This window comes from Lissotriton vulgaris, chromosome 3_1, assembly GCF_964263255.1.
Source record: "Lissotriton vulgaris chromosome 3_1, aLisVul1.2, whole genome shotgun sequence".
In the NCBI taxonomy this organism is placed as follows: Eukaryota; Metazoa; Chordata; class Amphibia; order Caudata; family Salamandridae; genus Lissotriton; species Lissotriton vulgaris.
Genome location: NC_141689.1, coordinates 26008993 through 26081081, shown reverse-complemented (window position 1 = coordinate 26081081; position 72089 = coordinate 26008993).

Here is a 72089-nt window from a genome sequence, read left to right as displayed (position 1 = left end):
GTCCTATTTCAGTAAGGCGATCATTGATATACTTCAACCACGGAACCTTAAACCTACCATCCCATGTTAAGGCTTCTCTTAATATACCATGGGTAAGAGGTATATCATTATTTAGCCAACAATTCAACCAACACAATAGGGGATTAGCTGCTATTCTATCACTTAACCGATTCGCCGCGGCGGCTTTTCCCGCTGTGCGCGGCATTTTTAAAAATCCCGCGTAACGTGACAAAGCCAGCTCGTCATCCGCGCAGCGCAGGTAACGCCCATGACGAGCTGGCTTTGTCATCCGCGTCGAAGGGGTTAAGTAGGGCACACCTAGCTCCTCATGTACAGAGAATTTTACGGTTCCCCTTGGCAGCCTCAGTATCTGCTTCAAGAAATTATTTTCTACAACCTCCAGGTCCCTCGTCTGGCTATAGCCCCAGAGCTCGCTTCCATAGCAAGCAACGACGATGCTCTTTGCCTGGTATAATTTAAGTAAGGCAGCCACCGGACTATTGCCCATTTTTCTCGCGAAATCAAGTATGGCCGCGTTGACGCGGGTTACCTCGCCCTTCTTCCTAAGGACAGCGAGCCCCCAAGACAGTTGGTGATCAAAAAGGACCCCGAGGTATGAGAAGGTTTTGATGGTTGGAATTTTTTCTCCATTTATGTTAAAAAGGTTGGATTTTCGTGATCCCAGGCCTGTCTTCATAACATAAGACTTAGAATTGTTAATACTTAAGCCTCGAGGCTCCATGAAATCAAAGAAAGAGTTTAAAAGTGTCTTTAGGCCGATTGTTGTCCTTGAAATAAGGACAGCGTCGTCCGCATAGAGCAGAACTGAAATGCCTTTCCGGCCTACATAGGGGCAGTCCGCTCCGGTTTTTAACAAATATTCCTCTAACTCGTTAATGTACAAGTTAAAGAGGAATGGAGCTAGAATGCACCCCTGTCGAACACCCCAATTAATTCTGATATCCCCCGTCACTTTCAGATCTTGAGTGTATCGAATGTTAGCTCTTGTATCGGAGTGCAGGTCAGCCAGTAAATTAATAAAATTCTGCTCTACACCCATTTTTAGCATGGTATCCCATAATTTGCTTCTGTCCACACAATCGAATGCGGACGATAAGTCCATAAAAGCCATGTGGATTGTTCCCTGCCGGGTCATGGTGTATTTACCTATAATCAAATACAGGTTCAGATACTGGGTAACTGTTGAGTGACCAGGTCTGAAACCATATTGTATTTGGGATATAATATTGTTCTCATTTGCCCATGCAGTTAATCTATTCAGGATTACGCCCCCTACCACTTTTGCTACAGAGTTAATTAAAGATATTGGCCTGTAGCATAACGGGCTACTACGATCACCCTTTTTAAACACGGGCACTATAGTCGATAACTCCCATGACTTTGGGCATGCAGAGGCCGCGGCTGCATTTACTACAGCAGTGAGGACAGGGGCCCATAATGAGATACAAGATATAAAAAGGTCCGGGCCAGGGGCCTTATTACTAGTTAACCCTTGAATGCCCTTCTCTATTTCATTAACTGAAAAGCACAAAAAATTCTCCATAGGAGTTGAAAAGCCGTTTTCTACCTGTTGCTCATTGCTTTTAAAAATTGCACTAAAATGAGTGACCCAGTCCTCCTCTGGGATGTTAGTGCCAAGTGCAGTATCATTAAGATTATCAAACAAGGGTTTACCCAAACTGATGGATCAAGCAGAGACTCCCAGGTACACGCCTTAATTTCTTTTTTTCGTTTAGCAAGAGATTTCTTGTAAATCAATCGCAGAGTTTTGATTTGGCCTGAATCTCTAGGTTTAGTTTTTAGCGCCTTTCTCAGATCTCTGCTTGCCTTGGAGCAAGAGTGGTCAAACCATTTCGGATTACTTCTGGTTTGTCCCTTCACTGGGACTGTTAGCATGGATCCTACTGATGATACCACAACCTCAAAAACAGCTAGAGTTTGCTCTGGGGGTTGTGGCTGGTGACACACAAACCACAAGTTCCTCACCACATGACCTATTAATTTCAGTGTACAGGTTTTCATGGTTTACCAATGACTATTTCAATCGACGTTTACCATTTATACATTTTAAGGTTCCCCGGTCTTCACAGTTCATTCGCTGTTCAAATACTCCACCACCCAGTCTAATGGTCATTGGATTATGGTCACTATAGATGTTCGTTTGAATAGTGAATCTGGAGTCCTGATTGGCTAGATCAGCAGATAATAAAATGTGATCTATAAAGGACCCCTGGCCTGAACCTTTAAATCTAGAAACATCAAAAACCTTGGACTCAAGCACCATGGACATGGCTACAGTTAGGTTATTTTCATTTAACAAGTCATTGAGACAAATTCCACGCCTAGAGTGGTCAAAATTAAAAACATTCACACTGTTACACCCCAAAGATCCCATGGGGGTAACTCCTGGGTTACCACACGGGTGTACATTAAAATCACCTGCGATCAATAAATTACGTGACAGGATACCTGCTCCCTCTCTCAACATCTCATTCAAAAGCAGTATGTTACATTCCCCTTGACTATTTATAGCATTGTAAAAGTTAATTAGAGTCAGGGCATGTTTGCCTCTCTTCAATTCCAGCACTTGAATATTCCGATTTGCATGGTACCGATTACTTACTTGGCAGGTAAGTGCCAGATTAATAAAGATGGCCAGGCCCCCCTTTGCTCTTCCACTGATTGAGGGAGAAGCTGGCCTAAAGAAACTTTGGTAACCCTTGATAAAGGCATTATTATCTTCCATCCATGTCTCTTGGAGGCATATGACTGCATATTTCTTGACAAATGCCAACCAGGCAGGATCACATATTTTATCAACCAATCCCGCTATATTCCAGGAGACTAAACTTGCGTTACAAACATCAACAGGCTCTGTTCCAAAGACAAGCTCTGTGGTTTTAGGTTCTGATAGCGATCAATTAAGTTGTTCTACGAGTATGTCTCCCTGAGTTTCTATTGTGGAAGGGTTTGGTTCTACATGGATTGGAGGAAAGTTAAAAGTCTCGGGCAAGTCATACGATGTACTGATGTACTCATGTGATAGGGGCTATCCATTAGGAGATCTATATCTAGCTCTACCTGACTATTGGTATCTAGTTCAACGGCTGGAGAGGGAACAGTTACTGCTTGTATAGCCCTAATTTCCCCATGTACTGGATTACTTTGCATATGACCAGTATGCATTGGTGTGGTTGAGGCAACATGTAGTCAATCGACCCCCTCCAAACAACTCTGATCATAAAAAGCATCAAACCTATTTGAAATCGGTACATTATAGTGGATGTTAGGGTATGTCAATTGAGAGTAGTCACGATGGTGATACGTCCCGTGTGAGGCCTCCCGTCTCTCGTGATAAGTTACTGGGTGGTTAGCATGTCTGGTCTCCCAAGATATATCTCTCCTATACTGTCTTTGATCTCCTGCAGTGTGGTGTCCACGGTTCCTTGGAGTTATTCCATCGTGATATGGATTAAAGTTATCATAAGTTTTCTCCTGCTCTATTATGGGATATGGGAACACTTTACTTAGACTGTGGTCACTTGAGGGATAAAAATGACTTAAATCCATAGTACGGACAATGCAGTCACCCTCAGTAGATTTAAATCTGTGCCCCACCCAGTCGACCCTCCTGACATTTGTTATTTTGCCACTTATGTGGGGAGGAATCGGTCTATGGGCGGTTAGCCAGTGACTCACTTTGTTTTTCAGATCCCCATAACTCTCTACCTTGCCAACTTCTAATTGCGGTACACCAATCATTACTATGGTGTATAAATGGGATTCAGAAGGGAGATTAATGTGAATGGGTTTTTTAGGTTGTGTCAGCTTTGGTGTTTGCGCTAATCGTGTGTTTATGGCTGTATTTTGTGTTGGTATTGGCCTTTGAGGCTCAGCCTGATCATCGAGTGAATCAGGGGATGAACCTTCAGCGGCCCATTCAATCTCATCATTTCCTATTGTGAAACCATCTGAGATAGTGGGCAGAGTCGGGGCTACTGCCGTTTGAATGTTTACACATACAGGCGGGTTTGGAATGTTATGGTCTATAGCACCTGGGGAAGGGGTGGATGGCGAATTGGAACTATCACTGTGAGTGTTTTTCTTAACTCGTGTCTTTTTAGTGTTAGTTTGCTTATGGGTACTGTTGGCCGGTAAAAGGCTGACCTTCGGTGTGGGTGCACTAAGAATTTTTAACATGCTCGTAGTGTCCTCTTTTTGAGACTTTTCAAACTTCACTAAGGTTTGCTCTATACTAGTGATTCTTTCGCTTATAGGCTGCAAAAGGGATCTAACTAGATGTTCCAGTTCTGTCAGGTATAATTTATCTGGCGTACTTGCCCTTTCAGTCTGACTTGTCTGGTCTATGGAAGTTTTAATATGCTCTGGCTGTGTTTCATTAGGTAATAATATTACGCCCTGGGTAGAAGATGTTGCAATCAAATTAGGTGTTTTATTAGTTGATTTGGCCAGTCTAAAGTTTGACCAAACATCCTTTGCTGAGGGCTTGTGATTGCCTAATGGTCGGTATGTTTTCCTCACAATGGATTTAGTTTTTTTCCTATATCGCCATTTCATCTTTTTTGGGGAAGGTGGTTTATCTGCTACTGTTATATTTGCAAGAGGTGAACTTTCAGCGAGTACATCCCCTGGTCTTGGGGAGTTTAGTGACATAATTCGCGGGTGAGATAAGCACAGATTTCCCCCAGAATTGGAGATAAACAAGGGGCTACCTTCTATGCTATTTAGTAGTATAGGCGAGGCTGATGATGCATTTTTCCTACTACTTTGGCTACTAGGTAACCCTGTGAAGGATTGCAGTAAGAGTGATTCCTCCAAGTTAATAGAGGAATCCGCAGTATTGTTGTTGGCAGTAGAATACAGTGAAAGATTGGGAAAACACATATTTGGGGTCATTAAAAGACGCCTCTCCATATTTTGTATAGCATCTGCTACTACACCTATAGTCTTTTGTAGCATTAAGTCAATGGCTGTAAGAGACGGTAGAGGTGTAGATGGAACGGTCTTATTTATAGTCGACGATCTTGTGGCCACAGGGGTCTTTCTGACTTTAGTCATCATGTAGGAGGTATCCAAGAGGACAAATAAAGTACTGGGCACTTATAAAGAACTAAACTTAGCAGCTATAACAGGCCACGCATGCGATGATTAGACCAAATACAACACTGTCACCTTGTGCAGTATTCCAGGGTAATGGCGATGAAAGGGGAATGGCCCTTCCCGTCTCCTTTTGTCCCCTGAGGGCCACAGAGGGCCCGCCCTTTGCCCGGGCTTAGCCTCGGGCGCTCCCGCGCGCTCCCACGACGTGGGGTTGACGCGCTCTTTATGCGCCGCCTGGCGCGATGTCAGCATCGTCTCCCGCCGCTAAGCAGGGCGGGAAACGTAGTCCTTTGCCCCCCTCCGCTCGGCGGCCGCTTCTAGATGACGGTTGCGGCGGCGGGAGGGGGCCTGAGACCAGCAGGCACCAGGGTCCGCGGGGAGCAGCGTTGGCGAGGTAGGCTCTCGCAGGGTCAGGAGTCCAGTTTATGTTGTTGGCAGGGTTCATCCCAGGATTTGCACAGCGTCACCCGCTCCACCCGGGTGACGCGCTCTTTATGCGCCGCCTGGCGCGATGTCAGTGTCGTCTCCTGCCGCTAAGCAGGTCGGGAAACGTAGTCCTATGCCCCCCTCCGCTCGATGGCCACTTCTAGATGACGGTTGCGGCGGCGGGAGGGGGACTGAGACCAGCAGGCACCAGGGTCCGCGGGGAGCAGCGTTGGCGAGGTAGGCTCTTGCAGGGTCAGGAGTCCAGTTTATGTTGTTGGCAGGGTTTATCCCCGGATTTGCACAGCGTCACCCGCTCCACCGGGGTGACGCGCTCTTTATGCGCCGCCTGGTGCGATGTCAGCGTCGTCTCCCGCCGCTAAGCAGGGCGGGAAACGTAGTCCTATGCCCCCCTCTGCTCGGCAGCCGCTTCTATATGACGGTTGCGGCGGCGGGAGGGGGACTGAGACAAGCAGGCACCAGGGTCCGCGGGGAGCAGCGTTGGCAAGGTAGGCTCTCGCAGGGTCAGGAGTCCAGTTTATGTTGTTGGCAGGGTTTATCCCAGGATTTGCACAGCGTCACCCGCTCCACCGGGGTGACGCGCTCTTTATGCGCCGCCTGGCGCGATGTCAGCATCGTCTCCCGCCGCTAAGCAGGGCGGGAAACGTAGTCCTATGCCCCCCTCCGCTCGGCGGCCGCTTCTAGATGACGGTTGCGGCGGCAGGAGGGGGACTGAGACCAGCAGGCACCAGGGTCCGCGGGAAGCAGGCTCTCGCAGGGTCAGGAGTCCAGTTTATGTTGTTGGCAGGGTTTATCCCAGTATTTGCACAGCTACAGACATAAAATAGCTGCTGACCTGAGAACCAAAGACCTGCTGCAGAAAATTAGTGCCACACCCTGCTTATTGCTACCAGGACTCAACAATCAGGGCCTGCTGTCTTGCCCTGCAACTGTCAGCTCTCCAAGAACCCTGGAGCACCTCCAACCTTTGACAATTTCCTGAAAACCTCCCTTGGAATAGAGGAGCTACTCCCCTGTATTCTGCAGGCACCGAAACGTAAAGTCTTGTTTACCGATCTGCTGCTGCCTGATGACTCCAGCGCAGCACCTAAGCATGAAGAGGTACATCCTCTCTGAAGGGTCAAATCTATCACTCCACCAGGTGGGAAGCGACCAGCACCTACTGTACCAAATCCAAGGGCACTGGACCCCCCACACCCGAAAATTAAGAAGAAAGAGTCCATTCAACAGGCCAATGACACAGGATGCAGGCACCCATTGAGGGACATCGAGACCCCTGAGATCCAGTCTGTCAGTAGCCCAGCTGTCCCAGAATTGCCTCTGCATTCTGCCTACCACTGACCATGAGGATCATCATGACATGCAGTGCTTGGCTGCACTATCTGCTCTGCAGGCTTCCCACCCAACCTGGGCAGCGACCAACCAGCTGTGCTCCCCTAGTCCTGAGGGCCTTGCTACCGGCTCCCTTGAGTGGGACTCATTGGACCTACCTTTAAGTCTTCCTGTGCTGTGTATTTTCATGTGTCCTCCATACCCTGAGCGCCTTCTACCAATGACCTCAGTACCCTGCTCTAGGATGAATCCAGGATTCTCTCAAACTTCTGCTGCTGCAACATTGGACCTGCTCTTGCTACTTGCCCACCTCCAAAAGGTGAACTTCAAGAACCCACTGTTGTCAAGTCAAGTCAAGTCAGAAATTTATATAGCACGCTACATACCCAGAGGGTCTCAAGGCGCTTGAGGAGGGGAGGGGAGTTACTTGTCGAATATCCATGTTTTAAGTTGCTTTCTGAATGCTAGGTGGTTCTGTGTGAGACGTAGGTGAGTGGGGAGTGAGTTCCAAGTTATAGCTGCGAGGTAGGAGAAGGATCTACCTCCCATGGTGGTTTTATTGATGCGCGGAATGGTAGCAAGGGCTTGGTTGGAGGATCGTAGCTGGCGAGGGGGGGTGTAGAAGGAAAGTCGTGTGTTGAGGCATTCGGGTCCAAGTTCGTAGAGTGCTTTGTGAGCGTGGGTTAGGAGGCGGAAAGTGATCCTCTTATTGACGGGGAGCCAGTGGAGGTTTTTCAGGTGGCTAGAGATATGGTCTTTGCGTGGGATGTCTAGTATGAGTCTGGCTGATGCGTTCTGGATGCGTTGGAGTTTTTTCTGGAGTTTTGCGGTGATACCGGCGTATAGGGTGTTTCCGTAGTCCAGGCGACTTGTAACCAGTGCATGGGTGACTGTCTTTCTGGTTTCGGTGGGGATCCAGCGAAATGTTTTTTTGAGCATGCGGAGGATGTTGAAGCATGAAGATGAGACTGCGTTAACTTGTCTGTTCATCGAGAGAGAGGAGTCCAGGATGACGCCCAGGTTCCGTGCGTGGTCCGTCGGGATGGGTGCATTTCCAAGGGCCTCTGGCCACCAAGAGTCGTCCCAAGCGGAGGGGGAGGTGCCTAAGATAAGGACTTCTGTTTTGTCTGAATTCAGTTTCAGACGGCTGTGCTTCATCCACTCTGCTACTTCTTTCATACCTTCATGTAGGTTGGTTTTGGCGGTGTTGGGGTCTTTGGTGAGTGATAGGATCAGTTGGGTGTCATCTGCGTAGGAGATGATGTTGAGGTTGTGTTGGCGAGCCATGGTCGCGAGGGGGCTCATGTATACGTTGAAGAGGGTGGGGCTGAGTGAGGAACCTTGGGGAACGCCGCAGATGACTTCAGTGACCTCGGACTTGAATGGTGGGAGGCGGACTCTCTGGGTTCTTCCGGAGAGGAATGAGGTGATCCATTCCAGTGCTTTTCCTTGGATCCCGATGTTTTTGAGGCGCTGTAGAAGAGTGCTATGGCAGACTGTGTCGAAGGCTGTGGAGAGGTCGAGGAGGATGAGGGCGACTGTGTCTCCGTTGTCTAGTAGAGTTAGAATGTCGTCTGTTGCTGCGATGAGAGCGGTCTCCGTGCTGTGTTTGGCTCGGAAGCCGGACTGTGAGGAGTCAAGGGATTTGTTGCTTTCGAGGAAGGCGGCGAGCTGGCTATTGACGGCTTTCTCGATGACTTTGGCCGGGAATGGAATGAGCGAGATGGGGCGGTAGTTTTTGAGTTCGGTGTGGTCCGCTGTGGGTTTTTTCAGAAGGGCGCTGAGTTCGGCGTGTTTCCAGCTTTCCAGAAAGGTGGCGGAGTTGAGGGAACAGTTGATGACGTCTCGGAGGTGTGGTGCTATGATGGAGTCTGCTTTGTTGAAAATGTGGTGAGGGCATGGGTCTGTGGGGGATCCTGAGTGGATGGAGTTCATCAGGCGGATGGTGTCCTCAGTGGAGATTGGGTTCCAGTCATTAAGGATGCTCAAGGGGGGTGACGGTACGGCAGAAGGTTGGGTGGGTTGGTCTCCGGGTTGGTTGTCAAAGCTGTTGTGGATGTCTGCAATTTTGTTGTGGAAGAACGAGGCTAGGGAGTCGCAGAGGGCTTGAGAGGGGGTGATGTCGTTGGAGTTGGCTGAGGGGTTGGTGAATTCTTTGACGATGTTGAATAGTTCCTTGCTGTTGTGGGCGTTGTTGTCTAGTCGGTCTTTGAATGCGGCTTTCTTGGCAGTCCGGATCAGTTGGTGGTGTATGCGGGTGGCGTTTTTGAAGGCGTCCCTGGTGCTAGTGTTTGGGTCTTTTTTCCAGGCCTTCTCGAGGGAGCGGCAGAGTTTCTTCGATTTCTTAAGATCATCATTGAACCAGGAGGCGTTTTTGCTGCCAAGTTTGATTTGACGTTTTTTCGGCGGAGCTAGGATGTCGGCGCTGTTGGATAGCCATTGGGTGAGGTTAAGCGCTGCTTGGTCGGGGTTTGAGGAGTGGGCAGGTGGGTTTTGAAGAAGCGATGAGGAGATCTGGTCGATGGTGATTTTGTTCCAGTTTCTTCGTAGAGTAGGTTGAGGTCGGTTGTGAGTGGTGGTTTTATTGTAGAAAAAGTGTAAACAGCTGTGGTCCGTCCACTGGAGGGTAGTGGTGTGACTGAAGGAGACATGTTTGCTGGAGGTGAAGATGGGGTTGAGTGTGTGACCTGCGATGTGGGTGGGCGTAGAGACAAGTTGTTTGAGTCTGAGGTTGGCGAGATTGTCCCGAAGGGAGGTGGTGTTGCTGTCGTTGCTCTTTTCCAGGTGAAAGTTGAGGTCTCCCAGTAAGAGGTATTCCTCGGATGGGAGGGCGTGTGGGGTGATGAAGTCAGTGATAACGTCGCTGAATTTTGCACGGGGTCCTGATGGCCTGTAGAGGAGAGTGCCTCTGAGTGTGGTCTTGGGGTCGGTGTGGATCTGGAAGTGAAGGTGTTCGGCGCTAGCGAGGTTGGCGTCTGAGCTGGTTGAGATGCGGATGGAGTTCTTATGGACGATAGCGATGCCTCCTCCTGTTTGGTCGGTGCGGTCCTTACGGATGATCTTGTATCCTTCCGGGATGGCAATGGTGATGTCAGGGGCTAATGAGGCGTTCATCCATGTTTCTGTCAGGAAGACGACGTCAGGAGAGATGGTGTCTAGTAGATTCCAAAGTTCGATGGCGTGTCTGTGGACTGAGCGGGTGTTGAGCAGGATGCATTTTAGGTAGATGGAGTCAGATATCTGGCTTGTGTCCGTGGGTGAAGAGTTGATCTCGCTGCCGTCGAACTTGCAGGATTTGCAGGAGAAGGGACCATGGGTGTGCATTGGAGGGATTGTAGGCTAGTAATCTCCATTCACAGAAACACAATAATAACACTAAAAAAATGACTGTCCAGCCTGTGGTTTTTCTTTCGAAAAAGGAAAAAGTACATTTATTTCACACACACTGTTCAATACTATCCAGCAATTTACAAACATACAAAAGTGATGGAAATACTTTTGGATTACTTTATGTAATCATTATTACCCCTTGCAAACAGAGACCTAGATCAAAAAATCACATGTCAGACTATTTACTTGTAATAGAAATGCAATAATGGAATATCACTTTGAATGAGGCCGCACTTAATATTGGCAGTAAAGCATGTTTACTTGGCATATGAGTGGTCACCAGTGTCATTGCTTCATTGAAGCATTCACAAGGGAAAATGTTTATGCCTGCTAGGTGATTTAGTCGTCAAAATTACTTTACCATGAAATACGCAATTTAAACGTAACCCCTGAGAGTAATACAGTTATAATCATTACATAATTATAGACTGTCACTTCTTGTTGGGTGTTTGTAGCATAAACAATGTTAGCCAAATGAAAATACTGCACTTTCAACATAGTCCCTGAAGGACATCACTTTAGTAAATACACCCAAGTGCAAACCAATAGCCAACATTCATCATTAGAGAGTTTACCTCAACAAGAAAAACTCATACAGCCACATGCATCAAGCTAAAAACCAGTCGCAAACAGGCAGATTCTCAGAATCTGACCCTTTGCGACCGGTATTTTTGCATTTGGGATGCATCATCCCAAATGCAAAAATCACAATTTAAGGAATCTCTAAATTGAAATTCCTTAAATTGCGATTGCATTTAAGGAATCTAAATTTGAGATTTCTTAAATGCAATGCATCAAAGTAAAAAAAATAGCGATTTCGCTAATAGGAGTAGCAAATTACCATGAAGTTCAACTTCATGGTAATTTGCAAAAACTTTGAAAAATGCAGTTTTGTGCATTTTTCAAAGTTTTATGTTGCGCACACACATGCCTTAAGGGCATGTGTGTGCGCAACATATGTGCACAGATCAATTTCAGGGGTGCAACAGGGTGTCCTTTGGACACCCCTGCACCCTTCATACATAGGGTTTTGCGATCCCTTAATTGAGATTCCTTAAAAATCGCAATTAAGGAATTGCAAAAGCCAACAATGATGCATGTGCCTGATAGTGTAGACTTACAGGACACAAATGGTTGCACTCATAATCATGGGTACAGCAATCCCAAATCTAAGGCAAAAGTTCTACCTCAGAAAGGCTTAGTCAACACTTGACACTCATGAAGGTTTATTTCTCGTTGAGTCCCATCAAAATGAGTGGGGACTCTGGCACTTTATTTTCTTTTTGGTAGGGGTTGAACCGCCCCTGCAGCTCCCCCCAACACATTGGGAATATTTTGGAGAGGGCCTTGCTCTCCTGGGGCCATTACAAGAGACTAACTAGTTTTTTTCCTAAGCATGCCCCTGAAACTGATAACCCCCTCAAGGCATTATGGGGAGCTCCTCCATTCCTTTTGTGAAATTTAGAGCAGCAGCTTTCCCACTGAAATTGGGAGAGCCACTTCTGTTTTCTATGGTTTTCCTGCTCCTTCAGGCCAATGTTTTCCTGTTTTGTGGGGGGCCCAATCCCACCTGGATACCCCACAACCTTCACCATCATTGGAGAGCAGTTCAGGGATCTCACCCCTGGCGGCTCTTGCCGGCTCCCTACATGGTCAGCAATTTTGTGTGTGGCTATGGGAGATGCTATTTCTTTGTGACCTGCCAGCTTCTGCTTCTGTGGGCATGGCCCTGGAAATGTGGCTGGGTGATAGTGCCACATGGGGGAGTGTGGTGGTGCTTCTCTTCCTCTTCAGATGCACGGAATCAAAGGATGGGGTCCTGGGCTCGTCTGCGGCTTCATGTTGAGTGTGATGGTGCTACCTGGCTTCTCTCCTTTGCCAGGACTCATGGATAGCGTTCTGGGCTCCTTCCTTCATGGCAGGGGAAGCGCAATGGTGCTGTCCAGTAACCTCTGCACCTTGGGGTCCAGGGATATGGTTGTAAACTCTGTCCTCATATCACAGTTGGGATAACGTCGCTCCCTCATTTCTTTGCTGCCTATGGCTTGCTTCCTGTCCTGGCCTGCCCTAGAGGCACAATCAATCCTTGAGGTGTAGCCACACACCCTTCATCGCTGGTCCCAGAAATGTAACCCATCTTTAACTGGCCATAACACAGGCACTCTTGTGCAGATTTCAATGCGTATGGTGTCATTTTGCTTCGGTTGGCAAGCTCTAATCACCTGATACCTTTTACTCCAGTGTCATAGCCTACACTGTTGACAAACTCTGCAGGGAGCCAAATCCATTGGCTCCCTGTGTAAGCCATTGCTTTGTTTTCTCTGGGCCTCTTTCTCCTTGTGCAAAGCCCAGTCTTTCCCCCAACTGGTCCTCAGGTAGTATAAGTGGACCAGCTTCCCTGGTCCATCCTGGGCTGTGTACCAAGGGTCCAGGGCAATCAGAGGCAAAGTCCTTCATCCACTTGACACTCAGAGGGTTATTCCTTACAATTGTCCCTGGTGCCAGCCTCCAGTCCGAGTATTCCATAGAAAGGCACAACCAGCAATGAGCTCTCCCCCCTGCACAGTACCTTTTAAGTGGAGGCAGGAGTGTCCAGCAGGGCTGCACCTCTGGCCTATCCAGATGTGCCACATTACCTCTAATCCTCTGTCCCAACCTCCCTGCAAAGTCTTCTAGGTTAGCTCAAAATGACGTCCCCTAGCAGTCACTTGCCACAGGTGCTCTGGGGGTCCTAGGTTAACCCCTCACCGATATCACTACAGGGCCTTAATCAGCAAAACTTCAAATGACTACTCCTGCTGGTTTGGCTCCAGAGTCTGGGCTCCCTCTCTTTCTTCAGTGGGCTTGGTCCAGCCCTCTTCCTGGTGCAGGAAGAGAGCTGGCTAATTGATGCAGAGAAGTCCACCTCTTACTTCTAAGAAACTGACCTAATCACAGCTAATTCTTCCCTTTGTGGGGGAGGTATTTTGTTCCTGCTGGGGGAGAGAAAAGTAATCAACCCAGCCCAGCCGTGTGACAAAAAGGCTTGGGCTCTTATTCTGAGATGAGTCAGAGAAATGTGACATTACCGGATGACCCATCGGCTGTACAAATATGCTTTTGGACATAACAGAATGATTCTTTTCACACACGTTGCAGTGTACATTGGTGCGACTTTGGAGTCTCTACCGCAAAGAGAACTTGAGCTGCAGCCTAAGGCAGTCTTTTCCATGGAGTATAATTGAGTGTCACTACAGTCAAACAGTAAAGCACACTGACTATCTCTTACATGGGTCCATCTACATTATAATACCTATTTCAGGTCACTACCCAACTCTGCATAGGCCCTCCTGTGCCAGTCTACCTGTGCACAGTTCCTGGACTGAGCAAAGCAGGAGTCACACGCAGCCCTCTCACATGTAAATTGTAAATTGTAAATTGATACTTGTATAGCGCACTACTCACCCGCATGGGTCTCAAGGCACTTGTATGAATACCGCTGTGGAACCCATCCTGGCTTTCCCTGTGAGGTGTCCACTCCTGGGCACCCCCAAGGTGGAGGCCAGGCATTCTTAGCGTTGTGGGGGCCGTTGTGGAGATTAAGCAAGCTATTGCCCAGAGTTGCAGAGTGGGACTCCATGATTGGAATAGGCACCGAGGCGAGAATTATCAGGTCCGTGGAATTTTTGAGCCCAAGACCCGCCGAGGCTGGGAATTGAACCCTGGTCCCCGGCTAGACATCTGCATCAGGGTCTGCCGCTCTAACCATTGAGCCACACTTCTCCACATGTACATACACCTATGCACACGAGTAAACAGCCAAATGCCACTTACCCAGGATACATTGCAGCAGCCTTATTTTAAAAGGCAGAATTCTGGCAGTAAACATGCATAGTCCATGTTACCATGAGTAACCATGGGTCAGTCACAGGTTATGAGGCTCTCCCATTGTAAATGTTTAAAAACTGAAGGGCAAATTCACAGAACTAATCTGAGCCAAAATCCTAAACTTACTACTTTTGATATTCACAGAAGGCACTTACGATTTTTGATATTCACAGAATACACTTACGACTCCTAACTTTACGTCCGCACTCGGGCCGGGATTTCTACACCCGGACCCTACTCTCCGTACCCAGAGCCTCCTCTTTGCACCCAGACCCTACTCTCCACACCTGGACCATACTCTCTGGCTGGGGCCTTAGTCTCCGGCTCGAGCCGTAATCTCTGGCTGGGGCCTGATAAAGTGTAATCAAATTGGCCAGATTGCAATTTTTATAAAAAAGTAACATTAGGAATGCATGATACATAGTAGAGAAGGTCATGAAAAACAGTTTGGGCAGGGATAAGGGTGCATCCAGACACTACATCATAACCCAGAAAAGTTTTCTCCTTTGCATCATGGTACATGCGGTGCTCAATTTGCGCTCCCCTATGCAGTCAACACTGGTTTATTATTTATTTCTATTAAAAATAATGTTGATCCTTTACACTATTTAAAAACTTTCATCATGTTGTTGATGTCATCAGCCAGGTAGTGATCCTTTCACACCTGATCCCTGTAGTACAACGTTGGCACTTATAGGATCACGCATACATTATCCTTGCATTTTTCATTTCACAGAGGCAAAACCCATGCACTCATGCAATCACCAAGACACCACCCCTGCACTTGTGCAATCAACAATGTTCTACCCATGTTCTCATGCAATCACTCAGGCACTATGGTTGAACTAATTCATTCACCTCTAATACTACTTCTACACGTATTCATTCAGTGATACACTACCCATGCACTCATCCAATGACCCAGGCATTTCTATTGCAGTCATCCTTTTACTCAGGCACTACCCATGGACTCATCCAAGCAACCAGACATAAGTCATGCTCTTATAAAGTCACTCAGGGACTACCAATGCACTCATCAAATCACTCAGACAGTACCCCTGCAGTTATACAATCACCCAGGTACTGACCATGTACTTATGCAATCACTCAGGCATTATTCTTCTACTCAACTATTCACTGAGGTGCAAACCATGCAGTCATCCAATGACCCATGCATCAACCTTGCACTAATTCCTCCAGTCAGGCATTAACCATACACTCATCCAATCACTGAGGTACTAGCCATGCACTCATGAAATCAAACAGGTACTACTCTTGCACTCTAGCATTCACTTAGGCAGTACCTATGTACTCATTCATTCACTCAGGCACTACCCATGCACTCCTCCAATGACACAGGCATTACTCTTGCACTCATACTTGCACTCATCAAATGCCCCAGACATTACCCTACCACCAAACCTTCCACTCAGGCACTACTCATGCAATCATCCTATTACTCAGGCAGTACCCATAAACTCATGCTATGCAGTCAACACTGAGGGGAGAACAAATTGTGCACTGCATGTACCATGATGCAAAGGAGAAAACTTTTCTGGGTTTTGATGTAGTGTCTGGCTGTACCCTTTTCCCTGCCCAAACTCTTTTTCATGACCTCCTCTACCATTTATCACACATTCCTAATGTTCCTTTTTGTAAAAATTGTAATAGCAAACCCAACCCAATAAATATACTTTATCTGGCCCCAGACGGAGATTACGACTCAAGCTGGAGAGTACGGCAGTAGCTGAAGAGTACGGTCCGGGTGCGGACAGTACAGTCTGAGTGCGGAAATTCCTGCCTGAGTGTGGATGCAAAGTTAGGAAATATGAGTGAATTCTGTGAATACTAAAAGTAGTAAGTTTAGGATTTTGTCGAAGATTAGTTCTATGAATCGGCCACTAAGTGATCAAAAAGCAAAAAATCCAGCCATATCAAATTCTCAGGACCGCATGACAGGATGCACTAAGAAATTGCCCGAAATTAAAAACATTGACTGAAAGCTAACTTTCAAAATCTACTTATGCATTTATAAACAAAGTATTATATCCAAGAATTACCGTGGTGTAAATAATTGTAATATGCTTTTCTGGATATAACTTGCCTGAACAAGTGTCTGCCCATATTTGAACTTTTAATGTACGGTCGTTTTAATAGAATTTTTTACCTTTTTATAATTATGGAGATTTTATGGGTTTGTAATGAAACATTTTTGTGTTGAAATGGTTTTAACAAACTATGCAAATAAAATAAACTTGAACTTGAACTTGATATTCTCAGGACCACCTTCTCACAATGATATAGATGACTAAAAGAAAAAAACAAAAATTAGTCTTCTAAAGTCCCCCCAAAATGTGATCAGGAGAGTGGGCTCCAAAACTCTTCATGGCCCGAGACGGGTACCAGGGTAAAAATGTAAAAAATGTAAAGTGATACTTGTATAGCACACTACTCACCTGCAAGGGTCTCAAGGCGCTTGTCCGAATACCGCTGTGGAACCTATCCTGGCTTTCCCTGTGAGGCGTCCACTCCTGGGCACCCCCAGGATGAAGGCCAGGCATCCTTAGCGCTGTCGGGGCCGTTGTGGAGATTAAGCAAGCTATTGCCCAGAGTTGCAGAGTGGGACTCTATGATTAGAATAGGCACAGAGGCGAGAATTATCAGGTCCGTGGAATTTTTGAGTCCAAGACCCGCTGAGGCGGGGAATTGAACCCTGGTCCTGGGCTAGACCTCTGCATCAGGGTCTGCCGCTCTAACCATTGAGACACACTTCTCCACAGGGTAAAAACTGGGATCCAAAAAATGCTTGGTGCCATGGCTGTCAGGCTCTTGGAACCAAACCTGAGACCCTATCTGTAAAAGCAAAACTAGACCCTATCTGTAAAAGCAAAACTAATTCCTCTTGTATACCTGCAGTTAATGCAGTAGTGAGTCTCCAGATGGGATCAGAGGTGAGCCCTGACCATGTCACAGTGCTGACTGAGGCAACTCTAGTCTCAGAGAGAAGGGTGGATGTAGCTACCCTGGCTGTATGACCCACTAACCTGGAGAGTCACAGGCAAGAGCTAAATATCAACGGGATTGGAGTGGAAGCCCTGAGAGACAGTATAACATTGGCTACTTAGCAGCTGATGTCTCCAGAACAATATTTGCTTGGAGAGACCTATACTGTCCTCAATGCTGATAATCAGGCTAAGTTGTATCCAATGGCATTGGTGTTCTTTCTTAGATTGGGGATAGGTTACTGCCCTCAAAAGGGTAGTTGTGTTTTCCTATCCCTGCACAGAGTCTGATTTACAAGGATTTAGAGTACTCAGCCTGGCCTGAGCTAGAAAACAAAACCCATGTAGCAATGCTGGGAATACCTGATTGTGTAAGTGTTAAAATTAGAGCACAGTGTAGAAGCCCAATTAAACAGTAAGTGTTGAGGCCTGAAGTTATGGACCAATCTTCCAAGAGAAAGAGCAAGAAAACTGGGAAACAATCTTCTTCACAGGCCCCATATCAAGCCCCCGCTCTTCAAAGAAAAGACTTGTCAGCCCCAACCCTCTTAAAGTGTACCTAATCAACTGGAAGTGGCATGAATAGGCCTTTCAGTGTTTACCTGTCTTGCTACTGGCTTGATAGGTGGCACCGGAGTTACACAACTCCTTCACCTTATTGGACATTCCTAGCCAGTTGAAGTGGTTCACCAACCTACTGCACGTTTTGGTCTGGCCATGATGCTCAGCTATGTGAACTTTATGGGCCAAAGTTAGGAGAAACTTTCTAAACTGCCGAGACACTAATATTTACTTGGTGGTATCAGGTTTGGTGTCTCTGGCCTGAGTATTAAGGGGCCCCTCCTCCCAATAGGTTCAGTGGGAACCACTGGTACTTCCCTTTTTCTTATCAGCAGCTTGCTACCTCAGGCTTCAAGAGTGAGACAGATTCTCTGCCCCTGGCACAGATCTTCCCTAGGCCAAAGCTCCTGGGGCAAAGTTCCCCGTACATTGTTGGTCCCCTTGACCCTACAACAGCTTAAGGGAAAACCAAGTTATACTAGTGGTAGTGGATCATGCCACTAGACATCCTGATGCAATTCCTCTGATTAATACCACTGCTGTGTCTAAGTCCCTCCTTGGCAGTTTTACTAGGTTGGGTTTCCAAAGGAGGTAGTATCAGACAGAAGTACACATGTCATGTCAGCATAATTAAAACATATGTGTACCGAGCGTGGAGTAAACTATCAGTTTATTACCACATTCCATCCACAGACAAATGGGCTTGTTGAAAGATTTATCAAGCGCATAAAAGGTTTGATTAGTGGACTCTCTGAAAAGTTCTGAAGGAGATGTGATGCCTTGATACCATGCCTGCTTTATGCATACAGAGCGGTGACACAAAATGAAGTGATATGTTCCCCCTTTGATCTTTTGTTTGGACACCTTGTAAAGGGACCACTGTGCCTTGTGAAGGAAGGATGGAGAGACCTCTCAAAGAACCGGAGTAAGATTCTGTGGATTATGTATTTGGCCTCCATTCTAAGATGGCTGAGTACAGGATAAAATCCAATAAAAAACTTGACACCAGCTGGGAGCTCCAAAACCTTTGGTATGACCAAAAGACTGCATTGGTGGAGCTCCAAATAGGGCAGAAGGTGTGAGTCTTAGCCACTTTTGCACCTGACTGCTTCCTACTGATAGGCACTTCTGCACCTGCTACTGCCCACTCATGGACAATTCTATCTGTGACTACTCCACACTCATAGACAATTTTACATCAAACTACTGCCCACTAATAGACACTTCTGTTACTGCCTACTACACACTAATGGGTACTTCTGCATGTGTCTGCTGCCCACCATAGCCTATTATGCACCTGACTACTGCTCACTAAGCAACACTTCTTCACCTGCTACAGCCCTATCACAGCAACCTCTGCACCTGACTTCTGACAACTTAATGGTACTACTAGCACCTGACTGCTGCATACTCATAGGCACTTATGCACCTGCTACTGCCCACTCATAGACAATTCTGCATTTGACTACTGTATGCTCATAGGCACTAAGGGTGGGCGTAAAATCCATTTCGCGGGCGAATTTGCGGATTTTTCGCGATTTCGCGATCTGTGAATCTCAAGAAATTGCGGTAAAATCCGCGAATCAGCGGGGACGAATTTTTAGCCAAGCAAGGGTTACAGCAGCAGGTGCAAAAGTTGAACCTAATTTCTTTTTAACCTTTTACAAAAGGGTTACAAACAAATTAACTTCAACTTGGACACCTGCTGCTAATTGCTTCCTGTCGCCTCGTTGCCTACTTGCAACTATTCTCTGACCCTGCTCTGACCCTTGAAGCAGGGTCAGAGAATAGTTACAAGTAGGCAACGAGGCACCTGTCCAAGGAATTAAACCTCATCAGGAAGCACTTACAGATATAAAAAACAGGAAGAAGGGAGAGGATGGTAAATACACCCATTTTGAGTTGTCAGGAGGGGTTAAACTAAAAGAGACCTTTACAGCACAATTTTCATATGCATTTTGCTAAAAATAAAAAGCTGTATGTTCTGTAGGGGCAACTCAGGAATCTGGCCCTTCAGAGATCCGGCCTCTCTTTCTTTCTCTCGTTCTCTCTCTCCCTCTCTCTTTCCCTCTCTTTCTCTCTATCTATCTATCTATCTATCTATCTATCTATCTATCTATCTATCTATCTATCTATCTATCTATCTACTTATCTATCGATCTATCTATCTATCTCTCTCTCCCTCTCCCATAAACGACTGCATGGGTAACTTCGCTATGCAAGCGGCTCGCGAAGACGCAAAAAGCCCTGCGAACACGCAAAAAACCCCGCGAACACGCAAAAAACAAAAATCCGCAAATTCCCACAAATTCGCGAATTTTGGGGATCGCAAATTCGCAAATCCGCAAATTCGCGGATCGCGAATTCGCAAAATTCGCCCATGCTTAATAGGCACTTCTTCACCTCCTACTGTACACACATAGGCACTTCTGCATGACTGCTCAACACCCTGAGGCACTCCTGCATCTGACTACTGACCACTCATAGACTCTTCTGTAGCTTACTGCTTCATACTCACAGACATTTCTCTACCTGACTGTTGACTACTCTTAGTCACTTCTGTACCTGACTGCTGACCACTCATGGACACTTCTGTACCTTCTAGTGCACCATGATAGGTACTTCTGCACCTGCTACTGCCAATTCATCGCAACTTCTACACCTGACTGCTTCCAACTCAATGGTGCTACCAGCACCTGTAGAATTCTCTCCCCATGCCACTTTGAAATGAAAAAGTTCATGTGGATTTTCTAAAGGGCTTAAAAACGTGGCTGTTTTATCAATAGATTGTCCATTCCTCTTTTACTCCTATCAGGTGGGGCTGGGAATTCTTCGGGTAGCTGTTGCAACTTATACGAATAAATAACATAACATAACATAACATAACATAACATAACATAACACCTGCTACTGCATACTCATAGACAATTCAGCATATTCTACTGCCCACTCATAGTCACTTCTGTACCTGGTACTTTGATATTTGATATTTGAGGGTTTATTTATAGAGCGCGACGTTCGCTCCGGAGGGAGCATCTTGGCGCTGCAGATCCTGACTAGTCAATCCTGAGGTTGAAGGGGGGATTAGATGGCCGCTTTGGCGTAGTCATCGGGGAGGGTAAAAATCCAGGTCTTTAAGAGCTTTCTGAAGGATTTTTCAAGCTTCTGTTGCCGGAGAGTTTTGGGCAAGTTGTTCCATGCCTTAGTAGCCAGAGAGCTAAGGGTTTTGCCGCCCTTGGTCTTTAAGTTATATTTGGTAGGGAGGATGAGATTATCAAGGGACGAGCGGAGAGAACGGCTGGGGGTGTAGTGGGGAAATCGTTTGGAGAGGTACTTAGGGCCAGTTTGGTTGAAGGCACGGAAGGCAATGATAAGAATTTTGAAGAGAGAGTACGGCAGTAGCTGAAGAGTACGGTCCGGGTGCGGACAGTACAGTCTGAGTGCGGAAATTCCTGCCTGAGTGTGGATGCAAAGTTAGGAAATATGAGTGAATTCTGTGAATACTAAAAGTAGTAAGTTTAGGATTTTGTCGAAGATTAGTTCTATGAATCGGCCACTAAGTGATCAAAAAGCAAAAAATCCAGCCATATCAAATTCTCAGGACCGCATGACAGGATGCACTAAGAAATTGCCCGAAATTAAAAACATTGACTGAAAGCTAACTTTCAAAATTTACGTATGCATTTATAAACAAAGTATTATATCCAAGAATTACCGTGGTGTAAATAATTGTGATATGCTTTTCTGGATATAACTTGCCTGAACAAGTGTCTGCCCATATTTGAACTTTTAATGTACGGTCGTTTTAATAGAATTTTTTACCTTTTTATAATTATGGAGATTTTATGGGTTTGTAATGAAACATTTTTGTGTTGCAATGGTTTTAACAAACTATGCAAATAAAATAAACTTGAACTTGAACTTGATATTCTCAGGACCACCTTCTCACAATGATATAGATGACTAAAAGAAAAAAACAAAAATTAGTCTTCTAAAGTCCCCCCAAAATGTGATCAGGAGAGTGGGCTCCAAAACTCTTCATGGCCCGAGACGGGTACCAGGGTAAAAATGTAAAAAATGTAAAGTGATACTTGTATAGCACACTACTCACCTGCAAGGGTCTCAAGGCGCTTGTCCGAATACCGCTGTGGAACCTATCCTGGCTTTCTCTGTGAGGCGTCCACTCCTGGGCACCCCCAGGATAAAGGCCAGGCATCCTTAGCGCTGTCGGGGCCGTTGTGGAGATTAAGCAAGCTATTGCCCAGAGTTGCAGAGTGGGACTCTATGATTAGAATAGGCACAGAGGCGAGAATTATCAGGTCCGTGGAATTTTTGAGTCCAAGACCCGCCGAGGCGGGGAATTGAACCCTGGTCCTGGGCTAGACCTCTGCATCAGGGTCTGCCGCTCTAACCATTGAGACACACTTCTCCACAGGGTAAAAACTGGGATCCAAAAAATGCTTGGTGCCATGGCTGTCAGGCTCTTGGAACCAAACCTGAGACCCTATCTGTAAAAGCAAAACTAGACCCTATCTGTAAAAGCAAAACTAATTCCTCTTGTATACCTGCAGTTAATGCAGTAGTGAGTCTCCAGATGGGATCAGAGGTGAGCCCTGACCATGTCACAGTGCTGACTGAGGCAACTCTAGTCTCAGAGAGAAGGGTGGATGTAGCTACCCTGGCTGTATGACCCACTAACCTGGAGAGTCACAGGCAAGAGCTAAATATCAACGGGATTGGAGTGGAAGCCCTGAGAGACAGTATAACATTGGCTACTTAGCAGCTGATGTCTCCAGAACAATATTTGCTTGGAGAGACCTATACTGTCCTCAATGCTGATAATCAGGCTAAGTTGTATCCAATGGCATTGGTGTTCTTTCTTAGATTGGGGATAGGTTACTGCCCTCAAAAGGGTAGTTGTGTTTTCCTATCCCTGCACAGAGTCTGCTTTACAAGGATTTAGAGTACTCAGCCTGGCCTGAGCTAGAAAACAAAACCCATGTAGCAATGCTAGGAATACCTGATTGTGTAAGTGTGAAAATTAGAGCACAGTGTAGAAGCCCAATTAAACAGTAAGTGTCGAGGCCTGAAGTTATGGACCAATCTTCCAAGAGAAAGAGCAAGAAAACTGGGAAACAATCTTCTTCACAGGCCCCATATCAAGCCCCCGCTCTTCAAAGAAAAGACTTGTCAGCCCCAACCCTCTTAAAGTGTACCTAATCAACTGGAAGTGGCATGAATAGGCCTTTCAGTGTTTACCTGTCTTGCTACTGGCTTGATAGGTGGCACCGGAGTTACACAACTCCTTCACCTTATTGGACATTCCTAGCCAGTTGAAGTGGTTCACCAACCTACTGCACGTTTTGGTCTGGCCATGATGCTCAGCTATGTGAACTTTATGGGCCAAAGTTAGGAGAAACTTTCTAAACTGCCGAGACACTAATATTTACTTGGTGGTATCAGGTTTGGTGTCTCTGGCCTGAGTATTAAGGGGCCCCTCCTCCCAATAGGTTCAGTGGGAACCACTGGTACTTCCCTTTTTCTTATCAGCAGCTTGCTACCTCAGGCTTCAAGAGTGAGACAGATTCTCTGCCCCTGGCACAGATCTTCCCTAGGCCAAAGCTCCTGGGGCAAAGTTCCCCGTACATTGTTGGTCCCCTTGACCCTACAACAGCTTAAGGGAAAACCAAGTTATACTAGTGGTAGTGGATCATGCCACTAGACATCCTGATGCAATTCCTCTGATTAATACCACTGCTGTGTCTAAGTCCCTCCTTGGCAGTTTTACTAGGTTGGGTTTCCAAAGGAGGTAGTATCAGACAGAAGTACATATGTCATGTCAGCATAATTAAAACATATGTGTACCGAGCGTGGAGTAAACTATCAGTTTATTACCACATTCCATCCACAGACAAATGGGCTTGTTGAAAGATTTATCAAGCGCATAAAAGGTTTGATTAGTGGACTCTCTGAAAAGTTCAGAAGGAGATGTGATGCCTTGATACCATGCCTGCTTTATGCATACAGAGCGGTGACACAAAATGAAGTAATATGTTCCCCCTTTGATCTTTTGTTTGGACACCTTGTAAAGGGACCACTGTGCCTTGTGAAGGAAGGATGGAGAGACCTCTCAAAGAACCGGAGTAAGATTCTGTGGATTATGTATTTGGCCTCCATTCTAAGATGGCTGAGTACAGGATAAAATCCAATAAAAACCTTGACACCAGCTGGGAGCTCCAAAAGCTTTGGTATGACCAAAAGACTGCATTGGTGGAGCTCCAAATAGGGCAGAAGGTGTGAGTCTTAGCCACTTTTGCACCTGACTGCTTCCTACTGATAGGCACTTCTGCACCTGCTACTGCCCACTCATGGACAATTCTATCTGTGACTACTCCACACTCATAGACAATTTTACATCAAACTACTGCCCACTAATAGACACTTCTGTTACTGCCTTCTACACACTAATGGGTACTTCTGCATGTGTCTGCTGCCCACCATAGCCTATTATGCACCTGACTACTGCTCACTAAGCAACACTTCTTCACCTGCTACAGCCCTATCACAGCAACCTCTGCACCTGACTTCTGACAACTTAATGGTACTACTAGCACCTGACTGCTGCATACTCATAGGCACTTATGCACCTGCTACTGCCCACTCATAGACAATTCTGCATTTGACTACTGTATGCTCATAGGCACTAAGGGTGGGCGTAAAATCCATTTTGCGGGCGAATTTGCGGATTTTTCGCGATTTCGCGATCTGTGAATCTCAAGAAATCGCGATAAAATCCGCGAATCAGCGGGGACGAATTTTTAGCCAAGCAAGGGTTACAGCAGCAGGTGCAAAAGTTGAACCTAATTTCTTTTTAACCTTTTACAAAAGGGTTACAAACAAATTAACTTCAACTTGGACACCTGCTGCTAATTGCTTCCTGTCGCCTCGTTGCCTACTTGCAACTATTCTCTGACCCTGCTCTGACCCATGAAGCAGGGTCAGAGAATAGTTACAAGTAGGCAACGAGGCACCTGTCCAAGGAATTAAACCTCATCAGGAAGCACTTACAGATATAAAAAACAGGAAGAAGGGAGAGGATGGTAAATACACCCATTTTGAGTTGTCAGGAGGGGTTAAACTAAAAGAGACCTTTACAGCACAATTTTCATATGCATTTTGCTAAAAATAAAAAGCTGTATGTTCTGTAGGGTCAACTCAGGAATCTGGCCCTTCAGAGATCCGGCCTCTCTTTCTTTCTCTCGTTCTCTCTCTCCCTCTCTCTTTCCCTCTCTTTCTATCTATCTATCTATCTATCTATCTATCTATCTATCTATCTATCTATCTATCTATCTACTTATCTATCGATCTATCTATCTATCTCTCTCTCCCTCTCCCATAAACGACTGCATGGGTAACTTCGCTATGCAAGCGGCTCGCGAAGACGCAAAAAGCCCCGCGAACACGCAAAAAACCCCGCGAACACGCAAAAAACAAAAATCCGCAAATTCCCACAAATTCGCGAATTTTGGGGATTGCAAATTCGCAAATCCGCAAATTCGCGGATCGCGAATTCGCAAAATTCGCCCATGCTTAATAGGCACTTCTTCACCTCCTACTGTACACACATAGGCACTTCTGCATGACTGCTCAACACCCTGAGGCACTCCTGCATCTGACTACTGACCACTCATAGACTCTTCTGTAGCTTACTGCTTCATACTCACAGACATTTCTCTACCTGACTGTTGACTACTCTTAGTCACTTCTGTACCTGACTGCTGACCATTCATGGACACTTCTGTACCTTCTAGTGCACCATGATAGGTACTTCTGCACCTGCTACTGCCAATTCATCGCAACTTCTACACCTGACTGCTTCCAACTCAATGGTGCTACCAGCACCTGTAGAATTCTCTCCCCATGCCACTTTGAAATGAAAAAGTTCATGTGAATTTTCTAAAGGGCTTAAAAACGTGGCTGTTTTATCAATAGATTGTCCATTCCTCTTTTACTCCTATCAGGTGGGGCTGGGAATTCTTCGGGTAGCTGTTGCAACTTATACGAATAAATAACATAACATAACATAACATAACATAACACCTGCTACTGCATACTCATAGACAATTCAGCATATTCTACTGCCCACTCATAGTCACTTCTGTACCTGGTACTTTGATATTTGATATTTGAGGGTTTATTTATAGAGCGCGACGTTCGCTCCGGAGGGAGCATCTTGGCGCTGCAGATCCTGACTAGTCAATCCTGAGGTTGAAGGGGGGATTAGATGGCCGCTTTGGCGTAGTCATCGGGGAGGTTAAAAATCCAGGTCTTTAAGAGCTTTCTGAAGGATTTTTCAAGCTTCTGTTGCCGGAGAGTTTTGGGCAAGTTGTTCCATGCCTTAGTAGCCAGAGAGCTAAGGGTTTTGCCGCCCTTGGTCTTTAAGTTATATTTGGTAGGGAGGATGAGATTATCAAGGGACGAGCGGATAGAACGGCTGGGGGTGTAGTGGGGAAATCGTTTGGAGAGGTACTTAGGGCCGGTTTGGTTGAAGGCACGGAAGGCAATGATAAGAATTTTGAAGAGGATTCTCTTATGGAGAGGCAGCCAGTGTAGTGTACGGAGGGCAGCAGAAATAGAGGTTCTGCGGGGTAGCCTGAGTACCAATCGGGCAGCGGAGTGAAGCACACTTTGAAGTTTCGATAGCGTGTTCTTTTTTGCCCCTGCGAGAAGGCCATTGCAATAATCTAGGCGGGAGATGATGAGCGCTACTGTCACAGTTTTCCTGGCATCGGTAGGGAGGAGGTTGAAAAATTTTCTGAGTGATTTGATTTTTCCAAAGCATTTGCCAGCTACCGTTCTAGCGTGTATGTCAAAGGAGAGGTCGGAGTCAAAGATAACACCAAGATTTCTGGCGGATGTAACAGTCTGGGGGGGGAGCGGCTGAATCATCTGGCCACCAGAGGGTTGGGCAGAAGGACGCATTTTTTCCAATAGGAAGGATCTCAGTTTTGCTGGAATTGCATTTTAAATGGTTGCGGTCCATCCAGCGGAAGACTTCGGTTAAACAGAGTTTGAGGTTGAGTTCCGCATCAGTGGAGTTGTCCTCTAGAGGCACGATGAGTTGTATGTCATCGCGTACGAGGTGACTGGTATACCAAAGGAATTGATCAGGGATAGGAGTGGGATAAGATAAATATTGAAAAGGAGGGGGCTCAGGATGGACCCCTGTGGTACACTAGACAAGACCGTCTTCTCTTTCGAGTAGAAGGGACCTAGGGCGACAGTTTGTGAGCGATCGGTGAGAAAAGACTTAATCCAAGCTAAAACAGTGTCGGAGATGCCTATATCCATCAATCTACTGATGAGGATGGAGTGGGAGATGCTATCAAACGCCGCCGATAAGTCAAGGAGGATGAGAATAGAATTTTTCCTCTGGTCTTGTAACAATTTGATGGTATCTGATAGTTCTATCAGTGCAGTTTCAGTCGAATGTTTTGGACGGAAGCCTGATTGTTTGGGGTGGAGAATGTTGTTTTCTTCCAGGTGGCGTTTTAACTGTCTGTAGACTAGTTGCTCCGTTATTTTTCCCAAGGCAGGGAGTAGAGAAATTGGGCGGAGGTTGGTCAGATCTGTCGGTGATTTATTGGCCTTTTTCATAAGGGGTTTGACAATTCCCTTTTTCCATCGGCTGGGGACAGACCCTGTGAGGAGTGAGGAATTAACTATTTTATTGATCATAGGATTCAGCACCTCGATTAGTTGGTGCAGAATTTTTGGGGGACAGGGATCAGAAGGCGAGCCAGATTTGCATGCCAGGATGATTTCTCTGGTTTGCGCTAGCGTGGCCGGTGAGAAGCTGCTGAGGATGCCAATGCTAGAGTCCGGTGGGGGGGGGAACAGGAGGGGTATCAGGGGTGGGAAAATTGTTTTGAATGGAGGCAATTTTATCTTCAAAATAGTCAGAGATTTGATCACAGAGATCTTGGGATGTGGGAATTTCCGGTAGGAGAGCTTTGGGCTGAGTGAATGATTTTACTATTTTAAACAGCGTCTTTTGTTTTTGGTTGGCATCTATAATGGCGTTAACGTAAAAGGTTTTTTTTGCTGATTTAATTTTTGAGAGATACGTTTTCCTTATTAGGGTATATGCAAGACGATTTACCTCATCGTATGTCTTGCGCCATTTACGTTCAGCTTTCCTGCATAGCAAATGAGCGTTAGCTAGGTCAGGTGTGAACCAGGGGGCCTTGGTTCTGGTTTTTTGATGGGAGGAGCCAGGACGCTTGGGGGGGAGTCTGGACTTAATTTCCCGAGAGATCCAGTTGTGAAAAAGGTCGGCGTCGATTTCGACCTTCCCTGATAGAGTGGGGGATTGATAAGGCATTAGGGGTTTGAGGCTAATGTTTTCTTGGACCTTTTTCCAGTTGATGGAGTTAGTAAGGAGGGGGTTGGCTTTATTGCAGGAGGGAGGATTCGCAGTCTTAATGTGAAATGGGATCAGAGAGTGATCAGACCAGATCTGTGGCAGGGGGGAAAGGGTGGTACTGTCTTCTCCTATCCACTTATGCATTTGACTGCTTCACACTCATAGAAAGATATGGTCAGGACTACTGAACATTTGTAGACAGTTCTGCGCCTGAGAACTGCAAACTCTGTGGCATCTCTGCACCTGCTACTGCCTAGTCATAGAAATTTCTGCACCTGACTGCTGCCCACTTACAACCAATTACAACCAATTCTGTACCAGCTACAGCCCACTAATGGAAATAAGTACTTACTGGTTCAGCGTCAGTCTATTGTAAAACATATTTACTGCGACAATCAGGAGACAGAAGTATACACAAGAAATCGCAAGTACCAATATAGTAAACAGTAGATACATTTCTGCCATATTACTAATAGGATGAAAATAAGAAGTTCAGATCAAACAGTAGTGCGTTCATCCTCCTAAAATGAGTGCTTTAAGTAATTTGCTTAAATGTACCAAGCCTAAGTATGTAGGTGTAGCATGTATATGTGTAAAATTAAATATGACGACTAAAAACACAGAGGAATAAATCATTGCTTGCACTTACTTTTGGGTCCGTGTCCGTAATTGCAGCCCGGATTGTATCAGCGCCGATATCGGATTGCCCTGGAAGAAATATATGTATGTATATGTGTAGCCAAGAAACCCCTAGGGAAAAACCAAACCCCTCTCCTGATGGTAGAGAATGTAGGACTCTAATTCTGCACCAAGGATGACACCTCGCAAGGGATGTGAGACCGCTATGTGTTGAAGATTTAACATACAGGACCCCGTGTCAGCGTAGAAGGAATTCTCCTCGGATTTTGTAGGGGAATAAGGGTCTTATATACTAGAATGGTAACTCCTGGGTTTCTTCTTTAATCAATATGTTTTGAAAACAATCATAAATGTTTTGAAAACAATCATAAATGATTTCCAAAAAAATGCGATTATGCACAGCTGGTTGTTGGCCAAGGATGAAAAAAGTGGTGACCCTGATACAGAATATTTATGCAGTGCATGAGGACATGTTTATGTATGTCAGGTACAGGGTTTTGATATAATACTAAGAGCCTGGTGTTGAAGAGACTGGAGTAAGCTATTAGGTAAAAGGTTACCTGTTTAGAATTGTTAACGTCATGTGGATGGGACAATGAATGTAAAGAGGGGGCATATATGACAGGACGCGCCTATAAGACATGGTTAAATACAATAGTGGTTCTGTTGGGTAAGGCACATCACTTTGACAATGCTATTGAATGCAAATTACAGTTTTTAAACAACTCTCTTAAACATATATGCAATGAGAAATAAATGCTCAAGCAATCTACTGATAAAGTTCATATAGACAAGCGATAATTTCATGTAATTTTATATCAGAATTCATTCATGTTACATCTGAATTAATTCATTCAATGGTGACATTTGATTCTTAGTTAGACCGTCAATAGCAAGTGAAATTTAGTGACAATTGGTGAAAGCTGCTCAGTGCATGTAGCAATGTACAGTGAAATAAAGGGTTACGTTGGCCAGAAGCTATTTCACGCCCAAGGAGTCTGAATGTTCTTTATAATTTTTATGTTGTTGGTGCACACACACACACACACACACACACATATATATATATATATATATATATATATATATATATATATATATTCACTGAAAAAACCATAGGTTATAGACCATATATAGTTAGGGATTAGCATTTACAAAACCTTATTTTACTCGCATAAAACCATTGAAATTCCATATATAGTTAGTTGCACTAACTATATATCGCGCACCCGCAATCCACTGCTGATGATGTCACATATTACATCATTCATGACATGGTCAGTGACATCACTGATGACATCACTGATGACATCTCAAATGACATCACTGATGACAACATCCAGTGACTGTATGTTTCTGTAAAGTTAAAATATGTCTTACATATTGAAGAATGAGTGGATGTATAAGTGTCTGGATGAAGGATTTAGTAGGTGCATGACTGACTGTATGAGTGAGTGATTAAATGTGTCTCACTGAGTGCATGGGTTAGTGACTAAACTGTCTTAATTTGTGCATCATTATGTCTGTTGTTCTGTAAACTGTTGCATGTGTTGATAAGTAGCTATATGAGTAACTATATGGGTTATTGATTGGTTGCCCAAGTATTTGTATGGGAGACTGAGTGTGTGTGTGGGTGGCTGGGAGGTGGATGACTCTGTGCATAGATGTGTGAGCAGTTGATTCACTAGATGTATGGTTTCAAAAGTGCATGTGGAAACAGCTGTATGGGCGGTTGACTGTGTGCATGAGTGTATTGGTGAGTGAATGGATATCTCAGTGCTACATGTCAAAGTAAGTACATATGTAAAACACAGTACATGTGAGAGTTGACATATATAAATAACTGTGCATAAGAGCCAGTGAATGTGTGAGTGGCTGTATGGATCATTGTGAACTTGTATCTGGGATTGTATAAGAGAGTAAATATGTGTTAGTATATGTTTGAATAAGTAAAGTTTGTATAACTGTATAGTTGAGGAAATGGAGGTGTGATTGATTCTTTGCATGACTGACTAGGTGTGTGAGTAACTCCATGGATGAGTGACAGTCTGTGAGTGTCTGTTTACACTGATTGTATCTAAGGTTATATTAGAGTCTGAAGAGGTTCATCGTATTATCACATGAATGATATCATCAGTGATGTGATCAGTATTGTCAAATGAGATGTCATCAGTGATGTCATCAGTGATGTCATCAGTGATGTCATCAGTGATGTCATTTGAGATGTCATCAGTGATGTCACTGACCATGTCATGAATGATGTAATATGTGACATCCTCAGCAGTGGATTGCGGGTGCGCGATATATAGTTAGTGCAACTAACTATATATGGAATTTCAATGGTTTTATGCGAGTAAAATAAGGTTTTGTAAATGCTAATCCCTAACTATATATGGTCTATAACCTATGGTTTTTTCAGTGAATTTTTAAGGTTTTGTAAATGCTAATTCCTAACTATATATTCTCTATAACCTATGGTTTTTTCATTGAATTTCAATGGTTTTTTGAAAGCTAATATCTGTAGCTGTAAAATGTATTCTTCTTTAAATCTTAAAATATATTTTACATGTTTTTAATACATTTTTTTAAAAAAATATTTTTTTGTTCCGCTCCCAGTCCGCGAACCGGTCAGCTTTCCGTTAGCTCATTTTAAAGCCGCGACTCAGTCCGCGAACCGGTAAACGTTCTTTTAGCGTAACTGTTACGTTAGAATGACGTTTTGCGTTGTCGCGTAATACGTCATCGGACGCGCCAAGTTAGCGGACCCGGAAGCGGACCGGAAAGCGGCGCAAAGCGCGAAACGTAAACACAGCAGGTCATGTGACTCGGTAATAACACTTTTCATTGGTTCATTTCACTTTTGGTTTCCTAATGATGTAATACTAGGTCATGTGATCTAAAATTAACACTTTTCATTGGTTTAGAACTTTTGCTTTTCCCAAATGATGAAAACCCCTCCTTCTTTCCTCACTCTGACTTTCATCTTGGTGAGAGAAAGACCCTTTTACATTCTAGAGAAATGGCTTCAGTTGTTGCTTCTGCTAGTGTTCTCCCACCACCACCTCCACCTCCTCATGGAAAGAAAGGACCACCTGCTCAACCAATCTTTGAAGAAGAGGAAGATCAGGAAGAGGAGGAAGAGCCTGAGTTTTTGCCTGAGGAGCCCAGGAGGTACAACAGAAAGGAAAATTTCATCTGGCAATTTTTTTAATTTCCACCAGGGCAAAAGAAAGTCAATGCAAGATATGTCTTTTGCCGTATTTGTGATGAACGCCTTTCAAGGGGGACGGACAAAAAATATAGTTTTGGAAATTTTACAATGCACAGGCACATGAGTAGGTGGCACCCAAATAATTATAGTGCTGCTCAGCTTCGCGACGAACAGCAAAATCCCCCGGCAATAGCAAGAAGATCTGTCGTGCCAGAAGTATCGGGACCAGAGGCGAGTGAGTTGATCCCGAACATTCAAATGGACATGGGGGAAGTAAAACAAGTGTGCGTGTGGTGCAATCAAATATTATGCTACTGAGAAAGTAGCATTACTCTTATAATAAGAGCAATCAAAAATCATGTATGCCCAAAACGCCCCAAAAAATAAATTCTTCTTTTTTTTGTTGCTCCTGTTGAGCCCTCTTCAATGAATCATTTTTGTTTCCCCCCTCCCCCCAAAAAACAAAAAAAATTACAAAATGTTCAGAAAAAAACAAAAAAATATAGAAAATGTTCAGAAAAATAATAACAACATTCAAAACAAAAAAAACCAAAAAAAAAGTTCTTTTCAGAACTACCTCCCCATTATAAAAAAGAATTGGTAGAATTTTTGGAACTCTGCCAAGCTCTATTTCTTTTAGTTCGCTCCCAGTTCGCACTCCGGTACGCGAACCAGGAGCGAACCAACATTTTTTTTTTTTTTTAAAAAACAGTAAGTATAAGGAAAGGAAACAGACAGTTATGTTACAAGAAAGACAACTATAGGGAGTAAAGAAAAGATACTGTTACCCACAATTCACTTCTGATCATGTCATATATTACATCATTTTTGACATGGTCAGTGACATCATCAGCAGTGGATTGCGAGTAACAGTATCTTTTGTTTACTTCCTATAGCTGTCTTTCTTGTAACATAAATGTCTGTTTCCTATCCTTATACTTACTGTTCTTGTTTTAAAAATTTTTTGAGATCATTCAGAAACAGTAACATTAATTGAGACAGAATGAGTGAATAATAATGAAGAAGTATGGGAAGAGAGGGAGTGAGAAAAATACTGGAAGGAGTAGAATAATTAAGTAATAGAGAAAGGAATGAGAGAAGTAGCAAACACAGGAAAGTAAGGATTAAAGAAATGAAGCAGTAGAACTAATAGATGTTAAATGTGATAGAGTAAATGATTGATTGAGGGTGACGATAAGGTGTGTCCTCTCTAAAAGTTTGTTTAAGGTGAGGCGTACTCAGGGTTGCATATCAAATTTATGCTTGTTGAAGAATACAGAGGAGATAATACATGTCAAGACCTACCATTGTAGTAAAACATGCCCACTTATTACATCATTCAAGACATAGTCAGTGACATCATCAGCAGTGGAATGCGGGTTAAAAAAGTAGAAAACATTTACCTTATAATTCTTGTTAACTTTTAAAGAAAATTTTTCATACTTTCAATCTGTAAAAGAGAGAACAAACATTTCCAAAAATATTAAAACATGTATTTAAAAATTAGAAAAAAGAAGGGAAAAGGTTCAAGATGAAACAGTTTTTAAACAACTTTGACACTTACAGAAGCCTCTGCTTCTCTTCGACCCCTACACAATCCTAAAGATATTTAATTTAAACAAACAGTATCTTCATGCTGATGAACTGAGGCCTATTTTGGAACATGGTGCTTCTTTTGCATTGCTGATGTCTCACAATAGTGATGCAATAGCAGCGCAAAAGAGATGTAAAGCCATCATAAAATTGTGTGTAAAATTGTAAATGATTGTTTCAGGATGCAAATAAGATGTGTCCTTTCAAGAGGTTTCTTTAATGTGAGGTCTGTTCAGTTTTCAAAAAAAAACAGTACCCAGAAGTACTGCACTGTAAGCATTAAAATTGACACTTACAGAAGACTCAGTTTCTCCATATCTACCTCACATTTCTAAATGTATATCATAAGTACAAAAAGGAGAACATTAATTATATATGTTAAATGGTTTATTTTTGCTGTTCTCAGAATGTATCAAATTTCACTTAAATCAGTGACTTGAAGATATTCATCATGTAACAGCGCGGAAAAAAAAACACAATCAAAATGATTGTGTTTAAAAAACCCATACAACCTAAGAAATCTGAATTCAAAACTCCTTAAAATTAACTTACTTTCAATGACGTCGAAGGATCTCCTATGAACAGCGTCCACTCTGCTATAAATATTTTCAGCCCGCCACTTTCTGAAAGAAAACCTCCATCGTTTTGAAAAATATGTTACATACAAGAAAAGACTTCTCACATTCTACCACATGTTTCCACTAGGCCAAATCATGTTGCAGCGATTCGCAACTCTTGTAATTCTTCCAATCAAATCCCGTCATTTTCTATTTTCGCAACTTTCAAAAAGAAAACATTTAAGATTATTTTCACAATCCTGGACTACTAATATCTTACCCTTCTTTGTCACTCATGTTCTCCTTTTCCTATGACACTGATTCTGCTTACTATGAAGCAGACTTCTTTGCATCAGGTTTATATAGTTGGATATTTAAATTGACATTATAATTAAAAGTTTTGGACCAATAATCTAGACAGCATTGCAGACTTACATTCCCTCTACTTGATGAACCTTTTGCAATTCCTCACAGGAAATCCCGAGATTCTTTCTTTAAAATTTTGGTTTTAAAAACACCAGGTAAGAATTTTTAGGTCAAACGGCAATTTTTTTTTGAAAGTTACAACGGAATCATTGCAGAATGACCAGCCGTTTCGAGACTTTAAATAAGCTGTATAATGTCCTGATGTTGTTGAAGGACCATCGTGATAGATAATTGCTACAGTTACAAAAGTCCTTCCTGATATTGACAGCTGAGAAGCCACAAAATTTTTTATTAAAGTTGACAATTTTGATCCATCAGGCCTACATCGTTGGATCATTAAAATGACATACTGGCCATATCTACGTATAAATAATGTTGACATCATTTCAGATTTACATTGGCTACACTCCATGTTGTGATCCGCTGCATTTACTAGCTTATTAAAGGAGACTGATTTACTGTCTGGCAAAGTTAAATATATAAATCTTTCTGAGTCTACACTAGTAGTACTTGATACCATACAGTTCTCGCAGTCATGCTGCCATTGATAAGAAAGCCCAAACAAGTGATCTACATCTACACCCTCATCTTGCAATACATCAAGCATATACATTAAAAACTCCTGACAATCTTGCTGATTATTTTCAGAGAAGTCTGTTTGACCTGAACATTCATCTAACAGATAACAAACTTCAGACACACTTTCTACTTTTGTTCGATCAGTGCTACATTTCTCAAAAACAGAATTCAACAAACAGCATAAAATTTGTTCTGAATTCAACAGAATCTGTTCTTTTAAACTCTCTAGTGAAAAGAGAACATTAACCACTACATTTGCATAGCAGTTGACACCAGAACTGTTTTCAAATTGAAAACCAACAACATCTTCAACAGAATCCACTTTCTTTCTGCTAACAATTTTCGGTTCTATGACTTTTGGTCTTTTTGCTACAATCTCCCTACTATTACTGATATTTCTACGTTTCCGGCCTACCACACGTTTCTCAAACAAAGGATATTGAGGCAAATGTGGCGCATACTCTCTTCTTAACCTATTGTATTCCTTAACACAATCTAGATCCGCACAAATGTTTGTGACATCACAGTCAATCAAGTACAATCCCGATAAAGTTCTAACTCGTGACAATGCCACATATGCCATACCCTCCTTGAACACAGAACTGCCAATATTCACAAATGCACTATCTACACTTAAACGTTGCGATTTATGGATTGTCACCGCATATGCCAAACAAACAGGAAACTGTTTACGGCGTACATATAAGTCTTTAACAAGCAAAAACCTAGCAGAACAACGACCAAATAGCTGTACTTCCTCAATGCCATCAAATTTAATTTTTAAAAATTCTATTCCATCTCTATTTCTGTATTTCTCAAAATCAACAACATTACCCATTGATCCATTTACCAGACCTCTTTCAACATGTAAATTCCTTCTCAAAATAATTCGGCAATTTAAACACACATTCAAAGTCTTTTCAAAACCCGCTGTTTTAGATATAGTCTTCTCTAATGAATCCAATTTTGAATTCAAATTCTCTGACTAAATAATTGTTGATCCCATATGCTCTATTTTGTCAATAGCTTCAAGTTTCACAATCTCTTGCTTTTCTAAATTCAACATTTTGTTGTTAGATGGCACATTCTGCAAGAGTTGGCATCAAACATATTCCGGATTTCTTCTCAGTAATTTTCTGAAAAATATTCTCAGCCACAATCTCTTGTTCGGGATATAAATTTGAAAGTAATCGTGCATTTAAAGCTTCTTTTCCATGCTCGGTCACTTTTCCAATTCTAATATCTTGTAGAATATTCTTGTAATCTTCATCCTTCGCCTGACGCATATTTTCATGCAGTTCAGCATAATTGAAGTTTAACCATATATTGACGTTGCCAATGCTCCCTAGGCACTTCCTGGTATCTTCATGCGTGAGTATTTTGAACACAGGTTGTCCTTTTACTGGTGTCAGCTGCAGAAGATCTCCGAAAACAATGATGTGTTTGCCACCAAATAACACATCATATTCAGTTTTAAGTACTTCTTGCATTCTCAAATGCACAAAGGCAAGCATGACATTGGAAACCATGCTTACTTCGTCAATGATAAGTAGTTTCATTTTCCTCAAGACTCTTGAAACTTCACAGCAAGCATCCCCAGATAACTTGTGGTATTGTAATTTGTTGTCATGCTCCACCGGCAGCATCAGTAGACGATGCAAAGTAATACCTTTAATGTTATGTGCTGCAAGTCCAGTAGGAGCGGTGACAACACAAGACAGCGATGACTCAGTCCTTTCCTGCAAATAACAAGAAATTGCTTTAATGAGGAAACTTTTTCCAGTTCCCGCTTCTCCACTCACGTACAGTCGGACAGGCTTCAACGATGTACATGAGCACTCTTTCTTCTCATGACTTAATCCATGCTCAATTTGCTTGGTAACTTCATCATATATTTTCCTCTGCTCAACGTTGAGTTGTTTTTCCAAGTCTTCTAAGTTAACTGAATCCTCCTGAGCATGTGCCATGGCTCTTTCCACTTCATTCATAGCAGTGGCAGCTTCATTTTCGATAATAGGTCCTCCAAGTGGATCTTGACTCAATGAAACAGAACTCTGACTGTCCTGAGAACTGTCTCTGGCAATCTCGGCTGCAATCGTTGCTTCCTGCTCAATTTCCAAAGTTAGCATTTCTTGATATTTGGGAAAAGCAGGACATTCTATGGTCTCCTTAGCAGCAGTGAAAGAGTCTTCGTAACAGAGGAAATCTCCAAGCAGTTCCTCTTCTGCACGCCAAGGCTTGAAAAGTTGCAAAAGTGCTAAATAGAAAAACTCCTTTTTTTCTGGAGATTCGCCACTCAATTTTTGATGGTTTACTAATTGGCATTTTCTTTGCTTGACCAGGCATCCCTCACTTCCAATTACAGCATACACTCCTTTCTCAATATCTTCTTTGATGTTCCTCTTGAATATATAATTTTGTAGAACCTCATATAGACAAACATTCTCAAGGTGACTGCTTCGATTTGGATAATATGTATCCAACATGTTGGTCTTCAAAATGTCGGTACTGTTTGGTTCCTTTTCTGCCAAATATTCAATTTCCCGGACAGGTTTTAGAACTCGATTTCGCGTTGCAGCAAGACCAAGACTCGCCCAAACAATACTCCTGGATTTGGCATAGAGGCTTGCTGAAGACAATCGATCCGAACATTCGTAATCTCCGATTTCTTGATGCGACAACATCTTCAGACTGAAACTGTACAACTTCTTGCTGAGGCTCTTTTCATGGGAAATGTCCTCCTCGTTCTTCATGGTGCAAGTTTCTTGTAAATACACTCCCACCTGCAGTTGGCAAATTTAGATTTTGATTATGCCCTTACACCATTTTTGGAACATTATTAACATGCCTATGTAACTCCCATAATCAAAATCTAAATTTGCCAAGCACAGGTGGGAACGTATTTACAAGAAACTTGCACCACGAAGAACGCTTTCCATTTAAAAAGGAAAAATAACATCATAGACACTCATATGCCTTATAAATATGACCCAAAACAACCTATGAAGCTCTAGCAGTACATATCCAGAAATGTAATTGATTTCAAATAATTGTTTTTAAACACAGCATATAAATCAATTGTATACCTGCATTCAAGAGGAAATGACTGAAAATGTCCTTGAGACACATGAAAGCGTTTTCTGGAATGCCCTAGCACCATTTTTTGGACATTATTAACATGGCTATGTAACTCCCATAATCAAAATCTAAATTTGCCAACCGCAAGTGGGAGCGTATTTACAAGAAACTTGCACCATGAAGAACACTTTCCATTTAAAAAGGACAAATAACATCATAGAAAAGAATCGTTTTTAAACACAGCATATAAATCAATTGTATCCCTGCATTCAAGAGGAAATGACTGAAAATGTCCTTGAGACACATGAAAGCGTTTTCTGGAATGCCCTAGCACCATTTTTTGGACATTATTAACATGGCTATGTAACTCCCAAAATCAAAATCTAAATTTGCCAAGCTCAGGTGGGAGCGTATTTACAAGACACTTGCCCCATGAGGAATGCTTTCCATTTAAAAAGGAAAAAATAACATCAAAGACACTCAAATGCCTTATAAATATGACCCAAAACAACCTATGAAGCTCTAGCAGTACATATCCAGAAATGTAAGTGATTTCAAAAAACGTTTTTAAAAACAACATATCTGTTTCAGCTTACATAAGAGACCATGGAATGGGCTCCATGTACAACAATAACTTGTGTTACTGCATGCCAGAATGCTACACCGAATATCAGCGACGGCTCGTGGAGGGAGTTACGGTGGGGCAGGAGGGTGGAGAGGGGGAGGGGCAGGGTGGAGGTTCCTAAAAACCGGCATATGGTTAATTGCAGGTAAGTAAACAATTTAATTAATAAAACGAATTTCGTAGTGCGCCTTGCATCGCAAAATACAATGCAGTGCGAGCTACGAAATTTGTTTTATTAATTAAATTGTTTACTTACCTGCAATTATCCATATGCCGGTTTTTAGCAACCTCCGTCCTGCCCCGCCCCCTCCCCACCCTCCTGCCACAACGTAACTCCCTCCACGAGCCGTCGCTGCCGAATATGCAATTACAATTTCTCAAAGAAACAAAATCTATTTGTATATCACTAGAGACAAAGCCACATTTTAAAAACACAGCTTTCTTCATCATTTTCTCCTTAAATCATACTATTCTCTATCTAAATTAAATAAATCTTTTCTCACCTTAGCAAATACTTTTTGAGTTTTGAAAACAGTCTCAGAAATACACCAAATTGTCTTCAGCAGAAGAAAAAGGATGCACTCCAGAGGCTGCAGCTATTGAAAGCACAGAAATACAGATATTCATTTCACATTTCTCTCATATTAGCCAATCATAACTCTTCCCTCACTTTTTTCAAATCAAAACCCTTCCCCCCTCTGCCCTCTCTGCCTTTTTTCCATAGCAACCACCTCCTGGAAGACCTCTCATGTTTGCAAATTCACACAACAATGTTTCAATTGAACTCTGAACTCTCAGTGCACCTGCGTATCCAGTGCAATCTTTCATTAAATGTTTCTTCCTTGACCATTCAAATTACATCTTTCAAAGAACACATCCATGCACCCTAACGTTCTGTTTTCAGAAGTGGAAATGCACCAATCACTGCTAACGAATCATTAGCATTGGAAATCCACAGTTTTTTTTCTTTACAAACTCCTACTGTTTCAACTGCCCTTTCATTACCACACTTCATCTGACTGCAGCACAACCTTCTCCCACCATGTTTAATGTCTGGATTGTTGGACATAGTTACATCCACTGGGCTCAAAGGTATGCTGAGAACAGAAATTTACCTAACCTCAATTTACAAGATGTGGAAATTAAGTGGTTGGGCCAAAGAGGATTAAAATGTCACCAATTGATACCATTGGTGAAAACCTTTATGCATTTGCCAAAACCTGACCTGTTAATTGTGCACTGTGGAGGTAATGATTTGGGCACTTTGACTGGGGTAGGTCTGGAAATGCTTTTAAAGGACACCTTTGAGCAATTAATGGCACTTTTTCCTCAAACTGCCTTGGTATATTCCAATATATGCCAAAGACAGAAATGGAGGTGGTCCAACCAATTTTGTCCACAAATTGAGAAAGCGAGGAAGCATGTAAACACATCTGTTTCAGCTTACATGAGAGACCATGGAATGGGCTCCTTGTACAACAATAACTTGCGTTACTACATGCAAGATATCTACAGAGGAGATGGAGTTCACTTCTCAGATGAGGGCAACAGAATTTTCATTCTGAATTTAAGACTGTGCATTGGTACCTACTTATAAGTACCTAAATGTACCATAAACCCAAAAGCTCTTCTCAGAGCTACCCTTCATCTGATCACTCACAATTATTATTTTTCTCTAACTTTTTTCTGTAATTTTCAACAAACTACGCTCAAAGAGCGCTACCCGGTACGCGAACTGGAAGCTAACCGCGCAAAATTTAAAAAAAAAAGTTTTTTCTTCGCACATATGGTCCTCCTCAGCCACCCTCCGAAAACCTAGGGGGTCAAAATACTTGTACCGTGCCCCCTTCTACCCATTCTGAACATTCTTTACCCTCCATTTTATATCTTAATTCGACCGAAACACAAAATGGTGGACTCCCGTTACGCTCCTAGTTCGCGGACCGGACCGCTTCCCGGGAAACGGTCCAAAAAAAAGGTGGGAAAGTAATTCACAGAAAAACGACTGGAGACACTCTCACCAAATATAGATTAGCTTATACTACATAACAATCCCTTTCTTTTTCACAAATTTGATTGAAATTCCATTTAGCCATTAAGTCTATAGACCTCTCTAAATACTGTGAGGTAAATTACTTCACAAAACACATCTGAAGTGTTGGAATTGACAACCAATGAAAATGTTACTTTCATTTTCTACTTTTATAACCTGACATTTGATTGGTTAAATACCTGAATATATATAAAGGAAGAGAAGAAAACACAGCCATTTTGACTACTACTTCTTGTTGTACATCACTTTTCAATAGCTTCCAAAAACTTCAACTTCTTTGTGAAGGTAAGTTATCATTTTTAAAAATGAAATATATTGTGCACTATAACTTAATATAGTAGACTTTTTCTGATAGATATACACTATCCCTCTGTAGTAGTTATGGATTTAGATAGACTTCTCTGTTATAGTTATGAATGGAGTTAGGCTTCTCTTGGTTAAATCATATACACTTTTTTATAGTCCTATTTCCACTCTGATACTATACACTACCAAAAGAAGAATTCACAGATAAAAACTGCCTATCTAACATTAATCCCAACAGTGCCCTATCTCTACTAATATATATTTTTTTATTCAAAATTTCAGGCAAAATGGAAGGCGAGCAACAAGTTACATTTTCAATTGAACTGAAGGAGAGCAGCCAAGACAAAATTGATGATTTTATGGATCAAAGTAGAGACCACGAACTTCTACAATGTGTTGAAGCAGTGGATAACCTGCTTCAAAATGAGAAAATGTTACACCCTATATTCAATTTTGACATTTCTGACACTGAAATGTTAGAAAGTTTAATGAAGTATGAAACACAATCAAAATAAAAAAAAAAATTAAAAATAAAGAAAACAAAAAAAAAACAAAAATAAAAACAACAAACAATTAACATTCAGTATTAAAAAAGTCTATCATTCTATTATCCTTATAGTACGCTGCCCAGAACGCTTTCCGGTTCGCGTACTAGGCGCTCACCACGCAAAAAAAATTTGTTTTTTTTGCCCTGCTGGAACCTTTTACAACCTCCACATAAAACCTAGGGGGTCAGGGAGGATCTACTATGCCCCCTTATGGAAATTTCCCCCTTTGTTTTGGCCTCCTCTGTCTCTCGATTCTACCGAGAGACAAGATGGCGGCCGCACCGGACTGTTTAGAATGTTGACAGACACCGAAGAGCCAATCAGCTTTCCGTGCGCAAAGTTCCATTACGCGAAAAGTACGCGAACCGGATCGCTGCCCGGACCGCTGTTACAGATATATATCTTATTTTAAACGTTAATTTCTCAAAATCCACTGGAGCACATATATTGAGACCTAGCAAAGGCACATCGGGCTAACAGTCCCTACAATTTTGCCAAGTTTCGTGCAAATCCATTCAGCCGTTCGGGCTAAAAGTGAGGCCAAACGCCCTATGGAAAACTCAATGTTAAAAACTCATTTTGGGACCCCCCTTTTTTCTCGGCCCCCCCTTGACGAAACCCCCCCAAATCAGGGGCTGCTCAGAAACCAAATGTGCCATTTTCCTGAAAATTTCAGCCGATTCCGTCCACAAACGCCAAAGTTATTAGACATAGAATTCAAAAGTCCCATAGAGAAAAAATACTAACTATATATACCTACTGGCGACCGCCAGTAGGTGATATATATATATATATATATATATATTCCGCTCAGTGGGGTTGTCCAAAACCTTGGAGCGAGAATATATATATATATATATAGATATAGATAGATATATATATATATATATATATATATATATATATATATATTCACTGAAAAAACCATAGGTTATAGACCATATATAGTTAGGGATTAGCATTTAAAAAACCTTATTTTATTTGCACAAAACCATTGAAATTCCATATATAGTTAGTTGCACTAACTATATATCGCGGACCCGCAATCCACTGCTAATGATGTCACATATTACATCATTCATGACATGGTCAGTGACATCACTGATGACATCACTGATGACATCTCAAATGACATCACTGATGACATCACTGATGACATCTCAAATGACATCACTGATGACATCACTGACATCTCATTTGACATTACTGATTACATCACTGATGATATCATTTATGTGATAATACATCTTCAGACTCTAATATAACCTTTGATACACTCAGTGTAAACAGGCACTCACAGACTGTCACACATCCATGGAGTTACTCACACACCTATTCAGTCATGCAAAGAGTCAATCACATCTCCATTTCCTTAACTATACAGTTATACACACCTTACTTATTCAAACATATACTAACACATATTTACTCTCTTATACAATCCTTGATACAACTTCACAATGATTCATACAGCCACTCTCACATTCACTGACTCTTATGTTCAGTTATTTATATATGTCAACTCTCACATGGAGTGTGTTTTACATATGTACTTACTTTGACATGTAGAACTGAGATATCCATTCACTCACCAATATACTCATGCACACAGTCAACTGTCCATACAGCTGTTTCTACATGCACTTTTGAACCCATACACCTAGGGAATCAACCGCTCACACATCTATGCACAGAGTTATACACCTCCCAGCCACCCACACACACACTCAGACTCCCATACAAATACTTGGGCAACCATTCAATAACCCATATAGTTACTGATATAGCTACTGATTTAAACATGCAGCAGTTTACAGAAGAACATAAATATTGATTGCCAAATTAAGACACTTTAATCACTAACCCATGCACTCAGTGAGACACATTTAATCATTCTCTCATACAGTCAGTCATGCACCTACTAAATCCTTCATCCAGACACTTATACATCCACTCATTCTTCAATATGTAAGACATATTTTAACTTTACAGAAACATACAGTCACTGGGTGTTGTCATCAGTGATGTCATCAGTGATGTCATTTGAGATGTCATCAGTGATGTCATCAGTGATGTCACTGACCATGTCATGAATGATGTAATATGTGACATCATTAGCAGTGGATTGCGGGTCCGCGATATATAGTTAGTGCAACTAACTATATATGGAATTTCAATGGTTTTGTGCAAATAAAATAAGGTTTTTTAAATGCTAATCCCTAACTATATATGGTCTATAACCTATGGTTTTTTCAGTGAATTTTCAAGGTTTTGTAAATGCAAATTCCTAACTATATATGGTCTATAACCTATGGTTTTTTCTGTGAATTTCATTGGTTTTTTAAAAGCTAATATCTATAGCTGTAAAATATATTCTTTATTAAGTGACGTATCACGTAGCCCGTGAGACGCCTCATGATGCATCGCATAACCGTGACGTATCGTCTCTGCAGCGCAAACCAAACCCAAAACGTAAGCGCGCCAGAACACGCTTAAAGATATATATATATTTTTTTAACCTTAATTAGACAAAATCCACACGTGCACATATCACAAACGTTCAAAAAACACAATATGTCGGACTCCCGTTACGCTGCCGGTTAGCTGCCCGGTTAACGTACCAGGAAGCACCTTTACCGCGAAAATCGCAAATTTTTTTTTTTTCACCCCCCAGGGAACTTTAATAGCCCCCTCATCAATCCTAGGGGTTCAGGAGGGGTCTGCCTTACCCCTTTCATTCATTTACACCTTTTTTTTTTCCACCTCTTGTCTCTCGATCCCACAGAGAGACAAGATGGCGGCTACCAGACTGTTTACAATGATAACAGCCAATCAGCTTCTCCTCAGACTCCCGTTACACTGCTGATTAGCTTCCCGGTAGCTGCCCGGTTACCTGCCCAGTTCGCGTACCAAGACGCGTCTCTACGGCGAAAAAATCGGATTTTTTTGTTTGTTTTTTTTTGGCTCCGCGTGGCTTTATAATATCCCCCTCATAAATCCTAGGGGGTCAGAAGGGGTCTACCTTGCCCTGTTTCCTTCATTTCCCCCTTTGTTTTGGCCTCCTCTTGTCTCTCGATCCTACCGAGAGACAAGATGGAGGCCGCTCCGGACTGTTTACAATATTGACAGCCAATCAGCTACTCCTCAGACTCCCGTTACACTGCCGGTTAGCTTCCCGGTTAGCTGCCCGGTTAGCTGCCCGGTTCGCGTACCAAGACGCGTCTCTACGGCAAAAAAATCTGTTTTTTTTTTTTTTTTTTGGGTTACACTGCCGGTTAGCTTCCCGGTTAGCTGCCCGGTTAGCTGCCCGGTTCGCGAACCAAGACGCGTCTCTACGGCGAAAAAATCGGATTTTTTTTTTTTTTTTTTTGGGTTACACTGACGGTTAGCTTCCCGGTTAGCTGCCCGGTTAGCTGCCCGGTTCGCGAACCAAGACGCGTCTCTACGGCGAAAAAATCGGATTTTTTTTTTTTTTTTTTTTGGGCCCGGCGTGGCTCTATAATATCCCCCTCATCAATCCTAGGGGGTCAGGAGGGGTCTACCTTGCCCCCTTTCCTTCATTTCCCCCTTTGTTTTGGCCTCCTCTTGTCTCTCGATCCTACCGAGAGACAAGATGGCGGCCGCACCGGACTGTTTAGAATGTTGACAGACACCGGAGAGCCAATCAGCTTCGCTTTGCAAAGTTCCGATACGCGAAAGGTTCGCTAACCGGATAGCTGCCCGGAGCGCTGTTACAGATATATATCTTGATTTAAACGTTAATTTCTCAAAATCCACTGAAGCACATATATTGAGACCTAGCAAAGGCACATCGGGCTAACAGTCCCTACAATTTTGCCAAGTTTCGTGGAAATCCATTCAGCCGTTCGGGCTAAAAGTGAGTCCAACCGCCCTATGGAAATTAACATGGGAAAAACGCGTTTTGGGACCCCCCTTTTTTCTCGGCCCCCCCTTGACGAACCCCCCCCAAATTTTCAGGAGCTGCTCAGAAACAAAATGTGCCATTTTCCTGAAAATTTCAGCCGATTCCGTCCACAAACGCCAAAGTTATTAGACATAGAATTTTCAAAAGTCCCATAGGAAAAAAATCCTAACTATATATACCTACTGGCTATCGCCAGTAGGTAATATATATATATATATATATATATATATATATATATATATATATATATATATATATATATATATATATATATATATATATATATTCACTGAAAAAAACATAGGTTTCACACCAGTTATTATAGTTAGCTGGCAATTTTACTGACATAAAACCATATAAATTCAACGTTATAGTTAGTTGGACTCACTATAACAAGCGCGCCTGCAATGCACTGCTAATGACGTCACATATTACATCATTCATGACATCGTCAGTGACATCACTCATGACATTTCTGATGACACCAGCCAGTAAATGTGTGTCTTTCTGAAAAATAAATATGTTTTATATATGTATTTGTAAAGGTTGATGGAAGAATAAATGGTTAAATAAGTGTGTAAATGGATGTTTTTTTTTAAAAAAATGATTGGTTAACTGCCTTATTAAGTGTATCTTATTGAATACATATATTAGCGAGTATGGATGGGTTGGTGACTGACTCACTGTTTGTATGTGTTTTTAAGACAGCATATGTGCAGGACTGTATGGGTGGATGAGTGTGTATATGTGTGTGTACGTGAGTGAATGACTGTCTCACTATTGTCTTCATTAGTAACAACATATATTTTAAACTAGTGTATGTGAGTTTTGATGTATATAAGTGAGAATATGTGAGAGTAAGACATTGTAAGAGTTCCTGTTTTACTAAGTATGCGTTTCTATAAATGATTGTTTAAGAGAGTAAGTATGTGTAAGTTTCCTTAGAAGTAAGGAGGTAGTGTGTGTATAGTTGGATATGTAAATAAAGGGATGTTCAATAGTTTATTTGCATGTGTGAGTATGTGTGTGAGCAACTTTTGGATGACTGTCGGTGTATATCAGGATGAATAAATGTTACACTAGCCGCCTGATTCATCATGCTCCCGTTTTGCGAGGCCCTAATAGCGATTCATAGCGAATCGCTATTAAGGACTCGCAAAACGGGATTCATGTAGGAATATGCAAAAAAAATGCGATTCCTTACAATTCCTTATTTGCGATTAGCTAATTGCTAATCGCAAATAAGGAATAACTCCCCATTCATTCCTATGGGCCAAAAGGCCCATAGGAATGAAAGGGGAGTATTCCTTATTTGCGATTAGCAATTTGCTAATCGCAAATAAGATAGCGATTTGAAGGGTGCCAGGGGTGTCCACAGGACACCCTGTAGCACCCCTCAAATGAAATTTCACACAGGTGTTGCACACACACATGTCCAAAGGACATGTGTGTGTGTAACATGCAACTCAGAAAAATGCATGTAAATGCATTTTTCTGAGTTTTCGCAATTTACCACGAGGTCTGACCTCGCGGTAAATTGCGCCTAGAAATTGCGAATTCGCAAAAAAAAATAGAATGATGAATTGCATTTAAGGAATCTCAAATAGAGATTCCTTAAATGTAATTCCTCGCAAAATTGTGAGATCGCAATTAGCGATTTTTACATTTGGGATGCTGAATCCCAAATGCAAAAATCGCTCTCGCAAAGGGCCAGATTCTCAGAATCTGGCCCTTTGCGAGCGCAAAAAAGTTTGATGAATCAGGCGGTAGATATGATGAGTGTGATTATATGTATGAGTGACTATATAGAACTGTTGGTGAATGAGTGGATGTGCATATAGATGGTGGAATTACTGAATTGGTTGTTGTAATTGGTATGGGTATCTCCATTTTTTTGAAAATGTTAGTTTCTATTTTTGAATATGTCTTTCAAGGGTTACATTACACTAAAAGGAGGTCTGTCACTCTGTCACAAGGATGGTGTCATAAGTGGTGTCATGAGTGATGTCACTGACCATGTCATGAGTGATGCAAAATGTGACGTCATCAGCAGTGCATTGCAGGCGCGCTTGTTATAGTGAGTCCAACTAACTATAACATTGGAATTTCTATGGTTTTATGTCAGTAAAATGTCCAGCTAACTATAACTGGTGTGAAACCTATGGTTTTTTCAGTGAATTTAATAGGTTTTTTAAATGCTAATTCTTATCTATAACTGGTGTGAAACCTATGTTTTTTTCAGTGAATTTCATAGATTTTTTAAATGCTAATTCCTAACTATATATAGGGCCTCACACCTATGAAATGTTTTTTATAATGAATCCTATTTTGTATATTTATATAATACTATTTATTTATTTATTTATTTATTTACTTATTTTTTTGCCCCGGTGCGCTCCCGGTGCGCGCCCCGATGAGCACACCAAAAAAGGCAGTTTTCCGGCGCGCCCCGGGGCGCGCACTGGTGAACGTCCCGTTAGCGCTATTGCCGCGAACGAAAACATCATCGTGACATATCACGTATCCGCATCCACATGATACGCACGGCGTAAGTGCACCCGGAAGCACTCGAGCGAATACGATTGCGCAACGTAAGCATCCGACGCACTTACACCACACGCCCCGGGGGCCCGTCGAGTAAGCGCATCGGGTCATCTGACCTGAAAATAACACTTTTTATTGGTGCAGAACAGTTTTGGTTTCCAAATGATGAAAGTCCGGGTCATGTGACCTGAAAATAACACTTTTCATTGGTTCAGGACAGTTTTTTTTTCTCCAAATGATGATAGACCCCACCTTTTTTCCTTATTCTGACTTTGTCCTTTGACTGAGGAAGACCTGTTTGGAGATCTTTGAGTAATATTTTGTACTTTAAAATGGCTACAGTAGCAGTAGCAGCTGGAGCATCTGCACCACCACCACCACCACCACCACCAAGAGGACCACCACAACATCACATTGGTGGTCAAGAAGAAGAGGAGGAGGAGGAGGAGGAGGGGAGGAGGTGGCTGCCAGAAGACAATACCCCATGTAGGCCAAAGCAGCACATTGTATGGGAGTTTTTTTCCATCCCAGAGGGCAAGAAGAAAGTGAATGCGCCAAAGGTGACTTGCCAAATCTGTGGCATTTAACTTTCAAGGATGAACCCTAATAAGAAATATTCCTTTGGCAATAACACCATGATTCGGCACATGCAGCGCAAGCATCCCAACAACTATGCTGCCGCAGAGGTGAGAGAACTGGCCAGTAACCCTCCCCAATCTGCACCCAGCACCTCCAAAAGAAAGCAACTCACTCCATCGGGACCAGAGACAAGGGAGATGGTCACAAACATTAAACCAAAGTTTGGGCAATACAGTATTACTTGTATTGTTTGTGGTAAGACCATCACCTATGGTGAGCAAAGCATAACGCTCATCAACCGTGCTAGTGACCACCACAAATGCCCCAAAAATCCATAATTTTTATCTGATTTTTTTTTGCTCCAGTTGAGCTGTTTTCAATTCCCTGTTTTTTGTTTCTCCCCCTAAAAATAACAAAAAAATATATAAAATAGTTCATAAAAGCCAAAAAAAGTACAAAATGTTCAAAAAACCATTAAAAAAATATAAAACAACAAAAAAAAGAAAAAAAACAGTTCTTTTTAGAACTACCTCCAAATTATAAAAAAGGCTACATTTTTTAAAAACTCTATCATTCTTTTTTCCCCATGGTATGCTCCCCAAAGCGCTCCCCGGTGTGCGTACCGGTCGCTCCCCCCACTCAAATAAAAAAAAAAAAAAAATTGGCCCTGCGGGGTACTTTTATAGCCCCCGCAACAAACCTAGGGGGTCAGGGGGGGTCTACTTGGCACCCTTATGGACATTTCCCCTTTGTTTTTGCCACCTCTTGTGTCTCGATCCTACCGAGACACAAGATGGCGGCCGCTCCGGACTGTTTGGAATGTTGACAGACACCCGAGAGCCAATCAGCTTTCCGCGTGCGAACTCGCGTAGCGCGCTGGTTAGCGCCCCGGTGCGTGTTCCGGGGAGCACTTATAGATATATATATTTTTTTGAACCTAAATTACTCAAAATCCACTGGAGCACATATCTTGAGACATAGCAAAGGCACATCGGGCTACCAGTCCCTGCAATTTTGCCAAGTTTGGTGGAAATCCATTCTGCTGTTCGGGCTAAAAGTGAGGTCGACCGCCCTATGGAAATGAACATGGGGAAAACATGTTTTGGGACCCCCCTTATATTTTGGCCCCCGCTTGACGAATCCCCCCCCCCGAACTTTCAGGGAAGGACCGGTGTGCCGCAAGGCAAATTTGAGGAAATTTTCAGGCAGATTCCTCAACTGGCGCCAAAGTTATTCCCAATAGAATGTTGTGGATTTCCTATAGAAAATATTCCTAACTATAACTACCTACTGGCGACCGCCAGTAGGTAATATATATATATATATTGGATATAAAATTATCCCCAGCAAAACAACAGGAAATCATCCCGCACTCCAAGGTATATTGGGAGGACAACTTTAACATCAACGCGTTTCGGGAGTCAAGCTCCCTTGTTCACGATTATATATATATATATCCTACTGGTGGTTGCCAGTAGGTAGTTATAGTTAGGACCGACTTTCCATAGGAAATCCACAACATTCTATTTGGAATAACTTTGGCGCCTGTGGACAAATCTTTGCAAATTTCTCCAAGAAAATGGCCTGCTCCGCTCCGCTCCTTCCCTGAAAGTTTGGGGGTGATTCGTCAAGTGGGGGCTGAGACAAAAGGGGGTCCCAAAACGTGTTTTCCCCATGCAATTTTCCATAGTAGCCAGGGCTACAACCCGAACTGCTTAATGGAATTACACCAAATTTGGCAGAGAGGTAGAGTTGTTTTGTTTTAGTTTGATTTCTTTTGTATGTTGTAGTCCATCCAGAGAAAATATAACTTATTGTACAGTTAGTACTTTTCAATACTACTCTTGGACATCTTACTATAGTACTTCAAATTATAAATATTATTTTTTTTGTGGACCGTTCCCCCCCCCAAAAAGACGTATGTAGTTTTTTTAATTAACTTTTATTAAAACATTAATAACTGTAAATGTAACCTAATTATAACAATATGATAAACAAGTACAAAAATAACTTTAATAAAATATTATAAACAAATTGTGATGTGGACTCCAAAAGACGTACAATAGGTAATCTGCAAAACAAAAAAAGAAAATTAGAGTTTAAAATTATGTAGATGTGAGTAAAAGAGGTGAAACATTACAAGTCACGGTAACACTATAATTTTTCGTGTGCAGTGTGCCAGGTACATTTCGCTTCTGTTATAGTCCAGTGTTCAAGTTTGTCTATATGGAAGTGCTACTGCATTACTGACACAAAAGTGGTACAACGGGATTGTAAATACGTCGAATTATTTCTAATGCATTTTTTGGAGGCATTGTATAACTAGGCCGCTGTGCTTACCTTGTATAAACATTCGGCCATCAGAGTTCACAACTGCAATTAAACTCTGTTTGTATACGTCAAAGTATATTCAATGAGTTGCGGACAATTCCATTGCTGTTGCTCGATATGCCGTGATTGCTCCTGAAGGATGTTTGGTGAAGCAAACAAAAGGACATTTGATTAATCATTATAAACTGAGTTGCGAAACTCCTGTCAAAAGTGAATTTTAATGTGAGTACTTAATATTGCATACCTATACTGTTGCACCCCATTGATTCGCAGAATCTGGAGTTGAGAACTTTTTTTTGAAAAGTTGGACGCAGATTTACAAGCTCCTTGCGCCACTTTTCCCATGTTAAAAGTGACACAAAAGTGGCACAATAAGCTTGTAGATCTGTTCCTCAGACTGTTGTAACCTATCTATTGTCACTGCTCTGTGATAATTATACATTTCTACACAGTCAAGTTGCAGCACATTATCGACTCTCTCCTTTCACAGATAATTTATTGTTGTTTCAGAAACAAGTTTGTTTGCTCACCTAGTGCCATAGACATGATCAAAAGAGGTTTGAAGCAGGCTTCACTGTAACCAAAAGAGTTCAATACTTAAACTCGGGTAAGGTTTTATACGGCACATTGGAGACATCAGCGTCCATAACTGTAAAAAAGAAAAAAAAACGATGTTAGAGACAGTAAGAAAGAGAGAGATAAAAGGACATTAACACGTGGAAGAGACACAGATGATGGGTGGGGTGCTGAAGCCCCGTTAGCCTAATGGGTATTGCATGCCTGCTGCATACTATATCTTCTCTCCTTTGATAGATGGCTTGTCATTGCTTCAGAAACAAGCTTTACGTTCAACCATATGCGATCAATTAGAATAGAGACCTGGGAAGGCCACTTGAGGCAGTAATAAATATTAAAAGTCACTGGAGGATTAGGAGGAAGCAAATACGAAGAAGCAGAAGGCATGTTGCGCACAAAAATAAAGTTAAACAGAGCTGGGAGGGTCACGTGACTCAGTAAAAAAATAATAGTCTTATGAACGCACAATTTATAACAATACAGGCTAAATCACGTGACATAGTTCAAAAATATGACACAGAAATTCATGCAAGCACAATTTATTTAAAAAAGGCCTAGGAGGACCCTGTGACGCAGTTGGAAATATTCCAATCAGCAATATAGATCCATAGGAATAGAGGCCTGGGCAGGCCACGTGAGGTAGCAATAAATATTAAAAATCACGGGAGGATTAGGAGGGAGCAAATACGATGAAGCATAAAGCATGTGACACACAAAAATAAAGCAAAACAGAGTTGAGAGGGCCACGTGACACTATAAAAAAAATACTATCATGCAGTTACAATTTACAGTGGAGGCTGATGTTGTGACGGCTTCTTTTACCTTTGCTTCTGTCGTCTCTTGTCTTGTCGTTAAAGGCTGGATCTGTGGCTGGGCCTGCGGTGGGCTGGGCGCGGGCACCGCCGCCACGTGCCTATGGTGGCCTGGCTGGGCGGCAGCAGCAGTGACACCACGTTGAGTGTCAGCAGTCCTCCTCCACTCAAGCAAACAGTTCGTAGTAAAATCGACGATGACAGTCTGTATGTCACCGCAGCAAGTTCAAGTTCAAGTTCAAGTTTAAATTTGTATAGCGCATTACTCACTCAGAGGGTCTCAAGGCGCTTGAGGGAGGGGGGGAGCTTTACTTATCAAATATCCAAGTTTTTAGTTGTTTTCTGAAGGAGAGGTGGTTCTGTGTGAGGCGGAGGTGGGTGGGGAGGGAATTCCAGGTCTTGGCCGCTAAGTAGGACAAGGATCTTCCTCCCATGGTGGATCTTTGGATGCGTGGAATTGCGGCGAGGGCTTGATTGGACGATCGAAGTTGGCGGGTGGGGGTGTAGAAGGACAGGCGCATGTTGGGGTATTCGGGTCCTAGGTCGTAGAGGGCTTTGTGTGCGTGGGTGAGGAGACGGAACGTTATTCTCTTGTTGACGGGGAGCCAGTGGAGGTCTTTCAGGTGACCGGAAATGTGAGGTTGGCGGGCGATGTCTAGAATGAGTCTGGCTGAGGCATTTTGGATGCATTGGAGTTTTTTCTGTAGTTTGGCTGTGGTTCCGACGTAAAGGGTGTTTCCGTAGTCTAGTCGGCTTGTGACCAGTGCATGGGTGACCGTCTTTCTTCTTTCGGTGACCACTTGTAACCATTCTCGTAGCGCGCCCTGTGCTCTGATTTGACATTGAGTGGGTGTGATGCCATCACACCACGGTGTTCTCTTGTGGGTGCCCACCCAGGCCAGTAAATTGCGCACAAACACTACAATATAGCCCAAAAATGTGGCCACCACTAGGCACCATTTTGTTCCGCAAAACTGGGAAAAAATTCGCCCAATTGTGCGGGAAATAACGCAATCTGTCAATCTTGTCTAGAAGGATGTGAGGTTACTTAAAAGTGCTGGAATAGGAAGTGTTATGAACTAATCAAATCTTTTCTTTTAAAGTCACATGGCTTTGCGTATGTTTACTGTGAGCTTACGGTGCTCTTACGATGCGAATACGCAAAACGTTCCTCCGCGATTTGTGTAATTGCTTTTAAAAGTAATATACGGTTGTTAAAATTTAAAAAAAAACTATTTTCCTAATTTCCCTAGATAATGTGTTCTGTTAGTAGGTATATTAAATAGATAAATATATGTTTTTAAACATTTGCGCCTTTCGCGTAAGGGGCACCTTTCAGAGAATCAATACAGGTGAAGAAACTACAAGCAAGGTAATGATTCGGGACTGCAGAAGCATCTAGATAATATCTTTCATTTCCTCAGAGGGAACACATTGTTAATGTATATTTAAAAATACATAAAACATTATGTCTCCTCCAGAGGAGTTGGATGATTTTTGACGGAGGAAGGGAAGAATATCGAATTATCTTAATGAGTATATGTTTTATATATTTAAGAAAGAAAGCAAAAATATGTACATGATTATAGAATGTGATATGATTATCCTTAAATACAATATAATAACGATTTCAGTAAACAAATATTACAAGAAAAATAGGTTATGTAAGGAATTACTATGTGCAAAGTAATGATTATAAGCGATGTCATAATCTTCAATTTATCTTTCATTTCCACAGAGGGATCATATTGTTGATGTATATTTTAATTTATATTAAACTTTATGATCCTTACAACAAAGATTTTTTTTTCCCAGTATGCAAGTATTTCTTTATGATTGAGAAATATAGTATAAATAAGCTTTGAAGAAAATACTTCGCAATAAAAGAGAATACTCTTTAACTTCTGGAATGAAAATGGGTTAAAAGTATTTATATTAAGTAGTGCTTTTAGCAATTTTCACTTGTGAAGAACAAGGGGATTATCTTCACAAGCACTTTTTTTCAACAAAATAATATAATTGTGTCTTCAAAATATTTATGTGAATATTAATTGTTTCGATTTTTAAAAATGATTGTAAAATGTAATAATGACATGAAATGTACGTAAAAACAAAAGATGAAGTAGTTTGTCGTAGCACTTCTATTCTACTGTATCTGAGAGTAAAAAAAGCCCAAACATTTAAAAAAAATATGATGGGGCAACACTAATATAATGTAAACTTACGAAATGCGTGCTTATGATAAAATAAAAGAAATGTGGTCCAACGCGTGATACCAATGAATGAAAAATAAATTTGCATTTCACCCATATGATGAATATAAAAGACTTAATTAAAATATTTTGAAAACTTGTGCATACTTTTAAATACCTTTACAGTCAACAAACTCATAAGCAGAGTACACAATTTAAGTTAAAAACACCCTGCCACAAGTAGTTTTTGAAACGCAGAAACACAGAAAAGTGACAAAGCTTTCCTTGCGCACAAGACACAATTTATACTCCCCAAATCAACGTTGATTATCAATCACAGTGTGCTTCAAAGGACGGGGACAGCCACTTGTACCCCCGGATAAGAACCAGTAAACCAGTCCAAATTCAATGTTAGAACAATATGGCTGAGATACCTGCCACCCCCTCTCAACACAATCCCCAAAGGATGGTAAACCGGAAACAGTTTTGAAGTTTTTGGAAGACGGGAGGGAGTGACCCTCCCGGCCGTATTTATTAAAATATGAAACAAAATTAAAACATTAAATCAACAGTTTCATATTAATGTACAATTTCATTACCACATTGCGATGTTTGGCTAACCTTAACAGATTCTCTAATACAAAGGTTCTCCTAGCCGAACTAACATCCTACAAAACATTTACTTGAAATTTTGAAATTGTACATCCTAACGTTTAAGGGCCAACGGCAAGGTCGTAACCGGTGTCAAGATCCCTAACCCAGAAATATCGCCCTCACTTATGAGGGGCGGCCCAGAGGCGTACCTCAAGTGCAATTACCAATTTCCCTTGACTTGACGGGGGCCCCAATAAAACTCGACGCCACTTAGAGGTCGTACGAGGACTCGTGTGAGGTATCTAGAAGGTAGCGTAGACCCCCCCCCCAGACCCCACACAACTTACCACATCTGCCGTCGCAGACGTCCTGGCCCCGGGAAATTCCCCAGGAGGGGGCTGTAACCCCTCCTACCCAGGATGGGGCCTTGACCGCCTTTCCTTTTCTTTCGGCGTCCCATCCTTAGAAGGGACCGCCTCCCCGTTGAGGGGCCAATGGCCACCTCCCCCGAGCGCTCCCATCCGTGTTGGGTGACGCCCACTCATAGGGGATCTTCCAATTAGTGCTCACCGATCATGACCTTACCGCCTGACCAAAATAAATACGACAATGCTAACTAAATGACTAAACTAAAAAGACAGTGGCAACTACAACTTTATTAAAAGCATGCTTACCAATGAACACCAAAGCAGAATTTCTTTATTCGCGAAACATAACACAAATCGACCATTCTTTATTACATACTCAAAATCATCACGATAATAACACAACCTGTAAACGAAAATCAGAGTTATTCATCAACTTTATTCAAAACCACTTGCTGTCCTCAGGGGCTGGTGGGTGGGTCAAAATTGGCTCTTCGTTCCGTCTCGAGCTCACGTGCAGCGAGGAGGTGCAGCTTCAGAGCACAGGAACAAGAGGATGCCTTCTGGTCTTGCTTCTCCTTTTATCCGTCTTCAGGGCGGGCGTAAACCCGCCCCTGCCTGCCCCAAGGGCGTGGCCAGCCGCGTCAGTGTCTAGGCCAACCCACTCTAGGGCGGGAAAAAGCGCGCCCCGGCTACGCCGCTTCGGGCATACCAGCCGAGACTCGCTTCCCGCCCAGGATGGCTTCCCGGGGGGATCGTGGTACTCCGCCATACGTTCGGGGGGACCGAGTGGTCGCCCCTTTCCATATGGCTGAGATACCCGCCACCCCCTCTCAACACAATCCCCAAAGGATGGGAAACCGGAAACAGTTCTGAAGTTTTTGGAAGACGGGAGGGAGTGACCCTCCCGGCCGTATTTATTAAAATATGAAACAAAATTAAAACATTAAATCAACAGTTTCATATTAATGTACAATTTCATTACCACATTGCGATGTTTGGCTACCCTTAACAGATTCTCTAATACAAAGGTTCTCCTAGCCGAACTAACATCCTACAAAACATTTACTTGAAATTTTGAAATTGTACATCCTAACGTTTAAGGGCCAACGGCAAGGTCGTAACCGGTGTCAAGATCCCTAACCCAGAAATATCGCCCTCACTTATGACGGGGGCCCCAATAAAACTCGACGCCACTTAGAGGTCGTACGAGGACTCGTGTGAGGTATCTAGAAGGTAGCGTAGACCCCCCCCCAAACCCCACACAACTTACCACATCTGCCGTCGCAGACGTCCTGGCCCCGGGAAATTCCCCAGGAGGGGGCTGTAACCCCTCCTACCCAGGAAGGGGCCTTGACCGCCTTTCCTTTGCGTGGAAGGGTATTCTCAGATGTGAGACCCTTGCTCATTGCACCATCAGGATTCAAGCAAACCGGGCCGAAGACGGCTGTAATGCCAGAAACCGGTCCCCGGGAGCTTGTTTCCTTCCCAGTGTAAGAATTGGCTTTTGTAGTTTGGTTTGCCCTGTTCCCATCATGCACTGGGACAGGAACAGACTAATTTGCATACAGCCAGGTTCTGAAACTGGGATGGTGCAGTGAGCTAAAAAACGGTGTTGGATCTAGCCCTGATCTCTTGACTGGGTGAGAGCTTTCTGCTTAATTCAGAGACTCTGTCCCTCACCACCCCTTGTTGTAAATATTTTTGTCCACCCTAAGCGTGGAAGGGTATTCTCAGATGTGAGACCCTTGCTCATTGCACCATCAGGATTCAAGCAAACCGGGCCGAAGACGGCTGTAATGCCAGAAACCGGTCCCCGGGAGCTTGTTTCCTTCCCAGTGTAAGAATTGGCTTTTGTAGTTTGGTTTGCCCTGTTCCCATCATGCACTGGGACAGGAACAGACTAATTTGCATACAGCCAGGTTCTGAAACTGGGATGGTGCAGTGAGCTAAAAAACGGTGTTGGATCTAGCCCTGATCTCTTGACTGGGTGAGAGCTTTCTGCTTAATTCAGAGACTCTGTCCCTCACCACCCCTTGTTGTAAATATTTTTGTCCACCCTAAGCGTGGAAGGGTATTCTCAGATGTGAGACCCTTGCTCATTGCACCATCAGGATTCAAGCAAACCGGGCCGAAGACGGCTGTAATGCCAGAAACCGGTCCCCGGGAGCTTGTTTCCTTCCCAGTGTAAGAATTGGCTTTTGTAGTTTGGTTTGCCCTGTTCCCATCATGCACTGGGACAGGAACAGACTAATTTGCATACAGCCAGGTTCTGAAACTGGGATGGTGCAGTGAGCTAAAAAACGGTGTTGGATCTAGCCCTGATCTCTTGACTGGGTGAGAGCTTTCTGCTTAATTCAGAGACTCTGTCCCTCACCACCCCTTGTTGTAAATATTTCCTTTTCTTTCGGCGTCCCATCCTTAGAAGGGACCGCCTCCCCGTTGAGGGGCCAATGGCCACCTCCCCCGAGCGCTCCCATCTGTGTTGGGTGGCGCCCACTCATAGGGATCTTCCAATTAGTGCTCACCGATCATGACCTTACCGCCACAAGGCCGGATAGTTGACCGGCTATCCGGACCCCCCACAAAACTCCTACCTAAAGGTCATGTCATAACGTTTTTAGCCATGCTAAGAAGTCTCCTATGAGTAACTCATTCCCCACCCGAGACAAATGCACACCATCCCCCAAATACATACTGTCATCATTAATACACCCATGCGAGATATAATGCAGTGTCTTGGAACGGAACAACCTACTCACTTTGTTATTAAGCTTTCTAACAGAATGATTCAAAGCAGGAACAGAAATAGCCCCCCGCCACACCTTTCGTGGGATCATATGGGACCACGCAATTGTGCACCCTGGGACTCTCCTCGCTAACCAACTTACAGTGGAAAGCATCACCTCAAGGAGAAGTCGTCTACCAGTGGTGACCAAATCATTGCCCCCAAGATGTACTATGACTACAGACGGCGGTGACCTCGTCCGCCCTAACAAACCCTCGAAAAATGATTGAAACTGGTCAATACAGAGACCGCCTCTTCCGTAGAAGGACACACTGTACCCGTATTCCCCAGCCACGTGAATCATGTCACCTGCCTTGAATACGTCCGCGGCACGCCTCACGTATGAGTGGCCCACGACCCACACCTTCTTTCTCACAGCCGGTGATGTCTGACCGCTGGCCCGGTGTTGGGTCGACTGCATAGTCCGCCCCGCCTCGTAGGCTTGCGCAACTGAAAACCAAACAAAAACAAGAAGCGTGAGTACATCGTTACAGCTTCACAACATGTGCAACCGCACATACCTTTTATAACAATTGGAGGACCAACGCCCCACCCGTTTAACTTGTTCCACATTCAGACCCCTGGCTGTAGCCTCTGTAGCAGCCCCTATCCGAAAGGAATGGGTCCCAAACTCGCCCGGGTTCAAGCCCGCAGCGGCAATCGACATCGCAAGCACCCGCTGAAACTGAAACTTTGTCAGTGGGGTGGCGTCAGCGTGTCTCAACAAGGTCCCCCCCCATGATGCCACCCTTCGTGCTAAGTAATCTTCTAAACACTTTACCGGGCACATGGAGGACCCGGGAATCCTGCGTATGATTATGCAGTCACCCATCCCACTTTGATCGGTCTTGTACCTGACAAATGAGACAGTCATTGTCTCCCCTCTGATCTGAACGTGCTCCTGGCACAAACCTCCTGTCACATCCTGCTTGTTCCTCGCCACTAGTTCGCTTACCCGCATTGCCCCATGAAATGCCAGCGTAAAAGCGGCTCGGAATAACACTGTCTCAAACTGAGATGAACATGTAGCATGGAGTCTGGATAACAACTGGGCCAACCTATCCAAACCTATCGGGTGCCTCTCATCTACTCTGCGACCCTCAAGGCGTTGCCACCCACGTAGCGCTTTTTGTACAACGAAAGACGCTGTCGGGTCCTGGATCCCATGAGCCCTAGCAACAAAGGAAATGGCAGCCCGATGCCTCTGAGCCGTGGCCACCGATTTCCCAGCCAGATGTAAAGACATCAGAAAATTCACCACCCAGTCCTCCTGGCCCCACAGCTCCTCTCTATCAGTCCCCAAAAAGGCTAAATAGGACCGGAACGCCCCTTCATATGCCTTCCTCGTCCTGGGTGCTAAACTCTCTCCCACGAGGTTACGAAGTTCGGGCACCGAGATACCAGAGAGCTTCGGGAAAGGGTGCCGGCTCCGGGTCCGCTGTGGGAAGAAAACCCCAGAAAGCCTGCATACGAAAACGAGACAGTGCATCAGCCGCCTGGTTCATTACCCCCGGGACATGTCTTGCTTTGAATAGCACATTCAATTGCATACAGAGTAAAACAATTTCCTTGAGCAGTCTCAAAATCAATTTGCATCGTGCTGCCTGGCTATTGATACACTCGACCACGGTCATATTGTCAGACCAAAATACCACAGAGTGATCTTTGAACCCCTCGGGCCAAGTTCTCAGGGCCACCAAAATGGGGAAAAGCTCCAGGAAAGCGATGTTACTTGTCAGTCCATTGTCATGCCACCATGCCGGCCACTTTTGTGCAGACCATCTTGTGCCGAAGATGGCACCAAAACCTATGCTCCCTGCCGAATCTGTCCACAGCCCCAGCTCCTCAGAGGACACGGCCGGTTTGTTCCAGACGACTCGACCATTGAAATCCGCCAGAAATGCCAACCAAATGCGCATGTCCTGGCGGACCTCAGCCGAGAGCCTTGTGCGATGATGGCCCTCCTTCAGGCCGACCATGGCTTGAGCAATCGAACGGGAAAAGGGGCGGGCCATTGGTATAACCCTCAGGGCAAAATTCAACTGACCAACTAACTGCTGCAATTGATGCAGCTTAACCTTAGATCCACATATACACATTTGCAGGGATGCCCTGAACTTTGACACTTTGTCAGCTGGTAAACGAAAACAACCTTCTCCGGAGTCTAACTCGATCCCCAGAAACTCGAGGCAAGTAGAAGGACCCACAGTCTTACCTGGTGCCAATGGCACGCCAAACTGATTCATTAAGACACAAAATTCGGCCAAAGCCTGACCACATTCCGGATCCCCGGCTGCCCCCAGGAACAAAAAATCATCGAGGTAATGCATCACATGTTGGAAACCCGTCTTCTTTGTGAAGACCCATTGTAGAAAACTACTGAATTTTTCGAAATAGGCACAAGATATAGAGCACCCCATCGGCATACACCTATCCATGTAATAATGACCCTGAAACATGAAACCCAGGAGACGCTGATCGTCTGGATGTACCGGGAGCAACCGGAACGCTGACTCGATATCCGATTTTGCCATCAGCGCCCCGGGCCCCAGGCGATTCAAAATGGCTACGGCCTCATCGAAGGATGCGTACCGCACCGAACACACTTCCGGGTCTATCGCTTCGTTTACAGAAAGACCACGTGGGGCTGATAAATTATGTATCAGCCGGAACTCACCCGGGTCCTTCTTGGGGACCACTCCTAAAGGAGAACAAACAAAGTTAGGAACCGGGGGTACACTAAACGGACCGGCGACTCGACCTCGAGTAACCTCCTTCCGGATCTTATCCTGTACCACGGTCGTATGCTGCAGGACCGAGAGCTGATTTTTACATTTCTCCACACCCTGAAAGTCCCCCACTGGGATGCGGAAACCATAAGAAAACCCGTTCCGCAACACCCCAGCAGAAGTACGATCCGGGTATTCACTGAGCCAGGGAATCATTGCCAAGGTATCAATCGGGGTAGGTAAAGGCGCCCCTCGGACTATGTTAGACCTGTTTGGCGCCTCCTCTACCACCGTTATCACCCGTTTTGGCTCTGCACGTGGACTCAGGATGTGATGATTGCCCACACCCACTACATTCGTGCCTAAATTTGCACGATCCCTGGGGCCTAGTACATTTACCCCTGTTGAAGTTCCAACAAACCCCCCTTTTTCCTGTATTGCCGGCAGGCCTCGAGTAATTGTCGGTACCCGCACCTGATCGAAAGGGCGTCCCCGCATACTGGCGGGAGTATTCGCCAACGTTACTCCCTACCAATGGCAATTTCAACATACCAGTATCCTTCATTTTAGACCATGACACAGAATCATAACAATCCCAAGTTAAGTTTTTATCATGTTCTTTAGCCTTTCTAAAAAGGTTATCATAGCAGAACCAATGATTACCTTCGTGTGATATCGAGTACCCCATGATTCGTGACTGATAAATCGGCAATTCGGGTAGCAAATCGGGCCTTCGTTCCCCCAAGATCGACGTAAAAACCCCCCACGCTTTGCCCCAATTGCCAATGTTTTCATTTACCTTAAAGGCGGCCATCTTAGCGCGCCAAACACTCGGATGCATAAGGTCCTTCTGGCCCTTAACATGCTCCATCTCATAGTGATCAGTAAGCAACGAGAAGATGTTTACATACTCCCCTGCCCATATCTTCTCTTTAATAGCCAAAGGAACATGCTGACCCAACTTTTCCCTACGAGAGGGTGCTGACTCGTCCCTTGCAATCGGCAATGGCCGCTTACCTGAACCGGACGCTGCCTCTGCGGCCGAACTCGTCCCCTGTGGCTTCTCTACTGCTGCAGCCGGCGTGGACACCTTCGCTGCTTCCCGTTTCTCACGCAGTTGCTTCATCAGCACCTGCGCGTCGACAGCCGTGGCGCCCTCGCTACCTTCACCCAACCACGCTGCTAGTTGTGCTGCCAGCTCGGGCGGCATATCTTCACTGGACACGGGGGTGACCACAACGGGAATCGGATTCCCTTCCTCCGGCACGGGAGTGGGTGCCTCGAGCGGGGCACTGGGACCCGGGATGTCTCCCCCAGCTGCTCCTCTCCTGGGCCTCTTGTTTTTCCCTCCCGGGGCTGCTCCCGCCAAAGGACGTTTCGGCCCCCCTTCCTCGTCTTTATCCATTCGCCTCTTTAGGTTGGTCACCTCCTTCATAAGAACGCGCAGCATCTGGTCAGTAGTCATGCGCTTTCCCGCCTTCTTCGGCATTCTCCAACAGAGTATCTGAAAAACAAACAAGAACGATTACAACGCTCAAAATTGCCTCTTCGTTCCGTCTCGAGCTCACGTGCAGTGAGGAGGTGCAGCTTCAGAGCACAGGAACAAGAGGATGCCTTCTGGTCTTGCTTCTCCTTTTATCCGTAAACCCGCCCCTGCCTGCCCCAAGGGCGTGGCCAGCCGCGTCAGTGTCTAGGCCAACCCACTCTAGGGCGGGAAAAAGCGCGCCCCGGCTACGCCGCTTCGGGCATACCAGCCGAGACTCGCTTCCCGCCCAAGATGGCTTCCCGGGGGGATCGTGGTACTCCGCCATACGTTCGGGGGGACCGAGTGGTCGCCCCTTTCCAGAATGTCCTGAGCACAACTTCACCCCGAGTATAAAGAAGTCCGGTCAATCTTCTCTTATGATGATTTTATTCTTCCAATCAGATAAAATCTTCTTGATAGTCACTTATGGAGATCTTCAAATCATCCAAAATCAAATCGGCAAAAGCCAAAGCAAAAAACGTGTTTCGTCAGTAACGCTGCATCTGCATCTCTGACTTCTTCAGGGCTACAATTAAAACATCATGCTATATCATACATGTATAAATATCAAAACCACCACCAAATCACCCATGTGAAAAACAAATAATCACACAGGGACTCATGGATAAAGTAATCAGTTCTAGTGACTGATCAAAGTACATTCATGTGCTGAAATTATATTGTGTAGTGAAGGGGCTAGATTACTTATGCTAATTACAACTTACATTTACAAATACACAGTGCAACACCTTTATCTACAAAATGCAAGAGAGTCAAAATTCAAAATTACTCCAATGAAAGGCCCCATACCGATGTTTCAAAGTTAGCTCACCTATCAGGAAATGTATCCAAATCCAATATTCCCATCTACTCCACAGTACAGGTGTCGCTATATCCAACTTGCATTCAGCTATGCCAAAAATAGTAACAGGGTGTCACTAGCTATATCGGATGCACATCCCTTTAACATGAAATATAGTAGTTTTTACAAATCTTACCGGTCAGTATTCAATAAAACGTCCAAGTTAGAGTTTGAGTTTTGCCATTCACACGATCTGATGTCAAATGTCCTGTGAATCATAAATATTTTGCGTAAGGCTTTTATTCTCTAATGTATTTTAGCACCACCAATATTTATGGCATTAGCCACGTTATTTCACTAGCTCCACCATATGTAAATATCATGAGAACCAACCACCAGCGTTATCCATTGGTTCTCAAACTTGCTTTTTCAAACTTTTTCTTAAGTCCCTATCTTTTACAGTACGTCTGCCCAAATATAAACTCGCCGTGGAAAAGAATAATAATAACTCACACCCCATGTACCTAAGCACCCTACATTCATTCTGACACATAACTGATAATTAAAGCCCCCACGGTTGTAAATACACTTACCAAAGCACAGAGAGTACTCTCACAGCATCCCGACTGGCGTTCCCAGGAAGCACCATCTTGGATCCTGGGCAAGTTTTTATATGCTCAATGTCACGGAAATAATATCCAAGAGCAGTTTAACCAACCGCAACATACTGCCATATATAAACATCATCTCTAAAGTCTGTTTTCACCAATTAATTCTAAATTTTTCTTAATTCGTGCATGGTTCAAGTATAATTACTGAACAAGCCTTACCCAATATTGCCGCCACAGACTTCACTACATAGTTTGAGTGAAAATACTTCACCCGTTTTTTACGCAAAGCATAAAGCTTTATACAACACATGTATATGTGCAATCAAGTGCCCACAAATATCAATTTACTGCAATAAAATAGGTATTTACACCCATTAAAAAGTATCATGTACCATAAGATATCGAGTATCATTTCAAACTTACCTACTTCCGATATATATCCCGAAGTGCATCCCTATAAGTACTGTGTTAACTGTTCTATTGGAACATCGGCCGGAGTTATCGATAGGAGACATTAATAACCAAAGTCCTATGTACAGGGAATAGAAAAAGATTTAGCAATGCTATCATCACATAAGTGTTTATAGTCCCTACGTCCATACATCAGCATCAGGAAGGTAGACATAACCACACGACAGCCAATCAAATGTTTTTCAAAATCTGCGCAAGAAAAGGGATTGGTCGCTAATACATCTTCTTACAATGCTTCACAACCAATCAAAAAGAGGAATTGAAAGTATCTGTTTTTAACATTCGAGCAAATCAGATAACCTTGCAAGTACATACAGCGAGAGGCAATTATTAAAGATGACTTGCTTTCGCAAGACCCGGAAAGACTTCTTTCAGAATAAGTACGCACTTCACTGCCAGACCCCATTTAATGATTATCCAGGGTCTCAAGCCTAAACACGTCATACATCATCTCTCATCACTTTCTCTTCTTTTTTAGCGTATTGTGTGAGGCTGACTGAGTGTCCCTATGCCTAGAGCCCTCGAAGGCCCTGGACACGGCCACGCCCCAGGGCCAGCGCCTGCAGCAGCCCTCCTCCCAACATTTAAAAGCCCCGGGGGTTGGTGATAAAGTAATCAAGGCTGAATACATTAGTACAGTTCACTCCGCTTACGCTACCAGGAAAACGCAACAACACTACATGGCCCAGATTTCCATTGTAGGATTTCTTAGTTCCAGGTCTAGTTTTCAGATCAGCACACATACTCCCTCATGGCTGGTATACTCCCACAGCACACCCATCCAGCACATACGTCTCTACACATGTGACCCTACGTATAAAAAGTCAGGCGCATTTGCTGTATGCCATTTTAGAGTTGCTCCCATCGCAAGCACTGTGATGGCCCGTCCTGGTGGTTTGCACGCTTAATGTAGGCCCAAACTACAGAACAAAGGGGCCCTCTACCACATGCATGGCCTCTTTGGTCACTGAGTTAGTGGTACCTGAAGCACTGAGCGGGTGAGGAACCTGCGATGAGATGAAGGGAGCACGAGTATGTCATTAGCCATAGAGATATCAAGACTCTGCACCATATATGAGACTTCTTTGTAGCAGATCGGGACTACATGATGCAAAAGGTGTCTTGTCCATGAAAAGGTGAGCAGTGAGGCCTGGGTACGCTTCAGAGGGAGTCGAAGAGCTGTAGCAGACTGGATACAAAAAAGTGATGAAAAACGCAGTCCTGGAACGTATTTACAATCGCTCAAATATCCGTAATATAAACTATACAAATAGTTCTTTTAAATGTGAGAAGCAACGTGTGTGAAAGGACAATGTTATCCAACTCTACATTAAGATAGTAACAAAAACCAATCATAACATCTTTCTTTTACTATCTTTTAGATGTAGAGCCTCAGGGAGGATTATGTCCCAGCATGTGGTGAAAAACACACTGGTGACAGAAAGTTAAGCTGCAAATATTCTTTGCAGTCACTCTGTGTGTAATTTTTTTATCAAAGGAGAGAGGAGATCACAATGGTAACTTCCTTTTTATCTTACAGTTGTGTTTCACAAATTGGCGTCCCCCCTCAACACCTCTAAAACTCAATGTTCGAGGATTCTGCGATGATGAGTGGCCATCGTAACAACTTCTGAGAAAACTGCTTCGACACGTAGAGCACCCTCTTTGAATTACGCCAATGGCACAAGGTGAGCAAAGAAGCTTATTTCCGAAACAACGACAAGTCATCAGTGAAAGGAGAAAGTGGGACTATACTATTAACTCTTTATACTATCTTTCAGATCACTAAACTGGAGGGTGCACTATGAACTAGCACGTGCTTGGACACACAACGGAGGCAAAAGGTGAGCTACGAATATTTTCTCCAGTATTTACTGCTCCGTCAATAACTTTCTCTCTCCCATGTTTTAATGTTTTTCTCTCTTTATCGATATTACTTTCTCTCACATCGTTCCTCTTTCTCTTTTAAAGTTATGGACGCTGCTGTCCACTCTGCCGTGCACAACCTTACCTAAGTACAAGTAGTGAACAATATTGGCCACAGTGAAGCCTGCTTCGACACATAGTGCACCCTCTTTGAATCATGCCAATGGCACTAGGTGACCAAAGAAGCTTGTTTCCGAAACAATAACAAGTTATCTGTGAAAGGAGAGAGTGGGTAGTGTCCAGAACATTCACTGCGTAGAAATATACAATTACCTCCAAGCAGTGAGAATAGATAGGTGACAACAGTCTGACTTACAGATCTACAAGCTTCTTGCGCCACTTTTATGTCACTTTTAACATGCATTTTGAAAGACAGAGCAGTGAAATCTGTTCATACTTTCAAAATACAAACATGATTGCATTTCCACATGCAAGTTAGCATCACCCCATGTGTAAAAGCAATGCCGGCTCCCCAAGAACGCGGAAAGCCATCTGGACCGTGGTGGCATAGTGGCTCCCCTACGGGTATTAAGACCCGGGGGATACGATCTCCAATAATATTAGAAAGTTCTGCTAGAGGCTATTTTTTAACCGAAAATGTAAAAGTTGCAGACCCATCTCAGTGTGCACGCCCTGGATGCACAACGTATAATCTGTAGGGTGTGCGACTGCAGCATCTATGGTGCACAACTTCTATGCGTTTGGGATCCGCCATTACTTTTCCACAGCAGGAAGTACTAACATGCAGCTCCCCATCTGCAAAAGCAATCTGATTTAAATTTTGAAAGAGAAAACATATTTCCTTGCTATGGGATGGGCTTCCCGGGGACCTAGTTTCCATAGGAAATATGCAACACTCTATTTGGAATAACTTTGGCGCTGGTCTACGAATACACGCAAAATTCTTTATGAAAATGCCTGCTCTGCTCCGCTCTTTCCCTGAAAGTTTGGGGTTGATTCGTGAAGCGAGGGCTGAGAAAAAAGGGGGTCCCAAAACATGTTTTTTCCATGCAATTTTCCATAGGGACCTTTAGCCAGGGCTACAGCCTGTACAGCTGAATGGAATTAAAACAAATTTGGTAAAAAGGTAGAGTTCGGGTCGCAGATTACCCTTTTTGTTAAATGGTGTAAATCCGTTCAGTAGTTCCTGAGAAAATCGAAAGTAAAATCATAGATATATCTATGGACGAAGGGACGAAGTACCGTGCACGTATGGTAAGCAAACTGTTAAACGTACAATTATGAGCATGAGCTGAATGCTGATTGGCTGTCAACTGTCTGTCAACACTCGAAACCAGGAAGTGTTGGCAGCCATGTTGTGCCTCGGTAGAACCGAGGCATAAGAAAGCAGTGAATGAACTGCAGAAAACACGTGAAGGAGGCAGGGTAGAAACATCCTGACCCCCTAGACCTGCTCAGGGGTCCCACATGGATCCTCAGGCCCCAAAATTATTATTATTATTTTTTTTAATTGCGGGGTACACGTACAGCATGCGTACTGGGCGAAAAAGAAAAACAAAAAACCCGAAGCCCGCTTTTTTTGTTAATTATCCCCCGGGGGGCAAAATCCTGGGGGCAATTTTTTTTTCATAATGGGGGACAGCCACCTCCCAGGGCCGGCTCCTGCAGTGTCCCTTTTCTATTTGAAAGAGAGAGCAGGACACCTGCTCTCTCTTTCAAGTAGGAAAGCAGATTGCTTTTCGTTAGGGAGAGCTGCATGTAAGCTGCTCTCTTTGACAAAAAGCAATGCCGGCTCCCAAAGGACGAGGGTAGCTGGCTGGGACCGTGGGGGCATTGGGGCTCCCCCCACTGTTCCCAATGTTGTTTTTCCACCCAAGGGGATGGGGTCCCTGGGGATTATAAAAAATAGTCATAAAGGCTATTTTCTTTTGCAGTAGATTTATCTTACCCGTACCATGCACGTACGTACGGTGCGAAGTCGTCCCGTAAGCGTACCTAAGCAAGAAAAAGAAAAATATTTTTAAAGATATTTATGAAGTGTATGTGTTTAGATGTTGGGTGGCTGTAAAAAGAGCCCTTGTGTTTATTGGGAGATTTTAGTACCTACAAATAAGTACCAATGCGGAGTCCAAAGTTCAAGAGGAAGACTCTGTTCCCCTCATCTGTAAAATGTACACCATCTCTCCTATGGATGCATGCATATTGAAATGCAGATTGTTGTGGTAAATGGACCCCATTCTATAGTCTCAGAGAGAGGAAGAAACAGATTTATTCACATGTTTCCTAGCTTTCTCAATCTGTGGACAATAGTGGTTCGACCAGTTCCATTTCTGCCTTTGGTATATATTAAAATAGACAAAGGGAGTTTGGGGGAAACGTGTCATCAGTTCTCCAAAGGTATCCTTCATAAGCATTTTCAGACCTACTCCAGTCAAAGTGCCTAGGTCATTGCCACCACAGTGCAAAATTATGAGGTCAGAGTGTTGAAGATGTAAAAAGGATTTCACCAATGGCATCAATTAGTGCCACTTGAACCCTCTCTGTCCATTCCATTTAATGTCTACATTTGGTAAACCTAGGTCTTTGCGAGTTCCTTTCTGTTCTGCATACCTTTGGCTCCAGAACATTTAGCTGTGTCCCACAATCCACACTCTAAGCATCTTGAAGAGAGGTCTGGATGCACTCAGATGGTCCCTTTAAATGAAATGGCAGTTTGAAAAGTAAGATTTTTCTAAAATGGTGGAAAAGATGTAGTTTTGAAAAAAGAAAAGAAATGATTGGTTCTTTTACAACATTCTACGCAGAAAACTAGGGTGCATATTTCTGCTTTTTAAAAGCCTGATTTTTATTGGTTAAGAAAAAGTGATAGAAAAGAACGTTACATAAGATAAGCTGGTATATTGTCTAGTCAAGCACACTTGCTGTTTTGATTTGCATGCTGACTGGTCAAGTACACCCATTTGCCAGTCCCTAAACCTTCCCTTACCTTCATGTTAGTCACCCCTATGGTAGGCCCAAGCGCAGGATGCATTGTAAGCATTAGGTAGGACAATCCCTGATGTTTGTGGCATGTCCTAATAGTGATTTACAGCAATTTTCATTTTTCACTATTGCAAGGCTACCTGTTTTTATAGGTCATAATGGGCTCTTAGAATTATTACATTCTATAATCCTAACAGACTCAGAGAACATGGTAGAACTTCGGGTTTAGTATGCCTGAACTCAAGATAATAGAATACATATTTTGGTAAAGTTTATTTTAAGATTCTGTGTTTGGATATACCACTTTTAGAAAGTAGGTATTTGCTTGCCTAACCATTTCAGCCCGCCTCTGCTAGGATGTGTATCTGCTGTCTGGGTTCTGTGAGTGACACGGCTGGGGAATTCCAGAGGGCAGAGGTAGGTAGCCTGGAGGTGAATAGAGAGATGTACATCCAGATGGTTGGGAAGAGTTTTCCCTGGACTCTGAATAGGACTGTGCCTTTCCCTCAATGCTGGCTCCACCTCCTGTGGAGTGTCTTATGTCTCTAGCCTGCTCCCTGAATGACAAGTCAGAGTCATGTCAACAAAGTGCTCAAGAACTGGGTTTGGCTGGGCACAGGGCCCTCTACCCCAGAAGAACAAAGGATTTAGGGGTATAAGTATTAGGACCCTGCTCCCAAGAAATTAGATCCAGATTTGACAAGAAGAAACCTCTGCCTGAGGAGAATGAACTGGGAAAGCTGAAGGAGGAATTCAGTCCCTGACCTGGGGGATTGGCCTGCAGTGGTTGCCTTGCTGCTGAAGGAGATGAGAAAGACTCAAAGACTTTATTTTCAACTTGTGCCAAAAGATCTAAAAGGGCTTAGAAGTGAGCTTGCCCCCTGAACAAAGTCCCAGGACCAGTGGACTTCATCCGCCTCAAAAAGAGCTGTGGGAAATGCTGTTTTACGCCTCGTACGATCGACTCGCATCCCGCCAAGCACCGTATCAAGCACCATCCACCTCAATCAATGCAGCTTCCTGCTCGATGACTTGTACCAACGACGTCCACGAGCTGTAGCTTGCACTGTGACTGTCTGACAACACAACGTACAATGCTTCGCCACATCAAATCACTGCCACTGAGTTCGAGTCTGCTGATCGTACCTGGAGAGGGGTACGCTTCACACATCCGCACCGCATCCAAAACTGAACATCGCAGCTCCCGCAGTACGGCGCATACGCCGCAACGTAAGCTGAATGCACCGCATCAAGTACCGTCAACCTCAATCAACGCGGCTCTCTCCGCTCAACGCCTCGTACAGACAACTTCAACAAGCCAGAGCTCGCACCATGACTAGAGAACAACCATCGTGCAACGCTTTCTTTTTGCAACGCATCGTCCGTGCCAGATGCATCAAGGAAAGGTACTGTGTATGACTCAAATCAACATTCTGAACGCATCGGACCGGAGAGTCCGCTGTGCATGTTAGACCCTTTGTGTTATTTTTAGTGGCGAGAGAGCCGGACAAAGAGTGCCAATGCCACAGAACTCTAAAACCAAGCATTTTTACAAGAACTCTTTATTGCTAATAGTATTGTGGATTATTTTTGTCGTTAATTGGTCTTGTGCTAAGTATTTATATAAAAGCTAACTATTTTTGATATAATACCTGTGTGGTGTCCATTTGTAGGGTTGTCACTGGATTTCTGTATCTGTTCACTAATGCTTTACACACTGCCTCTGAGATAGGCCTAACTGCTCATGCCAAGCGACCAAGGGGGTGAGCAGGGGTTATCTTGGGAGTGTACCCCTTTACTCTGACTAGAAGAGAGGGTCCTTATTTGCCACAAGTACCTACCTGTGCCAAATAAAGACCCCCAATTCTAAGAGTCACGTAGAGGTGGAGATGGCGTGGATATCCAGGTACCCCAATGGCCGAGCCACAAACTCCGGATCGGCTCATCCAGTAAACAAATTTGACCACCAGAGAGTATCCAATGCTGTCCTCCCAGGGCAGTGGTTGTTGCACAGTGCTCCATGACCCAGATAGCAGCGCACCTGGACTGCTGCCTGCTAGAGGAACAAATGCTGGTACCTTGCGTAGAGGCAGAGGCGGCATGCGTGCGCACATTTCCAGCTATTTTACAGATTCCGCGCCCGCCACACTGCTTGGCTCCAAGTCTCACCCAATCACAGGCCTTCAATTTAGGACAAGCTAGGGGAGCAGACGTCACGCGGCCCCACAAACGATAACAGAGGTCCCATCTTCCCCCAGCATCACACAGCAACCGCAATGGAGAATACGTGGTAGGCTCTCACATCAAGACTGCCACAGGTGCACAAACGCTATGTCCAGAGTGAGCACTATTTTCCTACATTTCCCCTGATTTTATAGCTGCCAGTACACTCCAGAGCAACTGGACTGGAGCAAAAATCAGCCTGTGACCATCCAGAGGGCATTAACACTGGGCTCTACTGCTCTGCACACACCACTAACTTCTCCTTTGGTATAACGTCTTATTGCCACAGCCCTCTAGTCCTCCTCATGTGAAAATGTCAGCAACTCATACTAGAGGCCGGAAAGATACACAAGGTACGAGACCCAACTACAATC